The sequence below is a fragment of the Hibiscus syriacus genome, unplaced genomic scaffold, assembly GCF_006381635.1.
Source record: "Hibiscus syriacus cultivar Baekdansim isolate YM2019G1 unplaced genomic scaffold, ASM638163v2 tig00111157_pilon, whole genome shotgun sequence".
Lineage (NCBI taxonomy): Eukaryota > Viridiplantae > Streptophyta > Magnoliopsida > Malvales > Malvaceae > Hibiscus > Hibiscus syriacus.
In genome coordinates this window covers 1-55,250 of record NW_024063004.1, presented here as the reverse complement: position 1 = coordinate 55,250, position 55,250 = coordinate 1, and the positions used below count along the sequence as shown (strand labels likewise).

The 55,250-nt window shown below is 36.0% G+C and overlaps 2 protein-coding genes across 2 annotated transcripts; one reads left to right on the top strand and one right to left on the bottom strand.

The window, feature by feature from the left end:
• Positions 1-11,946: 11,946 nt before the first annotated feature.
• LOC120155010 (vesicle-associated protein 2-2-like) lies at positions 11,947-16,032 on the top strand. The gene is made up of 9 exons (XM_039166603.1): positions 11,947-12,164; positions 12,833-12,898; positions 13,373-13,443; positions 13,520-13,601; positions 14,119-14,234; positions 14,318-14,467; positions 14,641-15,183; positions 15,285-15,362; positions 15,705-16,032. The coding sequence occupies exons 2-9, from the start codon at positions 12,850-12,852 to the stop codon at positions 15,816-15,818; spliced, it is 1,203 nt and encodes a 400-aa protein (XP_039022534.1). The 5' UTR covers positions 11,947-12,164; positions 12,833-12,849; the 3' UTR covers positions 15,819-16,032.
• A 1,704-nt stretch (positions 16,033-17,736) lies between these two features.
• LOC120155012 (sodium/hydrogen exchanger 2-like) lies at positions 17,737-22,689 on the bottom strand. The gene is made up of 15 exons (XM_039166604.1): positions 22,319-22,689; positions 21,425-21,761; positions 21,180-21,298; positions 20,768-20,865; positions 20,517-20,576; positions 20,387-20,433; positions 20,096-20,291; positions 19,961-20,006; positions 19,635-19,701; positions 19,442-19,542; positions 19,211-19,312; positions 18,871-19,009; positions 18,719-18,781; positions 18,496-18,579; positions 17,737-18,073 (listed from the first exon to the last, which is right to left on the bottom strand). Exons 2-15 carry the CDS (start codon positions 21,599-21,601, stop codon positions 17,741-17,743), a joined length of 1,632 nt encoding a protein of 543 aa, XP_039022535.1. The 5' UTR covers positions 21,602-21,761; positions 22,319-22,689; the 3' UTR covers positions 17,737-17,740.
• Between the last annotated feature and the right edge of the window lie 32,561 nt (positions 22,690-55,250).

The following is a 55,250-nucleotide window of genomic DNA, read 5'->3' as shown; positions in this document are numbered from 1 at the left end:
GTTAATTATGAATACTCTGATCAAACTTGTATTTTGTGGTCTCTCTGATGTAAATTAAAGTATTTTGTTTTAAACAAAGTTTTAAATTACTCGGGGTATTTTCTTTAAGTGTCCAGATTTGAAAAGTCAATGTGACACCTCGGACTCGTATTCGGGTCGGGTACGGGTTGGGGTGTTACAGTTAATGGCATCAGAGCTAAGGTTTAGTCGATTCTCGGCATAAACCGGAGTCTTGAGTGTTTTATAAAGTATACATGCCAACAATATAGTGAAAACTTCTGATCTGATGGAATAGTAAGTATGCTGTTGTGCTAATAGAACTATATGATTGTATTTTTATAGATGTCCGGACAAGGTAGTTCTAGAAATGAAGTGGGAGATGATATACTCGCTGAAAGCAGTAATTCACCTGCCCTGGCCAGGCAGAGTGAAGAACAGACACCCTCTGGAGTGCCTGTGAATGATCAAGATGTATTCTTTAGAACTTTAGACGCATTATTGACGCGTTTTCAACCTCCTGTTACTTCAACTCCAAAAATGAATGTTGCGAAAGAGTTAAAGGGATTAGGAGCTCCAGAGTTTAGAGGGGAAGCCGATGAAGGTCCTGTTACTGCGGATCTTTGGCTTAATGACGTGAAGGTCATGCTTACGGGACTTCATTGTTCCGATGCTGAGAAGTTAGATGGGGTAATTTCCTTATTGAAAGGACAAGCAAGGATTTGGTGGACCAATGTTACATTAAGGATGACTAACGCCCAAGTAACTTGGTCATTATTTTTAGAAGAATTCAAACATAAGTACATCGGAGATCAGTTTGTTCGCCAAATGAAGCAAGAGTTCATGAATCTGAAGCAATGGAATCACACCGTATATGAGTACGAGTGTGAATTCAATAAGTTGAGTCGCTTTGCTGCTGAGCTTGTTCCTACTGAGAAGGATGCTTGTGAGTGGTTCGTAGAGGGGTTATGTCCTCGGTTGAAGGAAATGTTGATTGTATTGAATTTATCCTCGTTTCAAGAGATAGTCAATCGTGCCAAAGCTTTGGAAAGAGCTCAGAATGAGAGATTTGAAAATTCAAGGACTCAAACAGTCAAGAGAACGGGTGCTTCTTCGAGTTCCGCACCGTCAAAAAGAGGCAGAGATGCTGGTTCTCGACCTCAAGCTAGATCAGAGTCAGTAGTATCCTCAGCTAGAGGATCAAATCCGATGAGAGGCAGGCAAACTCAATCAGTGGGATCTGGAGCTAGGAGATTTAACCAGAGTCAAGATAGACAATGCCAACATTGTGGAAAGAATCATCCTGGAATATGTAGAAGGATTTCTGGAGCTTGCTTTAGATGTGGGGAGACCGGACATTTTGTTCGGGATTGTCCTAGAGTAGTCGATGAATCTGCGCAGCCAGAAAGGTCTATTTCTACAGGCCAAAGGGGAAGAGGTAGAGGCAGAGGAAGAAATCAGTCGGAGTCCTCTGCTCAACAAGAGATACGTTCCACTGCTCGAGTGTATAATCTCAGGACCAATGAGGATCGGGATGAACCGGAGATTTTAACAGGTACTTTTCTGTTGTTTGATAAACGGGTTATGGTATTGATTGATACGGGTTCTACATATTCATACATTACTAGTAAGTTAGTAAGAGAATTGAACATTCAATTAGAAGCTACTAACAATGAGGTGATAGTGACGAATCCGTTAGGACACAGTGCTCGGGTAAATATGGTGAGTCGAGGGTGTCCCATACGAATTCAGGGAATTGAATTCCCTGCTAATTTGATGGAATTACCATTTGAAGAATTTGAAGTGATACTGGGAATGGATTGGTTATATCGTTATTATGCTAATGTCGATTGTAGACTGAAAAGAGTAACGTTGAGAAGTCCAGAAGAGGTAGAAATTGTGGTGTTTAGTGAAGGGTGGAATCCATTGGCAAATGTGATCTCAGTGATGACGGCAAAGAAGTTACTGCTACAGGGATGTCAAGGTTTTATTGCTAATGTACTTGATGTTAGAACTAAGGAAAAAGGGATTGAAGAAATTCCTATCGTTAGAGAGTTTTCTAATATATTTCCTGCAGAATTGCCAGGTTACCTCCGGACAGAGAGGTAGAATTCATATTGAGATAATGCCGGGAACAGCGCCCATTGCCATGTCACCATATAGGATGGCTCCAAAAGAGTTGCAAGAATTAAAGATTCAATTACAAGAATTACTGGACAAAGGTTTTATTAGACCAAGTGTATCACCTTGGGGAGCTCCAGTTCTATTGTTAAGAAAAAGATGGATCAATGCGTCTTTGTATCGATTACAGACAACTCAATAAAGTAACCATCAAGAACAAGTATCCACTTCCCCGAATCGACGATTTATTTGATCAATTAAAGGAAGCTTCAGTGTTCTCAAAAATCGATTTGCGTTCGGGTTATCATCAATTAAAGATTCAAGAGAAAGATGTTCCAAAGACGGCGTTTAGAACAAGATATGGTCACTATGAGTTTATAGTGATGCCGTTTGGAGTTACGAATGCACCAGCTGCTTTCATGGATTTAATGAACAGAATTTTTCAACCCTATTTGGATCAGTTCGTGGTGGTTTTAATTGATGATATTTTAATATATTCAAAGTCAGAGGAAGAGCATAGTTCTCATTTGAGGATTGTCTTGCAAAATTTACGAGACAAGAAGCTTTATGCTAAATTCTCTAAATGTGAATTCTGGTTGAATGAAGTGACATTCCTTGGACATGTAATTTCTGCAGAAGGAGTTCGAGTGGATCCTCAAAAGATTAAAGCTATTCTGGAGTGGGAAGTTCCAAAGAATATATCAGAAGTTCGAAGTTTTCTGGGGTTAGCTGGTTATTATCGAATGTTCGTTAAAAACTTTTCGATTATAGCTTTACCTCTAACTAAGCTGTTGAAAAAGGAAATAAAATTTGTTTGGACTCAAGAATGTCAAGAGAGTTTTGAAAAGTTAAAGAAGATTTTGACAGAAGCTCCAGTGTTAGTCCAACCTGAGTCTAGCAAGGACTTTGTAGTGTATAGTGATGCGTCTCATAATGGCTTGGGATGCGTGTTAATGCAAGAAGGCAAGGTGGTGGCCTACGCTTCGAGGCAATTAAAACCTCATGAGAAGAATTATCCGACACACGATTTGGAGATGGCTGCAGTAGTGTTCGCTCTAAAGATCTGGCGTCACTACTTGTATGGTGAAAAATGCTACATGTATACGGATCACAAAAGTTTAAAGTACTTGATGACTCAGAAAGAGTTGAATTTAAGACAGAGAAGATGGGTGGAATTTCTCAAAGATTATGATGTTGTGATTGATTTCCATCCTGGAAAGGCAAATGTGGTAGCGGATGCCTTAAGCCGAAAAACGTTTGCAGCTTTACGAGCTATGGATGCTAAATTATCATTAAGCGGAGATGGTGCAATTTGTGCAGAATTGACTATCAAACCATCATGGTTAGATCGAATTAAAGGATTGCAGGAAAAAGATGAAAAATGTTCAAAGAAGTTGCAGCAAATAAATAATGGAGAGAGTACAGATTATGAAATCAAGTCTGATGAGAACTTGTATTATCGAGAGAGATTGATAATTCCGGATGATGATGAATTAAAGAATGATTTGTTAACGGAAGCTCATTGTAGTCCATTGACAATGCATCCGAGAGGGAACAAAATGTATATGGATCTCAAGAGTCGATATTGGTGGCCGGGAATGAAGAAAGACATTACAGAATTCGTATCTAAATGTTTGATTTGTCAGCAAGTTAAGGCTGAGCATCAGGTTCCGTCGGGACTGTTACAATCAATTTCAATTCCTCAATGGAAATGGGAGAATGTAACGATGAATTTTGTCACGGGGTTGCCTTTAACTACGAACAAAAGAGATTCAATATGGGTGATTGTAGACAGGTTAACTAAGTCAGCCCATTTTATTCCGGTACGAACTGATTTTTCTATGGATAAATATGCTGAGTTGTATATTAGAGAGATTATACGGTTACATGGTGTACCTGTTTCCATAATTTCTGATCGGGATCCTAGATTCACGTCACGATTTTGGAAGTCTTTACATGGATCATTGGGCACACGACTGAATTTTAGCACAGCATTTCATCCTCAGACAGATGGTCAGTCTGAACGAACTATCCAAATTCTGGAGGATACGCTAAGAGCTTGTGTAATTGAATTCAAAGGATCATGGGAAAGGTATTTGCCACTTGCTGAATTTGCGTATAACAATAGTTATCAGTCAAGCATCAAAATGGCTCCATATGAAGCTTTATATGGAAGAAGATGTCGTACACCCTTGAACTGGTATGAACTTAAGGATCGAGAGGTTATTGGCCCTGAGTTGATTCAGGATACGGAAGAGAAAGTTCAAGTCATTCAGAATAATCTGAAAGCTGCAGCTGATAGACAGAAATCATATGCCGATTTAAAAAGGAAAGAAATTGAGTTTCAAATCGGAGATAAAGTGTTCTTGAAAGTGTCTCCGTGGAAGAAAGTATTGAGATTTGGACGTAAAGGAAAATTGAGTCCTCGGTTCATTGGACCATATGAAATCGTTAAGAGAGTAGGATCAGTGTCATATCAATTGGCTTTGCCACCTGAAATGGAGAAAATCCATAACGTCTTTCATGTCTCCATGCTGAGGAAATATCGATACGATCCATCTCATATTGTGACTACTGAAGAGATCGAAGTTCAATCAGATTTGACTTATGAGGAAGAACCTGTTCAAATATTGGCTCATGAAGTCAAGCAATTAAGGAACAAGACTATTCCATTAGTCAAAGTGTTATGGAGAAATCACAAGGTGGAAGAAGCTACGTGGGAACGCGAAAAGGACATGAAGATTCAATATCCCCATCTCTTTGAACAATGAAAATTCGAGGACGAATTTTCTTAAGGGGGAGAGATTTGTAACATCCCAAAATACGGGTTAGTGACTAAATTGTAAAATTTCAGAGTTTGGTGATTTAAGTAGGATATTTGTACAGTCCAATGATTTGTTCGGAAATATTTCATGAAAGTTATTAGTAATTATCAAAGGAATTAAAGGGCAAAATGGTCATTTAGCATTAAAGATATTTTTTATCTCTTTATTAAGAGATAAACGTGAGTTGAGGAAAGAGTTTCTGAAAACTCTTTCTTCTTCTTTTCTTCTTCTCCAACGTGCAGGGCAAAGGTAAGGTTTTCTAAATTGTTGGTTATTTGCTAAATTAAAGATTAGGTTTTGATCATTAGATGATAACTAAGCTTAAGGAAAGCTTAAGTTGTCTTATAATCAAAAGATGAAGAAGTTATAAGAGATTAAAGAAAATGAGTTTTTATATGAAATTATGGAAAAGAGTTGATAAGTAGAATTTAAAGTTAAATTTGACTTGTCATCATCCTAATTAAGGAATATGAAGTGTTAGAATTGTATTTAGAACATATTGAAATTTGAGTATGATTCTTGAATTTCATCTGAAGGATAGGATTTTGAAGTTATAGATGATTTTCATGGATATAAGTTGATTTAAGTGATGATAGTTGAATTTAATGACATGATAGGGGTTTAAAATAGAAAAATTAAGTGAAGAATTGATGATTTTCGGGGTTAAAATACCAATTCTGATTATAGGGAACCGATACCCTATGAAGGGAATCGATTCCCCCCTAAAGGAAAAATGAAATTAGGTTCAATAATCTGGCTTAAGTTGTTAACATCAAGTTTAAGGTTTAGGCTTCTGATAGTTGTTTTGAAATGTTATATTTATGTAGATATTGAGCCTAAACAAGTTCTGGAATAATCAAAGGATTAGAATCGATTCAAATCAAACAAGGCTAAGGTGAGTGCAATTTTTATTGTACTTATATTATTGAACGAACATTGGCTTGCGATGAGCCAGTGATGGAGTTACTACGGTAAGAAGTGACTCCTAAATTGTTATTTGATTTCATGATTTTTATAAATGTTACATGATATACATGCATACATGATTATGTTATGAGACATGACCATGTGAAATGAGAAAAGTTATGAGAATATATGAAATGACGTATGAATATGCAATATGTGATACATGTGATATGATATGAAATACATGGTTACACATTCATGTGGTATGTGACAGAAGAGAAAGAACAAGTGATGAGAAATGTATTCATCATAAATGCCCATAGTATATGATACGAGAGCTATAGGTATAGTTGGCATGCCAAGAGTCGAGGGTTCTGTAGTCCTTCGGGACGTAGTCCTTCGGGACGTAATGGTCCTACGGGACATATATAGCAGTCCTTCGGGACGAATACTGAACAAATGTTCGGTGCCCCATGAGGGAATTTATACGAGCTGTGGTGACAGCATTAGTGCACAACCTCAATGTACTCACATACCTCTATTCTCAATAATATACATGGGCAGTACAATTGAAAGATAAATTAAAGTGAAAGTGGCACAAGAAGGTAAGTGTTACATGTGCATGACATGCTTATATATGTTATCATGTAATAGATACATGCATGTTGAAATGTCGTGATCAAATGATATGAATGCACATTCATGAATTTATTGTTAAATGTTTATTTATTGCCTCACTAAGTCTATGACTTAGCGTGTAAGTGATTTACACGTAGGTACCAAGAAACGTGAAGAGCAAGAATAGAAGTAGCAAGGACAATATTATTACTTGAAGATCAGATCAGAAGTAATCAACAAGTATGTATTTTGGCGTGTATAGAGTGTTGGCATGTAATAAGTCGTTAATTATGAATACTCTGATCAAACTTGTATTTTGTGGTCTCTCTGATGTAAATTAAAGTATTTTGTTTTAAACAAAGTTTTAAATTACCCGGGGTATTTTCTTTAAGTGTCCAGATTTGAAAAGTCAATGTGACACCTCGGATTCGTATTCGGGTCGGGTACGGGTTGGGGTGTTACACCCAACATGTCTCAATGTTCAGGCTTCCTGCGAGATGCCCCAAGTTGTGTCTTAGAAGAATGCTCATGTTCAAATGAACAACTCAATGCCTTGGGTTTTAATGGTATAAAAATGTCAATTTTGAGTCTAAAAAGACAATGGTGTGATTTTATTGACTCAAAGAAAGGTATGGGTGTATCAAAAAGATAAATGCATTGTTAAAAAATTTCAAAGGGAGGTAATGTTAAAATTTGGTCTTTTTGGTAATGACCATGAGTTATTTTGGGTAAAGAATCAAGGTATTTTATTTTAGGGTTTGAGACAGGATAAGAAAGGTCTAATCTTGCCATATGTCAAAAATCTATAATTCTTGAAGAATTAAAAGAATCCTTAATTCATTTAATATTCGAAGAACTAAAGATTAAAATTTGTTCAATTGCTCCACCTTAGAAAGTAGCATGAATGCAATCATTTAAAAGATTAAGCAAACATGAAAGATCAAAGATGTGTTCAAACAAAACAATGCTCTAAGTGCAAATGGTATATGCAATGTCCCATTCTTCGGCTGTCAATGCCCCTGAATCCATTAGGTTTTGGATCTTGCGCTTCGGTTCCTTATAGTTCTTTGAGGAGTATCTGAAGCTTCCTATGTGGTAACTGCACACAACTTCAACATCGTAGCCCTTAGGATATGGGGATTCTGTTCTCAAATCATCATGGCAGGCTTTGTCCTACAATCAGCTGATCAGGCTCCCACTGTATTGATTTCAGTTTTTTTAATTGTTATAATCTCGCTTCTATGTGGTGTCACGTGATTAGGATCACTTCATCGAATCCTCCATGAAGAAATTTCATGTTTATGAAAATGTTTAAAACTGAAATGTAGATGCAAAAATGCATGAAATGCTCGAGGCATTGATCCGAAAACATGTATGTTATTATAAATAATCCTTATTGAGGACAAAATTGTTTTATCTTTTAAGAGACAAAAATATCCTGACAGCTTCTTACATGTTGACTAGTCTTCTGCCTTCGTCTGTCGCTGGTTGAATAACATGTCGAATCGCTCCGGCTTCTCTGGATGAACCGTGCAAATGTTGAGTTGCTTTTTGTACTAGTCTAAGAAGTCTTAAATGACTGCATCTATGGAATTTATCTTCTGTTGAACATGTTCTCAACGAATACGTCATTGGAGCCCTCAATTGATAAGAACTATATGAAATTCATTTGTATGTTTCTTGAATTCGTCAGCAATGGTCTCCAATTTCAGCTATCGTTTTGCCATTGTTGTATTTGAAGGGACCCCCAAGATCAGTAACCTTCATCTTGCCCCTGCAACCTCTGCCAATCAGTTCTTCCAAGTTAGACTTTCATTGTGCTTGATGTTGACCCGGTTCATTCTGAGTCCTTTATAATGCAGCAGAGTAATATACTCTTTAATTGGGGGCACCACGTCTTCTGGATTGAATGTGACACATAATCATCTTGTAGACTGTCCTCTGCATTTTCATCTCTTGTATTACAACCCCTTTGTCCATTAATGCAAATTATTTATGTCTAACAAACATGTTTTGGTGGATCAACACCTCTTTTGAATGATGCAAATGATGAAAATAAAATAAAAAAGAACAAAAATGAAAAGAGTTAGTGAGACAAAAATAATTAAATCAATCATGAGAATAAAAGTCCTACCCCGCATGATATATACCCCACATGCTCATGATTCCTACCCGGACATGATCTTTATCCCGCAAGTTGATTTTGAACAAGTCATAACCGCATAAATTTCTAGTTCACATGCTTTGAATATGAAATAAAGCATGAAATAATATCAAAGCAGCCTAGGGTTTGAAAATGAGGTTTTAGGGTGGGCTCTAATTCTTTGTATTCTCTCGGTTTAGGTTTTAATAAAAAGGTACCCGAGTTATCCTTGTTGGTTCCCTCTTGGGCTTGCCGGACCCTTAGTCCTAAGCCTATTACAAGCTTATGTGGACTAAGTTAAACTCGAGAGGACACATTCCCTTATGTCTGTGCGGTGAATAAATTCACACGAAGATATAAGGTATATGAATCCCGAAGGCTACTTGCTAGGCCTGTGCGGTGAATAAATTCACACGAATGCATCGCTTTCACCCCCACTTAAATAGGGTTCAGAGCTCAGGTTTAGAGCCTTAAGTGAAAAACAAGTTTGGGAGGCTGAAATCATTAGAAAATGGTTAGTACAACTATTTACTCGAAAATATAATCAAAAGTAAGCAATAAGGATCGAAATGTTACCTTAAAATTTAAACTTACCCTTTTCGTTAAAAAGACAACTGGAAACTACCTTAGCCTGACTCACTTACCTGTCCCCATCGGAGTCGCCAACCTGTCGTAACCGTCTTTCGGGTGCGCCCGGAATTGGGTTAAATGATTAGGAGCCGCCATCGATCATTTATTTTAAACAAAATGGGCTGACCGGATACCTTATTTCTTACATGATCTGTATCTTACCAGTGATGTGTCAGATTCAGAAGTCGGTTACAGTCAAGGAAGGGTTAGCACCCTTAAACTACCCTTTCGGTACTGTGTAATTTCTAGTCGTCTTAAATTAAGAAAATTATAAGTCTAATTTAAAAGGTAAAATAACGATCCAAATTACTTACCGCTGACAGTTTTAAAAGTGTACCCTTACAAAAGTCAAGAAATATGTTAGAGAGAAAAAAATAAAAACAAATACAATTGAGAGAGAAAAAAGTAAATAGGGATTCAACATGAAGATAAAAAAATGAAGAAAATAATAAATAAAAAAATAGATATAATAGTAAAAATCTATATACAATTAACAAATAAGAATAAGAAAGAAAGTAATAAAATGAATATTAAGAAAATATAAAATAAATAAAAATGGAAATAAAGTAGAAAAAAATACATATATGCAATATAATCAAATAACAAATAACCAAAATATATAGTAATAAAAATATCAAAAGTATATATACATAGTGATAAAATATAGTAATATATAAAATATATAATAGTGATGATATATATATATATAGAGAGAGAGATTAAAATGCCGAAAGAATAAATAATAATAATAAAAAGTAAAACAATAATAATAAAAATAATAGATAATAAAAATATATAATTAAATATATATAATAATAAATATACTGTTGGAATTAAAAAATAAGAAATAAAAAACATTAATAATAAAATGAAGGGACTGAATTAAATGAAAAAAAGGTTAGGGGTTCAAATTAAAAGGAAAAATAAAAAATTATAGGCCGAATTAAAATGGATTTAGGGGTAGAATTGAATATTTAAAAATAGGAACACGCCTCGAGGGTAGATCTAGGTTCAAAACTTCGAAATCCCACCCCTTTTTGGTCATCGGCGCAACCCACGTTTTGGGTTATTCGAACCAAATCTCAAGAAAATAACATGCACATGCGAGAAATGAACGAATCAAAGTACAAAAGATGATAACTTTTATTTTATTTTCGAATCGCTTATAATAGCTTTGCATTTGTATTTTTTCGTGCTTTCCTCTGTATTTTGTATGTAAATCGTGTGTTACAATAGTGAGTTACAATGGCTATTTATAATGATTCTGGATCATATTTTTAGGAGTTTGAATCATAGTAGAACTCTATCCTATTTTTAGGAGTTTGAATCTTAGTAAAACTCTAACGCTATGTTTGTTTTCTGAATCTCACTAAATCAGAGTTGTTGAGAGTGTTGTACCCGGACGAAAAGGTGTGTTGACAATTATTATACTTGGAATTTTAAATTAGAAGATATAAAAATTTATTATTAAACATTTGAGAATCTTTGAACATATATTATTTTATATTTACCGTATATCTATTAAAAAAATTCTCTGTATATGGCAACCTTCTAATTTTAAATCTAAATTTTGAATTGTGAAAAGTTTAAAATTAAAAAATTTAATGGTTTATACTCAAATTTTGTAATTATATACCTTAATAATAACACGTTTTATGATATATAATTATATTTCACTGAAATCTCAATAGGCTTATTAATTAAAAGAATTTTTTTTTTAAATTACCAATTGTCAGGTAGGGCTTAAATTGAGACGAAACATATCGCGAGCTACTTGAAATCGATTCGGTCAAGACTCGATAAATACTCGGATCGAATGGACTCGACTCGAGTTTGTCTATAATTCTTAATAAGCCGAAACGAACTACTTTATACTCGACTCGAAAAGCTCGTGTGCAGCTCGAAAATATAATATATTAATATTTTATTTTTAAAAAATAAATTATTAATAATATTAACATTTATGTGTTGATTTTTTTTAAAAAAAATACAGTAAGACTTTCATGTATTTAAGATTCAAGTTTGAGTTTGAGACTTCAATCTAGTTAAGTTTAAGATTTTTTTTCATTTCGAGTCTTTTCAAGTTGGTCACGAGGTTCAATTTAGGATTTCGAGTTCGAGTCGAACTTAAAAATTTTAAGCTCACGAGTTTTCGAATAAAGTCGATTTTCATTTCAGAGTTTTCGAGTCGAGTTGAACTCAACGATACTTGAGCTTGACTCGACGGGTTTACACAAGTGACAGAGAAGCATATATTTGTTGATTAAAAATGTGATTAATAATAAATAAATCACGAAATTTAAGAATTTCGGAAATTTCATCCTATAAAAAATTATACTCATTCTGTCTCATGAAATGGGTATATTATTGACTTTTTTGTCAATTTTTTAAAAAGTTTGACTAATTATTATTTAAAATTTATTATTGATAAAAGTATATAAAGATATTTTTTTTAAAAAAATATTAAATTAAATAGTTTTAAAATATATATTTCATAAAATTTAATTGTTTAAAAATTTAAAATAATCATTATCAAAATTTAAAATTTTAAAAATCCAATAAAAGATTTTTTTGTGGGAATAAACTTTCGAATAATTGAATCAAAACGGAGTGGGTTAGAGAGGGAAACGGCGGGTACACCTAACGCTCTCCGCTCCAGTCACTTTAAAAGCTTGGCTGTCTTTTAATGCTCGTCTTTCACCTCCGTTGTTCACAGCTTTTCTTTTCTTTTCTCTCACATTTCACCTCTGCCACTACCAAACCCCAAACAACTCTCTCTCAAAAGGAATTTCTGGGACTCTTCGCTTTGTTTTTCTATTATTTTCTTTACAATTTTATAGTCCGTTGAATCCTTCACCATACTCTCTTCCTTTCCCTTCTCTGTTTCTCTAATCTCTCTGCCAGAGATTCTTTTGCTGTTACATGTAAGCTTTCGCTCTTCTCATTTCGAAAAACGTTGTCGTTTTCTTCTCTGCTCGTTTTATTCTTTTTTTTTTCAGTTTTCGCGCTGAATTTCATGCACCGTCCAGGTGCCGTTTGACTTGTTTTTCTGTCGAGTTTTAATGATCGAATTTAAAAGAAGACGAAACGATGTCAGTGCCATGACAATATTGTTTGTTGTTTCTCTTTGATTTGAAGCTCGAGTCAATACATTGTTCTTTTCTGAGCTCAATTTTTTGCACAGCTTGATTCTCAGGTCAGTATGGTTGATCTAGTTGTTTTGAATCAAAAGGAAAATGATCCGATTGGAAGCCGAGTCATTATTGAGATTTTGCTTTCAAATTTTTAAAATCTCTTTTGCTTTTTCTACTTTGATTTCAAATTTTCATCGCCTCCGTTTCCGGGAATTCGAATCATCTCATATTTAGTTGGGATCCAAACAGAGTTGCTTCGAGTCTGATCCGAGTCAAAGAGCGTCAGAACTAGATCTATTTTCGACTTAGCCTTTTTTAAAGAATATATATATACATCTTTCTTCCAATTCGAATATTTTGCAAAATTCTGATAAAGAAGAGAAATATTTTGGAAAATGTAAAAGGAAACTAATTATTCGGATTATTCTGCTGATTATTTTGATAATTACTAAGCGCAGATTAAGATTTGGTGACAATGAACACGCAACTTTTGGAGATTGAGCCGAAGGAACTTAAATTCGTATGTGAGTACATAATTTCTTGATTGCTCCTTTACTTTTACCGCATAAAGTATTTTTATAATAATTAGATTAGATAAAGCAACTTTTAATTCCTTATTTTTATTCTATTGTATGAAAAGATACCAGCTGTTATTTAGAATTATTATTTTAGTTTGGTGACTAAATACGCGGATGAAACAAGGAGTTGCTTAAACCTGTTTATTTTTCTACAAAATAAAATATAGCAGTAAAAGCAATTCGTGCTGAATTAGTTCATTGAATTTAGCGGTTTCACATATCAATATTTATAATATTTTTCTATCCTAATTCTGCAAAAAGATGGAATAATAAAAAATAATTAAGGCTTTTTTTAAAAAAAAATTGTGGCATTTATTTTTTTGGGTTTGTTGTGGAAAAAAAAGCTAAAAGGTTAATATATTCAGAAACTTTAGCTTTGATATTTTTTTGTCTAATTTAAATTTATTTTTCGATTGGTAGTTATATTGAAGAAGCAATGCGCCTGCTCGGCAACGCTCACAAATAACACTAACCAATATGTTGCTTTCAAGGTCCGAACCTTAACTTTCTGGGTTTTTTTTTCATTTTCTAATTTATGTAGTGATTGGAGCAATGATATTTTTGCAGGTTAAAACTACATCTCCTAAGAAATACTGCGTGCGGCCTAATGTTGGCATTGTTATGCCAAAATCAACCTGTGATTTTTCAGGTATGGATTTTTTTGTGCTTAAAATGTTTTATGATTTTATGTTTGTGCATGTAACAAATGAATTTGAAGGCTTAAGTGGCTTTTGATCTTATAATAGCTCACGAGTAATGATGTAAGTATATAAAAATCATGTTATCGTTAGGAGTTTATATAAGGTCAATTGGCTGAGGGACGTGAAAGAATTGAGATCCGGTAAGGGTAAATTTTCAGCCTTTAAAGTGCTTTAAATACAGGGCATTTCCTCTGTATCGGCTGGTTTCTTTTTCATTTGATAATCATGAATAATTTTCTGAGACTGCAAATCTAGTGAGGCAACAAAAATTACATGCTTTTGACAAACATAATCCAATAATCTTGACCTTTAGAACAATCTGCCATTGTGATGTCCCAGTAGTTGAACAAGTGAATCGAATATAGTGATGCAACTTATAAATAAAATGTAGTTCTGAATTTCTCATATGATTTCTTCTCCTCTGAGCTATTCTGTATATTCTCACCTTTGTCCTTTTCCATTTAGTTATCATGCAAGCTCAGCGTGAAGCCCCTCCTGATATGATATGCAGAGATAAGTTCTTGATTCAAAGTACAATTGTCCCTGCAGGAACAACTGATGAAAACATTACATCTGCCACAGTAAGTGATTTTCTGCCCTGCTTGTGCTTTATTTGATAATAGTAATTAGCATGTGACTTACACTCTTTGTGTTTGCTTGACAGTTTGTGAAGGACAATGGAAGGTATATAGAAGAGAACAAGCTTAAGGTTGCTCTTGTCAGTCCTCATTCGCCAGTGTTATCGCCAATTAATGGGAGAATGAATCAAGGAATGGATTATGATAGAGTTGGGATTCCTGCATCACTTCCGACGGTAGATAAACTTTTTTGCATTATTATATATGCACATGCACTTCTATGTAAGATTGCATTATCTTTATATCTGAAAGGATTTTTTCTTTTGAATATGAGATTTAAAAGCGAACTTAATATACATTGATGTAGCTTATGCTGTTTAGAAAATTACCATGTTCTCGTCTGTGTCAGGTTGCGAAGGTTGAGGAGTCAAAGACGATAAATATCGAGGATTTAAAGTCGGCTAAGGATTTAGAGTGGAAGCCAAGGAATGATATGTACTATGAGGAGGAATTAAAGCCAAAGAAGGATGTAGAGTGGAAGCCAAGGGAGGATATGAACTATGAAGAGAAATTAAAGCCAAAGAAGGATGCAGAGCTGAAGCTAAGTAAGGATATGTTCTATGAGGAGGAATTAAAGCCAAAGAAGGATTTAGAACCGAAGCCGATGAATGATGTTATCGGCGAGGGCTTAAATTTAATAAAAGACACTAATCTGAAGCCAAAGAATGATTCTTTCAATAGCAAGGAGTTAAAGCCAGTGGAAGATGAAGAATCCAAGCCGGTGGAGGATATTCTCGATGCCAAGGAACTGAAGACAGTGAGGGAAAAGGAGTTCAATGCGTTGAAGGGTGACGAGGTGAAAAAATTCAAGACTTTGGAGGATATAAAGTTTGCCAAAGATGTGCAGGAAATGAAATCAAAATTAAGTGACCTTGAATCTAAGCTAGGCAAGGTATGTTTGTTTATACGGAAAAGGAACATTGCTTGATCGCGACAGTTAAAAAGAAGTTTGCATTATATTTTGCCATCATTTATTTTGAATCTGTTATTCAGGCTGAAGCAACCATTTCAAAACTGACAGAGGAGAGGAGCCTAAGCACTCAGGCAAGGAAGACCTTACAAGAAGAACTCGTAAGTAGTTTTCTCGTGCATTCTTCTTTTGGTAGATTCATGTTACATTTTTCATATATAACGTTCAATCGTGTACAGTCGATTCTCCTAGTGACCCTTCTAGTGAGAAGCGTTGCCGCTATCACGGGGTGATATTCTAGGCTTTCTTTCTTAGCTTTTGAACCAATAATGATGAATGGTCATCATGTGTAATTCCTCAAACGTCGTCTCTTTCTCACATTCTTGGAGGAGGCCTTTTCAGTAGGAGATGCTCAAAATCCACTTAGCACTTACTCTCCATTCTCAATCGTTTACGGATGCGTGTTTTCTTTACATTAACGGTAAAACCGTATATTTACGCAGGCGCTGTTGAGGAAAAGGAGTGATGTGAGACGAGTTCAAGTGGGATTCCCTTTCCTATTTGTGTGTATGGTAGCAATGGTAAGTGTGTTTCTGGGATATCAATTGCACCATTAACAAACAATACTTCGTTTCTCCATGTGATGCTCATAGAGGGGGTTTTGTGAATAGTTAGTGGAAAGACGGAGTTTGAAATATTTTGCTGATCATAGCAGGTGTGCACAGTGTATAGGGATGGCAATATAAAGCAAGAATTTGCGTTGTGAATGTTTGTATTAGCTGTTTTTGCCAGAAAGGAAAAGAACATATGAGATCACCCATAGATTAGAATTATTAAAGTTTTTTTAAATATTTATTAAAACTATTTTTAATTTAAAATAATTTTCATATTTTATTATTTCTTATATTTTTTTACTTTTTTTAAAAAAAAAGAATTGTTTTTAAGGAAAAATTTAGTTTAGACAATTAGAGATATTTAATTAAGGGTAAAGTATACAAATGGTCCCTCAACTATAAGATATTGTTTTCTAAGTCCTTTGACTATTAAAAGTTATAAAATGGTCGTCTGACTATAGAATGTTATTTTGTTAAGTCCTTCAACTATTAAAAGTTACAAAATGATCATTCGACTATTTATTATGTACCAAACTAATCTTTTTTTGTTAAAAAGTTGGTGGTAGTCCAAGTTGGACGTAAACACGATGACTGAGATATGATAGTTATTTGAGATTCTGAAATAAAATTTTATCATATCATGGTCAGTAGATTAACTTTCATATTAGAAGACCATTAATTTTTAATGAAAAATGGCAGGTTTGGATCATGATGAATAGTTGAGTGATCAATTTATAACTTTTAATAGTCGAGGAACTCGTCGAAGCAATACTCTATCATCAAAGGATTATTTTGTAACTTTTAATAGTCAAAGGACTTAATAAAGCATTATGTTATAGTCGGGGACCATTTGTATACTTTACCCTTTAATTAATTATAATTTCTTTTAAATACCGTTTTTATTGATTTATAATTAAAACTAAAATTTACTTCAAAATTTTTTATTATTAAAATAATCAAATGTATATTTAAGTCTTCTGAAAAAAAACTAGATTCAACATATTCTATTCTCATAACCAAACTGGTTTCAACTAAGGATGGGCATGAGACTCGAACCCGGCGGGACTCGACCCGATCGGGTCAGATTTTTTTTTAAAAAATTCTGGTCCTAGTCGGGTTTTTTTAATGTGATGTTTGGGTCGGGTCGGGTTCGGTTTAGGGTGAAAAATACTTGACCCGAAAAAAATAAATAATTTTACCTTATATATTTAGGAATAATTACAATAATATCCCTCAATATTTTTTTTCAATTAATACATTGTTTTTATTGAATAAATTTTTTATTATTATTTCGGATCGGGTTTTTAAGTTATATATCTGTCGGGTTCGAGTCGGGTGAAAACTTGTTTTGGTCGGGCCGGGTCTCGGGTGGACTTCTTGTTCTCCGGTCGGGTCGGATCAGGTGGACCAAAAACCCGACCCATACCCATCCCTAATTTCAACCACGATCCAAACTGAATTTCACCCATTCAAATCATTAATTTTGTTAAAAATAAAACAAAGTTATGATTCGATTAGGAATAATGATGATTTTTTTTAAATATGAATAAACAAGGTAGCCATAATGAATGGTCAGCCGATATTTACAAGCAAAAAAATTGGTAGCGTTTTGGTGTGTTCTTCCATTAACCGTTTTCTCAGTTCATAATCAGTTTATTCAACAAGTAACAAATCGAAGCAAACACAATGAAATCAATTCAACACTTGTATATATACAAAATAAGCACTAAACGTACACAATAGATTCGCAAGCCTACCCAAATCATACATACGTTTTAAACTCTCAAGTCTAGACATGAACCTCTTAAAGGTTAACAAAATATAATAGCATAGTTCATGCACGAAACATAGATTCCGGAGGCAACTACATACTGCACCGGCTTCTAGCCGGAAGCGTGTAGTTTTTTGCACCTCGTTCGGCCGCCTCACGGCCATTGAGGCACATTATGTTCACTCCTTTCCGTTGGGGAGCCGGGAACAAAGGGCACAAAACCCCGGCCACCGAACATGGGTCGCATGAATGCATTATCGAACTTACGCCAATAGTAATGAACGGTGTGCGCCGGAGTTGTGAGAAGCGCACGAAGGCTGTCCGGTCGATGAACTCCAACAAAACTATCATCGAAGGAGTCCTGACCATTTCCGAGAAACGGTGCCTCCAACGATTTTGGAGTTGATTGGTCTGAGAGCATGCTGGTTGTTGCTTTGGGATGAGGCAGCACGAACCTTATCAGAGGCTTAGTCAATAAACCAAAAACCTGTGCAGAACAAACAGATGATTTAATAACATTTTCGAGATGTCATGATTAAGACGTATATCTGGCGGATTTGGACTCGACGATCGACATGGAAAATATCTAAAATGCAGCACAAACACATAAATATGTCGAAGCGTATGTTACACGAAACGATTAAAACATATTTAACCTAATATACATAACACAATCACATTACAAAAACGCATTTGAGCAAGGTTACAACGTACTATACAAAAACTAGGCTCTATATCCTAACAACAATTCCATGTTTCCTCATTCGAAGACAGCGAAACCGTTCTTATGCAATCCGTATTACTAGAAGCAATAATGCAGAAGCGAAGCATTCAACATCGTAAAAGGTAAATAAAGGGGGGGAAAGTAGGATATATTGCATATAAAAATTAAAGTAGGAGATATCTTACCATAGTGCTGAATAGAACAACAGATATGGTGCTCGTAATCATAATTGCATTCGCTCGCAATTGTGTATGACCTGCCCTTGTAAACTGCATTTTAAGTAAAAGTCTATCAGACGATGTCGATTAGATTTCCCAATTTAACACATCGAAGCTCCAAATCAATGACTTGCATAAAAAAGCTTCCTTTTTCAAATGAAGTAAGATTAGTAAGTCTTTAGTTCTTTACCTGATTATATGCGAGTGCCATAGATACAGCACCTCTCATGAGACCAGCCCACCATATTATAAACTAGACAAAGAAATACAGAAAAATAGTAATGCCAAATTAATATCATTAATTTATTTGGAAGCAAAATGTTATACGTCATGAACACCTACTTGTTCCCTGAAGCTGATTTTTTCACTAGCTGATTTCTTTGCCAAGTTGGATAAAAATGAGAGGGGAAACACGAAAGCTGCTCTTCCAGCCATAACAAGACCTAGCAGCACACCACTAACAGCAACCGACGTTCCAGGGCTACAAAAAAACAGAGATCAAACACAACGAAAAAGACAAGCTCGCCCATAAATGGAAGTTAATTTTGTACAAGTTGCGTGGGAGAAAAAAGAAACGGAAAAGAAAATCTGAAGCAGGGAGTCAAGACAAAAAGACGCATTAATTTACAATTTACCAAAATCTTGTTAGAGTTCCTAACAGGTGCAATTTCATAAAAAATACCTATCGTTTACAAATCTCCACTTCTCGATGTCCAAGGCATCCATGCCGACATAAAGAAAGATAAAAGTCTCGGCAACAAATGACAAGGTTGCAAAAGCATGCCTGAGTTTAAACAAAAAAAACTGAATCAGTTGAGGCTATGAAAAGTTAAAATTGGGATTTTTGTTTTCTCTTAATATCAACGGAAAGTGATCTTTATTGCCCTAAATCATCACTGTGAAGGAGACATACTTTGTAGTTACTCTTGAACTCTCTGTCACATTGTGCCAGGTATAATGTGACATCACAATCCCACAAAAGAATACTGTGAGAATGGCACTCAAATAGAACAGCTGCAGGGGATGCAACATTATAAGCATATTAATAATGAAAAGAAGTTCGTATATAAAAAAAAGGAAGAGTTTCAAGAAACTGCCAGTCTTACTTCAGCCATGAGATAGGAAAGGTAAGCCATAAGCATCATAAGAGCAAATTCACGATCTGTTGAGTGCCTGAATCACGTTAAAATAAGCACATTAAATAAGAAGCTCTCGACTTCAAAAAATATTTAATTGTGTTCAGTCGGATTCCTCTGTTAAGTAAATGTTTCAAAGTGGCAAATGACTGAAACAAACTACTACTGTGTAAACACCTTCATTCCCTGAAGCAGGAGAATATTCTTATATAAGTATTTTCAAGGTTGTTTGTTGTGCAGATGACAATTAGAGAAAAGTGGGTTGATATGAAAATCCAGATTGTATTGAAACATACCTGCCAAAGTACAACGTTTTGATGATGTAAGCACTAAACAAGCCCAGCCTGCAAGGAAAAGAAAAACATTACATCACACGTTGGTGTTAACACAGTGTTCACAGAATGAATCAGATGTGCATGAAAAGATACTTACAACCACCCCCAGTACAGTGCTGGCTAAAAATAAATACAAAAATTTGCCAAAAAACTCTAGAGCAATTTTAGGATTGGCATTTGTGAGGTCAAAACTCTGGATTGCATTGAAAAGCACCACAGATGTTGCATCATTTACAACACTCTCTCCGAAAACCAGACTGTAGAGTAACGGAGTCTCATCCTGACTAAGCACCTGCACCATCAGACAGAAACAGCTCGATTTTAGCAAGTTTGGTATACTAGTTTCAATTTAGAAAAAAAGCTAGCACAATTTTAATCTATGAATACCTGCAGTGTGCAAACAGAATCTGTTGCAGCAAATATTGCACCAATTGCTGAAAGTAATAGGGAACAATAGTGAGGACACTGAAATAAGAACAGACATTTTGGAAAATAAGGGAGCAATAAGAGATATTACCTAGAAAATCCCCAATATCCAAGGAGCCAATGTCCATTTCCTTGAAGGCGTTAATAGCACCTGTTTGAAGCATCAGAGTTGCAATCATAAAGAGAAAAATATTCTTGGCAACACTAGGACATACATCAACAAATTAAGCTAAACCCTAAAACTGCTAACCGGTTCCCAACCCCACCCACAAAAATAGAAGAGAATAAAATGAAATGCATCTGCACTACAGTAAATTGTATCCATAAAGTCATCGGAAATACCTAAAGATATAACCGTGCAGGATATTAGTGTACCGACAGCCCCAAATAGCATGATGGTTATGAAGTTACGGAAAAATTGCTTCTTTTTCACCTGAAACCTGGCAGACAAAGCATATATCAGAAGGGCTTTCAAAATGCAAACACTTAACTAAATGCAGTCAACCTTAATATCATAAAAACGACATCAATGTTCCTCTCATTTACAATATTGAAACATAGGGGAATCCTCAATGTACTCAAGTTCAATCCAGAATGGAGAATCAGGGAAGAACTAAGAAATTTTTAAACAAAATGAAGTTGTACATTGGACAAGTATTGCATATCCATCTATTTTACCTTTTATCAGCTATAATAAACCATCTCAATGTTTTCCATTCACAAGATAAATGAAAATCAAGGAAAACAAACTCACCCAGCATTGAATATAATTGGGGGCAGAAGATAAATAAAGAACAGATCTTCGCTGAACACCAAAAGATGTGAGCTTTTACCACCACTTACCAACAAAATAATGACCCCAGTTAAAAGACCCTGCAATAAAATCAATTAAATCAAATATATCAGACAACCGAAACATTAAACCAAGGAATCAAAACTCAGCTGAAATGTCCATGAATGACTAAATCCAAACCAATAGATATCAAGAGAGAAACTCACAATGATAAGGGCGGTAATTGACTCGTTCATCCATCTATTCTCCTCCAAAAGATGGCCAATCACAATGCAAGCGCAAAGAAGTGCAACGAATATGTTCATAGAGACCACAGACGCATGGTCTGAAGTAGATAGTGTCTGCAACTTAGTAAAGATAGCAGCTAACTGCGGTGCCACCATGTTGAACTCTTTATTTTATCAAAATTTATTAAACCAATAGCTTCTAACTGAAAGAGTGCTTCAGATTTAAGTTCTCCTTCAACAATTTAAATCTTCCAAAATTTCTATATCTCCGAACTGTCCATTTCAAGAACTTTCGAATCTTCAATCCTTAAGCACTCTGCATTACAGTCGGAAAGAGTTAGAACTAGCATATTATTATTATTATTATTATTATTATTATTATATATATAGTCAGTTTGCGTTATTTATTTTCTGCTCTTGTGGTTAATCATTGTATTCAACTGTTTAGAAAGCGAGAAAAAAAAAAGTATTAATTTTAAACATATAAAGATAATTAAAAGAAGTAGGAAGTAAGTAGAAAGATGGAGAATTCAGAAGTCTCTACGGAGCTCAGTTATTTATAAACAATTTTCTAACTGAAAAAGCAAAAAAGGAAAAAAAAAAGTAAATTTCTGTCCTTTCCCCTTTTTTCTTTCTTTTTTTCCACTCCACCACTTTCTCATCAATCAAACATTTAACATGCATAAAGAATCCAGAATCCAGATATAATTATAATTCATCCTTTTTAAGCTCTTTTTTTTTGTAACTATTTCGCGATTTCACTTGATCAAATAGTAACACACTACTAAAATATTCAAAATTATTCTCTTCTTTCACTTCCTTTTCCTCGCATAACCTCAGCAACAAAAAAATACACACAAAAATTCAACTTACAGAACCGTTTTGGAGAATGAACACCATGCAGTAACAAAACATTCTTTTTCAGCTCCTTTCAATTTTAGCAACTAATTTGTGATTTTATTTAATAAAATCAACAAACAGTTTCAAGAGGCGAGCAAATCCGAAGATTAATCTGTTTAAAACAAAAAAAAATGCAAAAAGAGAATCCAAAGCTCCACTGTTTCGAACTTCTCCCACGTGAATCTTCAACTCTCCCGTCAATCTCGCAAGAAATTGCCGCAATTTTCGATTTTCTGGCTTCAAATCTTCGTTCTACGATGGTAGGGAAACGATCAAACTCGACAGTGTTTGAAAGAAATCCGAGTTCCTCTGAAGTTTGTGTTTTTGAAGACAGGAGCTTTTTAAAATTTACAGGAAATTCTGGAAATTTAATGTCTGTAAATATATCTGCTATGATATATAGAGAGAGAGAGAGAGAATACAAATAGACACGTGTTTGGAGTGTGATTGGTCGACACAAATAAAAAAATAATTAAATAATATTAAATTGAAATTTTTAAAAGAGGAAATCGAATTTGAACTGTTGATCTATTGAATGAGTAGTTCAGAGTGAGCCACGTGGCTTTGACAATCGTTTCACATGAAACCGGACGTATAGGATAATAAAGACATAACACGTAGGTACTGGTAACAACCGTACGTCTCCCTCCTTTAGAAATAGTTTAAATCTTAGTAGTTATTTAATCAAATATAAAGTATAAATAATAATTTCATCTTCACCTGTCAGAAAATGATAAATAAATTATTAGGGCCTTTTAATTCCCAAAATATAATTTTATCTTCAAATGTCATCCTTGTTATTACATCAATAAAACCAATTGAATAACAACAATAATGTGATCTAGTGGTATGAGGCACTAGGTTTTTTAAGTAATATCAGGAGTTTGAATTCTGACGTTTGTGAATGGAGCAAGCTAGGTTGGGAGGGTCGCCTTCTCCTCTGTAATATCCGATCTGAATTAATGGGTCAATAGATCAGATCCAAATGATTGATTCAAAAAAATAAAGCCATACAAATACATCTCTATTTCTTTTTTACCCTCCCTTGCTTGGTTAAATTTTTAAAGTAAAATTAGTTGTTGGAAATGCATAAACTTTGTCCGTATTTATTACAATATTTTGATTGGATATTATTTTAACCATCAATTAAAAATCTATCATTTAATTGTGGCATCGCACCTAATTATATATAACTTTAAAATTGTAATTTTAAGGGTAAATTACACCATTTCTCACTAAATTTTATTCTATCTCCTATTTTACTCATTTTACTCTCAGTTTTTTTAATTTATTTATGGAACTTTCGAATTATTCCTATTCTGTTCACTTTAAACTATTTTATTATTTTTTTTATGATTGCCATTTTTCGTTATTATTCAATATAAAAATAATTTTAAAATAAATAATAAAATCATATTATATTATTGTTAAATTTAAAAAGACTTAAAATAATCATCATTCACCGTCGACCACCACTAACATTCAAAATAATAATAAAACTATTTTTATATTAATAAAAAATTACACATCATACGAAAGTAATAATAAAAATTTTAAAACGACCAAAATGGGAGTAATTCGAAAGTTCAACGAGTAAATTGAAAAAATTAAAATATAGTGAATAAAATAGGGTAGCTGAATATAAGAAATACAATATAATTATTGAATTAGATAGCAAATAAAGATTGCATTTGATTTGGCTTTTGCACGTGATCTGTGATCCCATCCGCTGCCAATGTCACGTGCAATCTCTCTCTTTACCTTTTGTTGCTCCTTCACGAACATTAATCTTCTTCTTTCTGTGTTTTTACCCTTTTTGTATATTTTTTATTCATTATTATTAACAATATTACAACCACCACTAAATTATTTGTGTGATAATTAAAAGCTTTATTTAAACAATTTTTGTTTAAAAAATCTTAAAATTGATTAGATATGTCGTTTGTCGACACACGCATCATTGACCCCTAAATTCTGTTTTGGGTAAATTATCCTTTTGGTCTTCCACCTGTTACTTAGTTTATATTTCGGTCACGGATTTATTATTTTTTTCAAAATCACATTTAAAGTTATGTTTTAGTTCTGTTCTCGTCACTGGTAGTTAGAAATTTAAATATGTTATTGACGTAACATTATCTTATGAAGACATGTCGAAATCAGGAAGGTGACTAGAACATAACCAAAACGTAAGTATGATTTACAAAATAGTTGAGTGAGTAAAACAAAAACTAAGTAGTAGGTGGGTAATCAAATATATAGTTTACCCTTTTGGTTTTTGTACTTTGTTTGTTTAATGCAACTCCAATCCTTGTTTCACTGTAGGAGCAAAAGTGTTTTTTTAAAAGAAAAATAAATTACAATAGAATTATTGAAATTAAAATTAGATCATAAATAAGTTTACATTTTGTTTAAAATTGATATTTAATATAATTAGATTATTTGATGAATAGAAAAATAAATTACAATAGAATTCTTAAAACTAATATTTTGTATAAAATTAATATAATTAGATTTTATATAATTTAATTTAATTTAAATTTATACAATTTTTAGAATAATTTCAAGAGCTACACTAATTCAACCAAAATTACTCTTAAAATAATAATTGCACGGCGTAATAAAATTTACTAACATTATATAATATCAATAAATATAAATGTGGACTGATTTATAAAATTTACTTATATCTTCAATTTTTAAGACTTAAATGATATTTTTTTATATAATACAGTTGACATTTAGTCATAGACGTAATTTGAAGAAGAGGAAAAAAACTTTTACGAAAGGGAGGCAATAATTGATTTGTCGTCGTACACTGAATCCAATCATGGATTGAAGGTGTTAATTGCGTAAACATGGCTCAAATTCTAGCCACGTCCCTGGCTTATATAACATGGGTAAAGTACAGTACACATCACCCAATTGTAGGTAATATCATTTTTAGTCATTCAATTCTGAAAATTCCTTTTTTGGTCATTGATTTTTTATCGCATCAGACGAACAGATACGTATCGATTTATAAAATGGTATAACAACATATTATAATTCTTGATCTTTACACATCAATTTGATCTCAATTCTAAAGAATTTAACTTCGACCTTTACACAATATAACGATTTAATCCAAAATTCAAAAAAAACTTTGATTTTCTTGTTTTACATATCTTTTTTTTTCTATATGCACAGGTTCTTTGATCTATTAGTTTTGCACATTTTATTTGGCTATTGATACCAATTATTATTAGAGTAATCAAAAGCTGAAATTGCCTAGATTTGATCTTGTTGGAAAAAGGGTGAATTACTTTGATGGACTTAATATTTGTATTAAATTTAGAGTACTTTTAAATATTACAAATTAAAAGATATTATTTAACTTGAATATTAGTAGAACAATTACTCTTTGATTATATCAATTTAAAAATGTATTAATTATCTTTTTAACTTTGAATATTAAAGATAATTATATACTTTTGAATATTTTAAATTAAAATAATATTTGTTATCAAAACATCAAACCAAAATTTGGTATTGATACCCCATTTAGTATCGATACCCTAGCTTAGAAGTATCGATACTAGACTGTGAGTATCGATTCTATTTTCTTTTAAAGCGTGTGAAATTAGAGTAAAATATCGATACCTAACGCAAAGTATCGATACTAAAGGGTCGGTATTGATATTGAAGGGCTAGTATCGGTACCAGGGCACATTTTAAGTTAATGATTTTTAGGGGTTTGCAATAGGAAAATGAGGTTCCCAAGAACTCTATAATTTCTCTCAAATAAGACTACAAGTGGGAACAATAATAACGCTTAACCAAACGTAGAAATAAGATAAAGTAGGGATAAATAAGACTAGCCCTGTTTGATGCTCAGAAAATGATTCGGACACCCAAGTTCCTTTAGTTAAGGATGTCGAAGTATAGAATCAGTCCGGATATCCTTAGGAAGTGAGCAAGGCACTTTAAACTAACTAGCTATGGCGCAAGGTCCGACACTCGCAAGGGGTGGACTAGTCGGGGGTGTGGTCTCCGATGCAGAAATTTCGAGGGCCACATCCTCGATAGACTAGAAGAGTGTGCGAGCTTCGGGATGCAGAGATCCCTCAGTCGCACTATAACTTCTACCTTAGAGTAGAGAGTGAGTATCACAAATATACTCAGTAATGATTGAGATTTGATAGATTTACTATATTTATATTCAATTGTTTGAGCATGTTGATGAATTCATGTTAGTATGAATTAGTGGTTAGTGTGACACTAGGCTAGTTATGGTCAACGTTTGGATTTTTTTTCCTTACACAGATTCATAGGTGAAGCAGTTGAAGAATTTTTGTGCATAGTAGATACAGACCCAATATTTTAGAGCATAGTACATCTCGAATTCTCAGAGGGTATGTATATTTGTTACCCTTATTTTGTATGTTGAGTCGTAACTTATTTTAAATTATGGTCTATGCATTTGAATTGTATTTTGGGAGCTCCCGATTGTAAAATGTTTAGTATGAAAGTTATTGTCTATTTTATCACAAGTAATTATTAATGAATGTTTTCCTTTGAGTTTGAAAAAGAAAGATTTTGGTTAGCCACTCCAGTGATTCCATGTGACGCTCTCGTCGGTCGACTGTGTGTTGTACTAGTGTAGGGTGTTATAAAAATCCTCTACAAATAGTGAGCAAACTTGTTAGGTTTTTCACAACTCAGATTTCAAGAACTTTTCTTCTCTTGAAAAAAAATATTTTCTCTACTTAGAAAATATTCTTTTTCCTCCTTAATTTTTTCTGTGATAGTCGAAGATAAGGATAGTTCGTGATCTCTACTATTCGTGCTACTGTAGTTGATCATTTAGTTGATGTATCCTGGAAGACAGACGACCGAAAGATCTCGAGCACAAAGGAGTGACCGAAAATCTGTCTTAAGGAAATTGTGTAGCGACAGGCCTCAACTGATTCCGATCACAAGATCAAAAAAATAAAAAAAAAATAAAAAGAGTATTTTATCTTACTTTTTATTTTTCTTATTTTTAAAGAATTTAATTTCTTTTTTTAAGTTTTGAATTTCGTCTCGAATTGTTACTCCGATTAACAGATCTGAACCGATCAAATATCAACCCTCATAATACGGAAAGTTGAGAATACAAAACACAGTAGAGCCATAGAGAATAATTATTTAAGATAAAATTAAACGATCTAAAAGAATACTTTTCAACATCTCATTATGTTATAAAAGAGAATAATGAAGAAGTGAAAATACAAATAAAACTAATACGTGTTCTTAAAAAAATCATATTTTAATGGACACTGTTTTGAAGTTGTCATAGATCATGTACCTCTTATCATCATAAAAAAAAAAGTATTGAGCATTGTGGAACTTTTGAGTCCATTTGAGATCATTAAAAACCCATTGACACAATGTGTAAAGTAACAACTATAGCAATGGATATATGGTAATGAAAAGTAACACAAGAAAATAAGTTTTATCATTTTCATCCAACAAAGGCTTAACAAGCTTTTCCCCATTTTCATCCACATATCCCCAAAGGCTCAGTAAGCAGTTTGATATCACTTAAGCATGTCTCGAGTTCGAGCCTTGTGTATGCAGAAAATTCCCGTTATGAGACTCACCCACCAAAACCAATTGTGCAACCAAGGTCGGTCTAGATTAGTCAATGCGATCCTTGAGAGCTAGAAGGACAACACCCCCCCCCCCAAAAAAAAGAGATTGTAGCTTTTGGGAAGGAAGAAGATCATATTTGTTTAGATTTAGGATCAAATTGGTACATTATATAAAAACATTACAATCTGATTTACTTCAAGAGATATGTTGATCCTCCAAGTGCTCGAACCAAGGTATCTACCCAACAGTATCTGAAAGGGGAAAACATTTTCAAAAGGTGAGCTAGGCTCAGTGTGTCCCAACATTTCCATAAAATCACAATAGGTACAAATCATAGTCCAGTAATCTCACAAATTCGTAAAAGAGTTTAACTTTTTGAAAATCATAGTTTAAACCCTTTTCTGGTACACCATCAGTAGTTCCCAAAATTATTTTCCATATAGCTTACTTTATGCACATAGCAAAAAGAAAGCCGACTTAAGGATAGGCTCTGAAGCTTGTATCCTTAAGCCCAAGTCAATAAGTCCATATAGCTTACCCTAAGCACACAGCAAAGGAAAGCCGACCTAATGAAACATCTTGGGGCCCTCAAGAGTCACATTAGGCCCAGTTAGCTGATCAGAGCTATTCCATCGTATTTAAATTCCAAATTCAATTGCACCGTGACATAAACTCCATAAATCCAAAAACATAGTAATCATATACCATTTCAAAACAAAAATTAGATAGCAGCCATATTCCATAAATTGTCACATTAAATTGGTGCATCCATAAAACAATAGCCAATGAATTCGGTGTACCACGTATTAAAACCAATAAAACAGTTCAATAACAAGTAGGGAACACACCTCGACAATAGATTCAAATAACAAATCTACTGATTGCTGGTTTCACCACGCTCTGCTACAATTTTCGAACGGGTGAATACTGGCACACGTGGTTTAACTGATCTAGAAGAGCTGGGTCGAGCTGTCGAACGATCCGGAGAGTCTCTTGTACCTTCAACAATAATATTTATCAGTCTCAAATCCTATTCAATTGTTCAAAGCTAAACTTCTTAAGTATATACGCATTTTTCGGGTTTGACTATCAATTTGAGGTATTTTGAGTCTGAATTTGGCCAAACGGATTACGGAATCGGAATCAGGGCGTCGAAAAACATAAAGTATGACTTTTCGAAAATTCAAATTCTTGGTCAAAGTCAAAGTCAACCACTTTGACCGTATATTTGGAGACCTTCGGATTCGAATTTGACAAAACGGACCACGGAAACGGATTCGGCACGTCGAAAACTATCAGGATAGGTATACTCGGAAAATATTAACGGTCGTTTAATGCTCGGTCAAAGCCATTTTAAGTTTTGGTCAAAGAAAGTCAACGGTCAACGGTCAACGGTCAACGGTCGGGTCGGGTCAACGGTCGGGTCGGGTCAGACCGGTCAAACCGGTTCAGACCGGTCAAACCGGTTCGAACCGGTTGAAACCGGTCAAACCGGTCAGAACCGGTTGAAAACCGGTTAAACCGGTTTCCAGCAGCCACTCGCCCTGCGGCGGGCGCGTGTGGCGCGTGAGGCGTCCTCCGGGGCCCTAAAAATCCCGGAAAATTTTCTAAAAATTATTTTGAGCGATTTCAAGATACTTACAACGATCGGTTCAAATTTTTGAACGGCGGAGAGCTCGATTTCAAATCGGCCGAATCTTTGACTGCACCACCTCCCCACGCGCCGCCGTCTACGGCGGACAAGGTTGACACCGGTGAACTCGGAACGGCACAAGGAACACGATGGTGCGGGAGGTGTCGTAAACAGAGCAACGATCAGCGGTGAATTTAAGATTTTCTCGGCGATAGAGCTAACAAAACCGTCGCTACTTTTGACTGGAAATTCCCGACGTTTGGCCGCGTTTCGCTTCAATTAATTTGAAGGTTTTGCTCCTCGCTCGATGATGAACACAACGGTGGTTTCAAAACAACGATCGGAATTCGGACAGCGTCGGAATCGAGTTTGGAAGTTGTGTGCGTGAGTAAGAATTTCACAATTGTTTTCTGTTTTGAAAACAGAAAACCATTCATATGTTTATATGAAATTTTCTGCCGACACTAAAAGGAGTAATGCAAGGCTTGGTCCCTGAATTTCCTTTAACTTCTAAAATGGCCTACAATTTTGAAAACTTTCGATTTAATCCTCAAATTTTTGCCAAATTACTTAATTAAATTTTTTTTTCTCTAAATTTTATTCCGGGTTGTTACAATTCTCCCCCTCTACAAGAAATTTCGTCCTCGAAATTTACCTTATGAGAATAGTTGAGGAAACTGAGCCTCCATTGACTCCAATGTCTCCCAAGTAGCTTCTGAGGGGCCTCGATTACTCCATTGAACTTTGACCATTGGAATTCGCCTATTCCGAAGAACTCGTTCATCTCTCTCCAAGATCTGAATGGGCTCCTCTTCATATGACAAATCAGGTCTCAGCTCTACTTCTTCAACCTGAATAATGTGACCTGGATCTGGACGGTATCTCCTCAACATTGATACATGAAAGACATCATGAATACGACTTAGCTCAGAAGGCAACTCAAGCTGATATGCAACAGGTCCTACCCTCTTCAAGATACGAAATGGTCCAATAAATCTTGGACTCAATTTACCCTTACGCCCGAATCTTAATACTTTCTTCCAGGGTGAAACTTTCAAAAAGACCCGATCTCCCACTTCAAACTGTATATCCTTCCTTCTTTGATATGCATAAGATTTCTGCCTATCAAATGCCTCTTTCAGACGGTCACGGATTAATCTGACTGTGTCCTCCGTCTCTCGCACTAACTCAGGTCCCAACGTTTTCCTATCACGCAACTCAGTCCAACAGATCGGAGTGCGACATTTACGCCCATATAGTGCTTCATAGGGTGCCATACGAATACTGGTCTGATAACTGTTATTGTAAGCAAATTCAGCCAACGGCAAAAAGTTCTCCCAACTACCATGAAAATCGATTACGCAACCCCGCAACATATCCTCCAAAATCTGAATTACTCTCTCAGATTGACCATCAGTTTGTGGATGAAAGGATGTACTATAATCCAATCTTGTTCCCAAAGCCGTATGTAACGCCTTCCAAAATCTCGAAGTAAATCTCGGATCTCGATCAGAAATAATAGACAATGGAACACCATGCAATCTGACAATCTCTGAAATATACAATCTTGCCAGCTTATCCAAAGTATATTTACTCGCACATGAATGAAGTGAGCTGACTTTGTAAGTCTGTCAACAATCACCCAAACAGAATCTTTTTTCAAAGGAGTCATAGGCAAGCCAGTAACAAAATCCATAGTAATACGCTCCCACTTCCATTCAGGAATCTTGATAGGCTGTAACAAACCTGATGGATGTTGATGTTCTGCCTTAACTTGCTGACAAGTCAAACACCTAGCCACAAAGTCAGATATGTCTTTCTTCATACCAATCCAATAATACCTCTCTCTCAAATTCCGGTACATCTTATCTCCTCCGGGGTGCATAGCATATGGACTACTATGAGCCTCGGTAAGGATAGTCTGCCTCAACTCAGCATCATCAGGCACACAATATCTACCTTTAAAGCATAAAACTTCATCCTGATCAATTGCGTAATCTGTGTTTGTCCCCTGCTCTACTTGCTCAAAGATGGAAAACAAGGAGCTATCAAGGGGCTGTTTAGCCTTGATCTCATCAACCAAGGTCGGCTTAACTTGCAATTCTGCTAACAAAGTGCCATCGTCATATAAATTCATCTTGGCCATTAAAGACCTCAACTCCGATACCGTCTTTCGACTCAAAGCATCTGCTACAATGTTAGCTTTACCAGGGTGGTAATCAATCACGCAATCATAATCCTTTAGAAGCTCTAACCAGCGACGCTGTCTCAAATTAAGTTCCTTCTGGGTCAGAAGATACTTTAAGCTCTTATGATCTGTGAAAATGTAACACTTCTCTCCATAAAGATAGTGTCTCCAAATCTTCAAGGCAAAAATTACTGCTGCCAACTCTAAATCATGAGTAGGATAGTTACTCTCATGCGGCCGCAGCTGACGGGATGCATAAGCCACCACCTTACTTTCCTGCATTAAAACACAACCAAGTCCTGAATGTGAAGCATCACTATACACTGTAAAATCCTTTTCGGACTCCGGTTGAATCAACACAGGTGCTTGAGTCAAAACCGCCTTTAATTTCTCAAAGCTCTCCTGTTGTGCCTCACCCCAGTCAAACAGCACATTCTTCCTTAACAACTTTGTCAAAGGAGAAGCAATGATCGAGAAGCCCTCAACAAAACGTCGATAATAACCAGCCAAGCCCAAGAAACTGTGGATTTCAGATACGTTCTTAGGTCGTTTCCAATTCATAATGGCCTCTATCTTGCTGGGATCAACCTGAACACCTCGCGCAGAAATAATATGCCCCAGAAATGACACTTCTTGAAGCCAAAACTCACACTTGCTTAGTTTTGCATATAGACGATGCTCTCTCAAAGTCCGCAGAACGATCTTCAAATGCTCGTCATGCTCTGCCTCAGTACGAGAGTATATCAGAATATCGTCAATGAAGACCACCACAAATTGATCCAAATATGGTCGAACACCCGATTCATCAAATCCATAAAAGCTGCAGGAGCGTTCGTCAAACCAAAAGGCATCACTAAAAATTCATAATGACCATATCTAGTGCGAATGGCCGTTTTTGCAACATCAGATCCTTTAACTTTCAATTGATAATACCCCGAACGAAGATCAATCTTAGAGAATACAGTAGCTCCTCGCAATTGATCAAATAAGTCATCAATCCTGGGTAATGGGTATTTATTCTTGACCGTCATCTTGTTCAATTTCCGATAGTCAATACATAATCTTAGCGACCCATCCTTCTTTTTCACGAATAGAATTGGAGCTCCCCATGGTGAAGTACTATGTCGGATAAATCCTCGATCGAATAATTCTTGCAATTGGACTTTCAACTCCTTAAGTTCCTTTGGAGCCATACGATAAGGTGCCATAGAAATAGGTGAAGATCCTGGATAAGTCTCAATCTCGAACTCTACCTCTCTATCAGGAGGTAACCCAGGCAACTCCTCCGGAAAAACATCAGGAAACTCGCTAACTGTACGAATCTTCTCGATCGTGGATAATGCACCTTTGGTGTTCAAAATACAAGCAATGAAGGTCTCATATCCCTTCCGGATCATACGATCAATTTCCATCACTGAAACTATGTTGGAGAGATAACCACGCCGTTCACCAATTAACACAATAGTCCGACCATCTGAAGTCTTCAGAGTAGCCCGCTTGTATTCGCAATCCAGCTTTACCTTGTGTTTATTCAACCAATCTATTCCAAGAATTAGATCGAACTCCTCTAAAGGAAGCTCCATAAGATCAGCGAGAAAAATTTCTCCCTGAACCTCGAGAGGACAACGTCGGAATACTTTATTCACTAATACCGCTTGTCCTACTGGACTTGTAACTGTAACAGTATTTTCAGTGTTCTCGATCGGAATCTGAAGGTTTCGAGATACTGAGCTCGATACATAGGAGTGAGTGGAACCATTGTCCAATAATGCAAAGTATGGGGTAGAATAAATAGTAAATGTACATGCAATAACCTCAGGCTTATCTCTGTCATCACGACGTCTAGTTGCATAAACCAAAGCTGGTTGTCTAGCCTCAGAAGCTGTTGGCCCTCTATTTTGCTGAGGTCGGGCTCTACTGTCTGTCCTGGACGCTGATCCTCGAGTCTTTCCTTGACTACGATCTCTAATTGGGGTCTGTACTGTAGTCTGCGAACGCACAGGAGTTTGGGTAGTGGTCTGCTCAAACGAAACTAACTGAGGACAATTCCTCCGATAATGACCACTAGATCCACACTGATAGCAAAGACCCATCTTCTTACGACACTCTCCTGAGTGTTGTTTACCACAATACTCACAAAGGGGCCCATTATAATACGACGAGGAACCGCCTCGACTGACAGCTAAAGGTGAGGATGCTGCAGGCCTGAAACGTGTATTGCTTCTATGAGGGGCTGAAGTACGAGTCCTCTTTCCGGACTGTGCTGATGACTCCATCGGGACTGAAAATTTCTTAGATCGATCTTGATCAACACGCTCTCTACCAGAAGCTAAAAACTCCACCTCTTCCGCATCTTTGGCTCTGCCCACCAGCACATCAAATATCTCATCCTGATGGGTTACAACTTGCCTACGCAGCTCGTATCTGAGTCCAAGGGCAAATTTACGACATCGATCTCTCTCCGTAGGTACCATACTGAATCCATACTTCAGCAATTTCAGGAACTCGATCTCATATTCAGAAACAGTCATGTCTCCCTAAACCAGGTCTTGAAACTGTTGTCGTCTCTGAGCTAAGTAGCGCTCTCCCAGAAAACGGCTCCGAAAGCGATCCTTAAAGAAATTCCAGGTCAAACGATCGGTAGGAACACTACTGGTCACTGACTCCCACCAAGTGTAGGCATTGCCATCTAACATCGCCACAGCACCCTGATATCTCTTAATTGAGTCCAAACCCAACTGATCCATGCGTCTCTCTGTATCCTGGAGCCAATCCTCAGCTTCAGTAGGAGCTCCACCTATCTGTCCCCCAAAAGTTCTAACTCCATTGGCAATCAAAGTCTGCGAAATAGGAACCTCAGATACAACACCAGTAGCTCTGACTGCTCCCTGTATTAACTGCAGAAATTGTCTACCAAAATTCTCATCCAAAGCAACTCCGTTAGACTCTAACTCAATATCGGTCGCTCCTATTATCGGTGTAGTCATGCCAATACCAGCGGCAGGAGGCAGATCCGTTGGGGTCGTAGGAGCATGATCACCTATCGGAGGTGGGGGATCTACCCGTATCTCATCGATCGGATCTGCGAATCTAGCCACTCGACCTCGTCCACGGCTAGTTCGACGACTACGTCTAGCACTCATTTTGATGGATCTCAAGTTTACTACAGAAGATAAAACTTAGGGTTAGATAAGCACTTGGAGTCTCAAACATAGTTAAAATCTTAATAACTTTGTGACATGGCCTTAGTAACTCGTTTTGTAAAATATTTCAAAACCGTATTTTCAATGTGGACTCATACACAGTCCGAGGGTTAAAAACCAAAAGCTCTGATTGCGGTCAAAATTTGGAATTTTCGGTCAAAATCAAAGTCAACGGGTTTGACCGGCAATATCGAGGCCTTCGGGTCCGAATTTCGGAAAATGGATTGCGGAATCGGATTTGGAACGTCGAAAACTATCAAGATAGGTATACTCGGTCGAAGTCAAAGGTCGTTTAATGCCCGGTCAAAGCTAGTCAAAGTTTTGGTTAACTATAGTCAACGTCAGTCAACGGTGGTCAACAGTAAACGGCTCGGTCTAGGCGGCTCGGCTCGGCTCAGCTCAAACGGCTTGGCTCAGCTCAAACGGCTCGGCTCAGCTCAAACGGCTCGGTTCAAACGGCTCGGCTCAAACGGCTCCTCATGCTTCCAGACGAAGCCCATTCTCAGGTGGTGGCGCGTGCGGCGCGTGAACAGTAACCCAATGTCGGAAAATTCTCGGAAAAATTCCTAAAAATTATTTTGAGCGATATCGAGATACTTACAAAGCTCGGTTCACAATTTTGAACGGCGGAGAGCTCGATTTCAACAAATCGGGAAGTTTGACCGATTCACCTCCCAACGCGCCGCCGCCGCCGGAGAAAAAGGAGAACACCGGTGGACTCGGAACGACACAAGGAACACGATGGTGCGGGAGGTGTCGTAAACGGATGACCCGATCGTCGTGAATCGATGAAAAACCAACTAAAACCGAGTTATTACCGACGATACTTTCGACTGAAATTCACGACGAACGGCAATGATTCACGACGAAAGGTTTGAGGGGTTTTGTTCCTCGGTTGACAACGAACACGATGGTTGTTTCGGCTCGTCGTTTGGAGGTCGGACGGCGAGTAGATCGGAGTTGGAAGTTGGGTTGATGGAGAAGGGAAATCTGGAAAATTTCTGCTGCCTGCGCACGAGAATCAGATTTATAATTCAACATATTAAAAAAATGGTTAAATCATGGGTTTAGCCACTGAACTTTCTGCACTTCTGAAAACGGTTTACCAACTTTAGAACTTTACAATTTAATCCCCTGTTTCTTTCAAAATACCAAATTAAATCCACCAATTTATATTTTCTTAAATTTAGCCCCTAAATTGGGGTGTTACAATTCTCCCCTCCTTAAAAAAAAATTTCGTCCTCGAAATTCCTTCATTTCACATAATTGCATAAATGAAACTTCCATCAGTTCTTTCAAATCTATCAATAGCTTTTATAAAAGTACGATTCCTCCACTTATCCTTAACCAGCTGAGCATACATTCTTATCATAAATTTTTCCTTATTCAATAAAAGAATTTAAAATTTTCTCGAGTAATCAATCTCTTCAGAATTCTCCCTCAGTCCAAGTAAATAATCAGAACAACTTTATTCTTGTGAAATCAATTCAGCATTGGATACGTGAATAGGCTCGTAGAGCAGCAACATATCTCAATTTCATTTCCGGAGTCGAGTCAGAAATTCTCAGATGAATAACTCTCACATGGCTCATGAGATACTTTACAGCGTTTAGACATATGTTACTGGTATTCCTTTTTGTACAAGTATAGCCTTAGCAGATAGAAACTTTGGTTACTCAATACAGATAGGGACTCAGCCCTGGAGTTCCGGCTCAGAGAGGTACGATTGCAGTCTAGGGGCATGTACTGATCAGACATATTTTGACATTTGACCGGCCGGTCTATCTTGAAAAATTTTGACTCAAACCATAGCTCTGATACCACTAAATGTAACCCCCCAGACCGATGCGGGTAGCCCGATCCGATTCGGGAAGTCACATTAGGGTCACCGGAGCGACCCACCGTAAAAATAGCGGAAATTTTAAAACTTTTTATCAGAACATGTAAACTTATAAAATCATTTATCACTATTTAAAAATAAAACAGATTTCCAAACTCGTATATAAATCAAAATACAATTACATGCCCCCTAATCACAAATACCATACTCTGCAACCACGCCGGAAGAACTCCCTTACTGAAGTCGATAGATGCACTGGTACAATTGTTTTAACCTGAAAAGGTGAGTAATAGAGTGAGCTTTGGAAAGCTCAGTAATACAGAACTACCAGATGATGCTACATGACATGTAGATAAATAAAAAGCCATATAATTTCCTTATTGAATCATATGTATACCAGCTTGTAGAATAATTTGGGGTTCCCTTAGAAGTTCATCGAGTAGAAGCCATGAATCTCAGTTCATAAGAAACCTTTCATACAATCACGTTTCATGAGGTCAAATAGGATGTCTAGTGTGTTTCATCAATACGATAAAATCATAATAGGTACACTAATCAAATGATAGTTCAGTAAAATCCCATAAACCATATTGTAGTGGAGCTTTTTAAACTCGTATTTTAAAACCATCTTACAAAGAATTAACCTAAGGGAACATCTTAGGGCCTGAGAGCCTACCCAAGATAGATTTCGGGGCCGTGGGGCCTACCTAAGAACACATCTTAGGGCCGCAGGGCCTACCCGAGAATGATCTCAGGGCCGCAGAGCCTACCTAAGTGTCACATTAGGTCCATAAAATTTTCCAGCTTGATCAGAGCTGTACTTTACAAATCTGTATCTCCAAGATACAGTTTATACAATGATACAAATCCATAAGCCATCACCGTTAAGTCGGTGCATCCATAAAATAGAAACCATAGATTTCAGTGTACCACGTGTTAAAACAATAAAACAATTTTTTTCAAAATATAAGGAACACACTAGAGAATCCATATATTTTTCAAACGCATTTTGTAGTTATCAATATAGATAACACGAACTTGTGCAATTTGATCAGATTCCAGGAATAAGATCTCATTGAAGAGAATCGATTTCTAACCAATATAATCAGACATTTCTGATTGATACTTTAGAATTCCACTAAGTTTCCATGTGCATCAGGAAAACGTTCAGGAACCTTTTTACATAATAATTCTAAATTCAGATTTACTGCGAGTGATTCCATTACCCAAACAATCAGGGGTATTCCAGAATATACTTTGAATTCATAGGATTTCAGCCCAATTGTACCAAATGAGGTATTCAGAATCTTTTCCTTCTGCGTTACTTGCGTTTTCAAACATGACCGAATTGATTTTAGATCAAAATATGTAATCGAAGATTCAAGTCATTTACGATCTATGACTATCGATAGTATTATTAAACAACTCAAGTTACACAACTCACAGACTGATGCATGTCAACAAATCAATTCATTATCCTTCCAATGCATTCACTCTTTAATACCATAGTGCAGATCCATAGATCATCCCCATAATCATCACTGAATAAATCTTCCAACGGTCTTTATTTCATTTCCACGTTTCAACAATATCAGGAAATACTGACGTACTGGATCCATGGCTCATAACCCATAATGACAATTCATCATGTAAGTTCAACAGTGTTTCCAAACTCATCAAATCACCTATTTAATCCATACTCATTGATGTTACTTAGTTCATTTGTTAAGCAAGTCTACCTCGATTACTTTAAAGTTTTCCAGAATAATTAAGACGTTTCTGAATTTTCAAATACACGTTGTACTACATTTCATTTCAATTTATTCATATAATAAAGTTATTATGGTATTCGTGGTTGATTTGACTAACGACTACCCACTTATTAGTACTGTATGCGCTCTAAAGTTGAGTTGCGCCAAGTACTTCCAGAATTATCATCGATCCAAATTTGAGCAGATGAACAAACATTCAAGTGATACTTATATCATTCAGGTAATGATATAGTACTAACGTTGGTTAATCACTTAAGTTGCGTTTCACAACTTTTACTGGTAGTACAACATCCATGTTTATTTGGATTTCTTAATTAATCCAAGACATTTACTTATTCTAGGTCATAAGGGCATTTTGGTCATTTTGGTGCTTAACATTTTTTCTATTCATTTCAAAGCTTGAGTATATCCATTCATTCCTGAGCTTGGTGACATTCTTGAGTTATTTCCATTCTAGGGGTAATTTGGTCATTTTATAATTCTAGAATATTTCAATCATTTCCTTCCATCCGGTCTTATTATTTAATTCAATCTTATCATTTACTTCAGTCCTTTCGAACAATTCTATCAGCAGAATACCTCCAATAATTACTCTTCAAGTATTTACTCCTTATTCGAATATTTTCGGGTCAAGTGTCTTCTCAGATTTTACAAACGAAATTTTATAAATTTTTCTGTACAAAGACAGGATCTTAACAATTAAATTCGTACTTAATCGAGTTAAGTACAAATCCTCAAAGTACTCTCTCATTCAGGGTCAATTCAGACTATTTTATCTCTCAAGGGCATTTTCGTAATTTCTTAACCAAATAATTTCAATATTAGCACTTAACGAAAATAATTATAATTTAGAGATCCTATGATCAATTGCTTTCCCGAACATTCTTTGATTTTGAAATGATTCCTTCACAAACTCTCATAGGATTAAAACCGATTATCCAAAATTTCCAAATAAAACTAACATTTCTTATGCACATCAGTAGTTATATCGGATCAATATGTATTTTCAGAGTTATTAACCAACTTCCAGGGGCAATTCTTGTCATTTTCCAACATAAGGGTAATTTCGTAATTTTACCATATCGGAGTATTCTCATAATTTTTCATCCAAGTATCTTTAACATTTAACCCTTGATGATATAAAATATAAGTTACAAATCCAGAGATGATTTCTTTATCACCAATCACAAACTTGTAATTTAATTCTAACAATTATCAATCTCTTATCTTAGTCATTCGATCCGTATTCAGTTACAGAATTTCTACCACATTCATATCGAGTGAATAAATTATTCAACTCTACAAAAGTGACCAACATTATCTTATTCATGCATTTACCAATATCAACATGCTCCATAAAGCATAAAGAGGTAGTAAAGTATTACCTCGATTTCTGTGCAATACTGATCGACCATAAAAAATTCCATTCGAACGCCTTTGATCTTCAATTCAACTTCTAATAATTCCTCAGATACATATCAACATAAATTATATCAGAAACGGAGCTTAATTGCGATAAACGGATCGAATCGGGTGATAAATCAGTCAAAAACAGCTTACCGGGTTTGAATTTGGTGAAACCGACTTCGGATTCGGATTCAGGACGTCGAAAGCATAAGGTATGACTTTTCGAAAATTTGGAATTTTCGGTCAAAATCAAAGTCAACGGGTTTGACCTGCATTACTCCTTTTAGTGTCGGCAGAAAATTTCATATAAACATATGAATGGTTTTCTGTTTTCAAAACAGAAAACAATTGTGAAATTCTTCCTCACGCACACAACTTCCAAACTCGATTCCGACGCCGTCCGAATTCCGATCGTTTGTTTTGAAACCACCGTTGTGTTCATCATCGAGCGAGGAGCAAAACCTTCAAATTAATTGAAGCGAAACGCGGCCAAACGTCGGGAATTTCCAGTCAAAGTAGCGACGGTTTTGTTAGCTCTATCGCCGAGAAAATCTTAAATTCACCGCTGATCGTTGCTCTGTTTACGACACCTCCCGCACCATCGTGTTCCTTGTGCCGTTTCGAGTTCACCGGTGTCAACCTTGTCCGCCGTAGACGGCGGCGCGTGGGGAGGTGGTGCAGTCAAAGATTCGGCCGATTTGAAATCGAGCTCTCCGCCGTTCAAAAATTTGAACCGATCGTTGTAAGTATCTTGAAATCGCTCAAAATAATTTTTAGAAATTTTTCCGGGATTTTTAGGGCCCCGGAGGACGCCTCACGCGCCACACGCGCCGCCGCAAGGCGAGTGGCTGCTGGAAACCGGTTTAACCGGTTTTCAACCGGTTCTGACCGGTTTGACCGGTTTCAACCGGTTCGAACCAGTTTGACCGGTCTGAACCGGTTTGACCGTTGACCCGACCCGACCGTTGACCCGACCCGACCGTTGACCCGACCCGACCCGACCGTTGACCGTTGACCGTTGACCGTTGACTTTCTTTGACCAAAACTTAAAATGGCTTTGACCGAGCATTAAACGACCGTTAATCTTTTCCGAGTATACCTATCCTGATAGTTTTCGACGTGCCGAATCCGTTTCCGTGGTCTGTTTTGTCAAATTCGAATCCGAAGGTCTCCAAATCTACGGTCAAAGTGGTTGACTTTGACTTTGACCAAGAATTTGAATTTTCGAAAAGTCATACTTTATGTTTTTCGACGCCCTGATTCCGATTCCGTAATCCGTTTGGCCAAATTCAGACTCGAAATACCTCAAATTGATAGTCAAACCCGAAAAATGCGTATATACTTAAGAAGTTTAGCTTTGAACAATTGAATAGGATTTGAGACTGATAAATATTATTGTTTGAAGGTACAAGAGACTCTCCGGATCGTTCGACAGCTCGACCCAGCTCTTCTAGATCAGTTAAACCACGTGTGCCAGTATTCACCCGTTCGAAAATTGTAGCAGAGCGTGGTGAAACCAGCAATCAGTAGATTTGTTATTTGAATCTATTGTCGAGGTGTGTTCCCTACTTGTTATTGAACTATTTTATTGGTTTTAATACGTGGTACACCGAATTCATTGGCTATTGTTTTATGGATGCACCAATTTAATGTGACAATTTATGGAATATGGCTGCTATCTAATTTTTGTTTTGAAATGGTATATGATTACTATGTTTTTGGATTTATGGAGTTTATGTCACGGTGCAATTGAATTTTGGAATTGAAATACGATGGAATAGCTCTGATCAAGCTAACTGGGCCTAATGTGACTCTTGAGGGCCCCAAGATGTTTCATTAGGTCGGCTTTCCTTTGCTGTGTGCTTAGGGTAAGCTATATGGACTTATTGACTTGGGCTTAAGGATACAAGCTTCAGAGCCTATTCTTAAGTCGGCTTTCTTTTTGCTATGTGCATAAAGTAAGCTATATGGAAAATAATTTTGGGAACTACTGATGGTGTACCAGAAAAGGGTTTAAACTATGATTTTCAAAAAGTTAAACTCTTTTACGAATTTGTGAGATTACTGGACTATGATTTGTACCTATTGTGATTTTATGGAAATGTTGGGACACACTGAGCCTAGCTCACCTTTTGAAAATGTTTTCCCCTTTCAGATACTGTTGGGTAGATACCTTGGTTCGAGCACTTGGAGGATCAACATATCTCTTGAAGTAAATCAGATTGTAATGTTTTTATCTGGCAAGTTTACTTTATTTTGGTGACATGGACCTTATTTTAAAATATCGGATTTTATAATGATAACACTTTTGCTACTACTGCTCGGTTTATTGTGATTTTGAATTTGAAGACATGTTTTAAATTATATTATTATTTATTTGTACTATATTTACGAGTTGGTTTTTGATAGTATAAATTGTTTATAATTTCATGTTTTTATAATGTGATTTTATATTGATGGAATAACGGTTGCGAAAAATGTCTTTAATAATTATAATGTGATCCACTAGACTTAGTCGAAACGCATAGGCCGGGTCTAGGGGGTTACATTTATTGGTATCAGAGCTTTTGGTTTTTAACCCTCGGACTGTGTATGAGTCCACATTGAAAATACGGTTTTGAAATATTTTACAAACGAGTTACTAAGGCCATGTCACAAAGTTATTAAGATTTTAACTATGTTTGAGACTCCAAGTGCTTATCTAACCCTAAGTTTTATCTTCTGTAGTAAACTTGAGATCCATCAAAATGAGTGCTAGACGTAGTCGTCGAACTAGCCGTGGACGAGGTCGAGTGGCTAGATTCGCAGATCCGATCGATGAGATACGGGTAGATCCCCCACCTCCGATAGGTGATCATGCTCCTACGACCCCAACGGATCTGCCTCCTGCCGCTGGTATTGGCATGACTACACCGATAATAGGAGCGACCGATATTGAGTTAGAGTCTAACGGAGTTGCTTTGGATGAGAATTTGGTAGACAATTTCTGCAGTTAATACAGGGAGCAGTCAGAGCTACTGGTGTTGTATCTGAGGTTCCTATTTCGCAGACTTTGATTGCCAATGGAGTTAGAACTTTTGGGGGACAGATAGGTGGAGCTCCTACTGAAGCTGAGGATTGGCTCCAGGATACAGAGAGACGCATGGATCAGTTGGTTTGGACTCAATTAAGAGATATCAGGGTGCTGTGGCGATGTTAGATGGCAATGCCTACACTTGGTAGGAGTCAGTGACCAGTAGTGTTCCTACCGATCGTTTGACCTGGAATTTCTTTAAGGATCGCTTTCGGAGCCGTTTTCTGGGAGAGTGCTACTTAGCTCAGAGACGACAACAGTTTCAAGACCTGGTTCAGGGAGACATGACTGTTTCTGAATATGAGATCGAGTTCCTGAAATTGCTGAAGTATGGATTCAGTATGGTACCTACGGAGAGAGATCGATGTCGTAAATTTGCCCTTGGACTCAGATACGAGCTGCGTAGGCAAGTTGTAACCCATCAGGATGAGATATTTGATGTGCTGGTGGGCAGAGCCAAAGATGCGGAAGAGGTGGAGTTTTTAGCTTCTGGTAGAGAGCGTGTTGATCAAGATCGATCTAAGAAATTTTCAGTCCCGATGGAGTCATCAGCACAGTCCGGAAAGAGGACTCGTACTTCAGCCCCTCATAGAAGCAATACACGTTTCAGGCCTGCAGCATCCTCACCTTTAGCTGTCAGTCGAGGCGGTTCCTCGTCGTATTATAATGGGCCCCTTTGTGAGTATTGTGGTAAACAACACTCAGGAGAGTGTCGTAAGAAGATGGGTCTTTGCTATCAGTGTGGATCTAGTGGTCATTATCGGAGGGATTGTCCTCAGTTAGTTTCGTTTGAGCAGACCACTACCCAAACTCCTGTGCGTTCGCAGACTACAGTACAGACCCCAATTAGAGATCGTAGTCAAGGAAAGACTCGAGGATCAGCGTCCAGGACAGACAGTAGAGCCCGACCTCAGCAAATAGAGGGCCAACAGCTTCTGAGGCTAGACAACCAGCTTTGGTTTATGCAACTAGACGTCGTGATGACAGAGATGAGCCTGAGGTTATTGCAGGTACATTTACTATTTATTCTACCCCATACTTTGCATTATTGGACAATGGTTCCACTCACTCCTATGTATCGAGCTCAGTATCTCGAAACCTTCAGATTCTGATCGAGAACACTGAAAATACTGTTACAGTTACAAGTCCAGTAGGACAAGCGGTATTAGTGAATAAAGTATTCCGACGTTGTCCTCTCGAGGTTCAGGGAGAAATTTTTCTCGCTGATCTTATGGAGCTTCCTTTAGAGGAGTTCGATCTAATTCTTGGAATAGATTGGTTGAATAAACACAAGGTAAAGCTGGATTGCGAATACAAGCGGGCTACTCTGAAGACTTCAGATGGTCGGACTGTTGTGTTAATTGGTGAACGGCGTGGTTATCTCTCCAACATAGTTTCAGTTATGGAAATTGATCGTATGATCCATAAGGGATATGAGACCTTCATTGCTTGTATTTTGAACACCAAAGGTGCATTGTCCACGATCGAGAAGATTCGTACGGTTAGCGAGTTTCCTGATGTTTTTCCGGAGGAGTTGCCTGGGTTACCTCCTGATAGAGAGGTAGAGTTCGAGATTGAGACTTATCCAGGATCTTCACCTATTTCTATGGCACCTTATCGTATGGCTCCAAAGGAACTTAAGGAGTTGAAAGTCCAATTGCAAGAATTATTCGATCGAGGATTTATCCGACATAGTACTTCACCATGGGGAGCTCCAGTTCTATTCGTGAAAAAGAAGGATGGGTCGCTAAGATTATGTATTGACTATCGGAAATTGAACAAGATGACGGTCAAGAATAAATACCCATTACCCAGGATTGATGACTTATTTGATCAATTGCGAGGAGCTACTGTATTCTCTAAGATTGATCTTCGTTCGGGGTATTATCAATTGAAAGTTAAAGGATCTGATGTTGCAAAAACGGCCATTCGCACTAGATATGGTCATTATGAATTTTTAGTGATGCCTTTTGGTTTGACGAACGCTCCTGCAGCTTTTATGGATTTGATGAATCGGGTGTTCCGACCATATTTGGATCAATTTGTGGTGGTCTTCATTGACGATATTCTGATATACTCTCGTACTGAGGCAGAGCATGATGAGCATTTGAAGATCGTTCTGCGGACTTTGAGAGAGCATCGTCTATATGCCAAACTAAGCAAGTGTGAGTTTTGGCTTCAAGAAGTGTCATTTCTGGGGCATATTATTTCTGCGCGAGGTGTTCAGGTTGATCCCAGCAAGATAGAGGCCATTATGAATTGGAAACGACCTAAGAACGTATCTGAAATCCGCAGTTTCTTGGGCTTGGCTGGTTATTATCGACGTTTTGTTGAGGGCTTCTCGATCATTGCTTCTCCTTTGACAAAGTTGTTAAGGAAGAATGTGCTGTTTGACTGGGGTGAGGCACAACAGGAGAGCTTTGAGAAATTAAAGGCGGTTTTGACTCAAGCACCTGTGTTGATTCAACCGGAGTCCGGAAAGGATTTTACAGTGTATAGTGATGCTTCACATTCAGGACTTGGTTGTGTTTTAATGCAGGAAAGTAAGGTGGTGGCTTATGCATCCCGTCAGCTGCGGCCGCATGAGAGTAACTATCCTACTCATGATTTAGAGTTGGCAGCAGTAATTTTTGCCTTGAAGATTTGGAGACACTATCTTTATGGAGAGAAGTGTTACATTTTCACAGATCATAAGAGCTTAAAGTATCTTCTGACCCAGAAGGAACTTAATTTGAGACAGCGTCGCTGGTTAGAGCTTCTAAAGGATTATGATTGCGTGATTGATTACCACCCTGGTAAAGCTAACATTGTAGCAGATGCTTTGAGTCGAAAGACGGTATCGGAGTTGAGGTCTTTAATGGCCAAGATGAATTTATATGACGATGGCACTTTGTTAGCAGAATTGCAAGTTAAGCCGACCTTGGTTGATGAGATCAAGGCTAAACAGCCCCTTGATAGCTCCTTGTTTTCCATCTTTGAGCAAGTAGAGCAGGGACAAACACAGATTACGCAATTGATCAGGATGAAGTTTTATGCTTTAAAGGTAGATATTGTGTGCCTGATGATGCTGAGTTGAGGCAGACTATCCTTACCGAGGCTCATAGTAGTCCATATGCTATGCACCCCGGAGGAGATAAGATGTACCGGAATTTGAGAGAGAGGTATTATTGGATTGGTATGAAGAAGACATATCTGACTTTGTGGCTAGGTGTTTGACTTGTCAGCAAGTTAAGGCAGAACATCAACATCCATCAGGTTTGTTACAGCCTATCAGATTCCTGAATGGAAGTGGGAGCGTATTACTATGGATTTTGTTACTGGCTTGCCTATGACTCCTTTGAAAAAAGATTCTGTTTGGGTGATTGTTGACAGACTTACAAAGTCAGCTCACTTCATTCCTGTGCGAGTAAATTATACTTTGGATAAGCTGGCAAGATTGTATATTTCAGAGATTGTCAGATTGCATGGTGTTCCATTGTCTATTATTTCTGATCGAGATCCGAGATTTACTTCGACATTTTGGAAGGCGTTACATACGGCTTTGGGAACAAGATTGGATTATAGTACATCCTTTCATCCACAAACTGATGGTCAATCTGAGAGAGTAATTCAGATTTTGGAGGATATGTTGCGGGGTTGCGTAATCGATTTTCATGGTAGTTGGGAGAACTTTTTGCCGTTGGCTGAATTTGCTTACAATAACAGTTATCAGACCAGTATTCGTATGGCACCCTATGAAGCACTATATGGGCGTAAATGTCGCACTCCGATCTGTTGGACTGAGTTGCGTGATAGGAAAACGTTGGGACCTGAGTTAGTGCGAGAGACGGAGGACACAGTCAGATTAATCCGTGACCGTCTGAAAGAGGCATTTGATAGGCAGAAATCTTATGCAGATCAAAGAAGGAATGATATACAGTTTGAAGTGGGAGATCGGGTCTTTTTGAAAGTTTCACCCTGGAAGAAAGTATTAAGATTCGGGCGTAAGGGTAAATTGAGTCCAAGATTTATTGGACCATTTCGTATCTTGAAGAGGGTAGGACCTGTTGCATATCAGCTTGAGTTGCCTTCTGAGCTAAGTCGTATTCATGATGTCTTTCATGTATCAATGTTGAGGAGATACCGTCCAGATCCAGGTCACATTATTCAGGTTGAAGAAGTAGAGCTGAGACCTGATTTGTCATATGAAGAGGAGCCCATTCAGATCTTGGAGAGAGATGAACGAGTTCTTCGGAATAGGCGAATTCCAATGGTCAAAGTTCAATGGAGTAATCGAGGCCCCTCAGAAGCTACTTGGGAGACATTGGAGTCAATGGAGGCTCAGTTTCCTCAACTATTCTCATAAGGTAAATTTCGAGGACGAAATTTCTTGTAGAGGGGGAGAATTGTAACAACCCGGAATAAAATTTAGAGAAAAAAAAAATTTAATTAAGTAATTTGGCAAAATTTGAGGATTAAATCGAAAGTTTTCAAAATTATAGGCCATTTTAGAAGTTAAAGGAAATTCAGGACCAAGCCCTGCATTACTCCTTTTAGTGTCGGCAGAAAATTTCATATAAACATATGAATGGTTTTCTGTTTTCAAAACAGAAAACAATTGTGAAATTCTTCCTCACGCACACAACTTCCAAACTCGATTCCGACGCCGTCCGAATTCCGATCGTTGTTTTGAAACCACCGTTGTGTTCATCATCGAGCGAGGAGCAAAACCTTCAAATTAATTGAAGCGAAACGCGGCCAAACGTCGGGAATTTCCAGTCAAAGTAGCGACGGTTTTGTTAGCTCTATCGCCGAGAAAATCTTAAATTCACCGCTGATCGTTGCTCTGTTTACGACACCTCCCGCACCATCGTGTTCCTTGTGCCGTTCCGAGTTCACCGGTGTCAACCTTGTCCGCCGTAGACGGCGGCGCGTGGGGAGGTGGTGCAGTCAAAGATTCGGCCGATTTGAAATCGAGCTCTCCGCCGTTCAAAAATTTGAACCGATCGTTGTAAGTATCTTGAAATCGCTCAAAATAATTTTTAGAAATTTTTCCGGGATTTTTAGGGCCCGGAGGACGCCTCACGCGCCACACGCGCCGCCGCAGGGCGAGTGGCTGCTGGAAACCGGTTTAACCGGTTTTCAACCGGTTCTGACCGGTTTGACCGGTTTCAACCGGTTCGAACCGGTTTGACCGGTCTGACCCGACCCGACCGTTGACCCGACCCGACCGTTGACCGTTGACCGTTGACTTTCTTTGACCAAAACTTAAAATGGCTTTGACCGAGCATTAAACGACCGTTAATCTTTTCCGAGTATACCTATCCTGATAGTTTTCGACGTGCCGAATCCGTTTCCGTGGTCCGTTTTGTCAAATTCGAATCCGAAGGTCTCCAAATCTACGGTCAAAGTGGTTGACTTTGACTTTGACCAAGAATTTGAATTTTCGAAAAGTCATACTTTATGTTTTTCGACGCCCTGATTCCGATTCCGTAATCCGTTTGGCCAAATTCAGACTCGAAATACCTCAAATTGATAGTCAAACCCGAAAAATGCGTATATACTTAAGAAGTTTAGCTTTGAACAATTGAATAGGATTTGAGACTGATAAATATTATTGTTTGAAGGTACAAGAGACTCTCCGGATCGTTCGACAGCTCGAACCAGCTCTTCTAGATCAGTTAAACCACGTGTGCCAGTATTCACCCGTTCAAAAATTGTAGCAGAGCGTGGTGAAACCAGCAATCAGTAGATTTGTTATTTGAATCTATTGTCGAGGTGTGTTCCCTACTTGTTATTGAACTGTTTTTATTGGTTTTAATACGTGGTACACCGAATTCATTGGCTATTGTTTTATGGATGCACCAATTAATGTGACAATTTATGGAATATGGCTGCTATCTAATTTTTGTTTTGAAATGGTATATGATTACTATGTTTTTGGATTTATGGAGTTTATGTCACGGTGCAATTGAATTTTGGAATTGAAATACGATGGAATAGCTCTGATCAAGCTAACTGGGCCTAATGTGACTCTTGAGGGCCCCAAGATGTTTCATTAGGTCGGCTTTCCTTTGCTGTGTGCTTAGGGTAAGCTATATGGACTTATTGACTTGGGCTTAAGGATACAAGCTTCAGAGCCTATTCTTAAGTCGGCTTTCTTTTTGCTATGTGCATAAAGTAAGCTATATGGAAAATAATTTTGGGAACTACTGATGGTGTACCAGAAAAGGGTTTAAACTATGATTTTCAAAAAGTTAAACTCTTTTACGAATTTGTGAGATTACTGGACTATGATTTGTACATATTGTGATTTTATGGAAATGTTGGGACACACTGAGCCTAGCTCACCTTTTGAAAATGTTTTCCCCTTTCAGATACTGTTGGGTAGATACCTTGGTTCGAGCACTTGGAGGATCAACATATCTCTTGAAGTAAATCAGATTGTAATGTTTTTATCTGGCAAGTTTACTTTATTTTGGTGACATGGACCTTATTTTAAAATATCGGATTTTATAATGATAATACTTTTGCTACTACTGCTCGGTTTATTGTGATTTTGAATTTGAAGACATGTTTTAAATTATATTATTATTATTGTACTATATTTACGAGTTGGTTTTTGATAGTATAAATTGTTTATAATTCATGTTTTTATAATGTGATTTTATATTGATGGAATAACGGTTGCGAAAAATGTCTTTAATAATTATAATGTGATCCACTAGACTTAGTCGAAACGCATAGGCCGGGTCTAGGGGGTTACAGGTTGAGATCAATTTTTTAGAATTAGGATCAAATCGATATAATGTGTAAACTTTAAGGGTTATATTTGCTATTATACCAATTTAATAAAATCCCCATCATTTTCTCTTTTTAAAATTTAACAAAAAAAAATGGTGTTAATAGTTGGGTGAAAAAAATTGAAATTTACCTACAGTTGGGTGACTTCTAGTGTACTTTACCCAGTTATCTTTTTATGTATTATTAACCATGCAATTTTTAAAATAAAAATTTAGGAGTTTTGTTAAATATATATTTTAAAATTTTGTATATACACACTTTAATTTTGTGAAGTTTTAAAATTTTATTAGTAGTAAACCCTATCCGCTCACCCAGAGCCGCTCTCTCCTTTGTTTTCCTTTTTTTTCCCCTTTTAGTTTGTATTTTTGTTCATAAATTATATCAACTTTTTTTTCTTCGATTTTCTTTAGTCTGCAACGGCACCAATTTTAATACTAGTTATCGATCGTCGGTTCTCTTTTCTCTTAATTTTTTCTTTTGTTTTTTAATAAGGATAATGTTGTATGTGTTGCACGTTTATCTCTGTCTTTGTGACATATTTATCTCTGTTTTTTTGCACATTTTTTTATTTTTTTTCTCGGTCATTTTTTCATTCTTTTATTTATGTTATCTCAGGGTTGGATTTGACGACGCCACGACTGATCAAGATGACGCTTATTTGAAATCTTATTGATCTTCCCTGCTATGGACCTTTGGATTGAATTTAGATGCATGATTTTGCATTTGTGGATAGTTTCTCATGACACTCAACTCTGATTTGTTGTTCTATGTGGTATTTCAATAGCTTAGTTTCCTTTTGTGGTTCTTTTGTCGATGCAATCAGATTTGTTCGTATCTATTTTTGTTCAAGTCTTTTGGTTGAGTTTTTAACATTTTCCATGTATGGTCATTATATGATCTAAAGTTGCTAGTTTTAATGTTATAAGAAAAGTCCAAATTATGAATTTAATTTACGATGATAGTTGTAAACTCTTATTGTAATTTCAGATATTTTCACTTTATGTTTTTATTGATATTTTATCATTACTTTATTATATAAATTTTATAATTTAAAAAGAATAAATCAAAATTTTATTAGTTAAGAGTAAAAAGAAATTATTATTATTTAAATTTTAAATAAAGAATTTATGATTGAAAAAGACCATGTTAGCAACCCCGAACCCTACCTATAAAAATTTATATTTATGAAACAAACGAATTTATTATATGATAAAGTTATAAGTATATATCATCTTATCATATAAAATGCTTTTATCACCATACATATGTAACCCTAAACATTTGACCTGACTTATGATGAGGACGTTGTCCTTATCAACTAATAATATTCGTACATGTTACTCATACGTATGCTGTCTGCCATATGATAATGGTTGTTTATTCCTTTCTATTATTGTACTCTTATCTCTTCTTATTGTTTATCACATGGCAAGTAATTTTTTTTTCCAAAAAGTTTACAAATATTATAAAGTAATATTTGTTTAAATCCTTTCATCTATTGATTGTTTGTACAATTTTGTAGAAATATTTATTCAAATTTTCTTTTAAAAAGTAATAATTTTATATTATTTAATCATCGATAAATTTTTAATTTTTAATAACAAAACAATTTTTATTTTACAAATGATGATTCCTATATTATGATTTGGAATATAATTAGAAAAGACTGTCACAACCATGATATTAGAGCTAGATTCAGTCAGCATTTTATTTTTATAAAAAAGTAGAATGATCATAGCTTTTTATTTTATTATTATTATAACTAAAGTTGAAAAAAATCCAAAAACTAGTTTTAAAAGTTTATCATAATCATTTTACAACAAATTAATAAAATTAATAATAGTTGTTGACTTGTATTTCAATCACTAATTTTTAAGATATTTATATTTTGGTCGTTAAAATAAAAAAAAATAGAATCATTGTAACTAAAGTTTTTTATTTTTGTTTAGTAAATCGTTAAATAATTAACGATAATTGGCGTGATAGGTTCACATATAAACAATAATCGATTGATTTAGTGGAATTTAAAATTAGAAAAACCATAAATTGAACACTGACTTTTAGGGTTTCTGGGAGTGGCATTGAACTTTCATATTTTTCACTTTTGATCTCAAATTATCGAAACTTTGCAATTCAGTCCAATTTTGCTTAAGCTTCCATGGTTACTTGCAAATGCTTAAGGCTAAGCACTGTACCATGGGCACTGCGATGCAGTCCTAGACTGGTATTGCTCCTTTCACAAGTGGTCGAAGAGGGCTGATTTTGACAAACGCAACAAGAACCGATTTAAAAAGCACGAGTGGAGCAAATATGGAAAGTGGGAGTTGATTATTGCGACGACATCGGTTGTAGGGGTGGCAACGGGGAGGGGCGGGAATGGTTTTGCATTACCCAATTCGTTTCTAATACTTGTGGGTACGATTTTAGGGAATCTCCATTGTATGTTTTGGGGATTTTTTTGTCTCCATACCCATCCCTTACGGATCCCTACGGGTTTCGATTAATACCCATCCAAAAAATAAACAAACATTTTTTAAATCAATGCAACACCTAAAACTTGTAAAATATATCATATTGTCTCAAACTGGTCTCTATCTATAATATAAAAGTTTCAAACGTCAACATTCATCTAACACCCAATGTATATGTAGAATCTTAACCATTTTCATCTCAACAAATCAATATATTAAATGAGAAATATATAAACTTCAATTTTAGTTCATTTGATATGTATATTATTTTTTTATATTAAATGAGAAAATATATAAACTTCAGTTTTAGTGACAACACATAATATCACAATCTTATCATATATAATTTTTTTATTAAAATATATATTAAGAGTATATAGGTAAATGATTATAAATATATTTTTAAAATTTTGTAAAATATTAGGGATTCTTACGAATATTTTTCGGGGATCCTCACGGTTATTCACATGGGTACGGTTCGATTATCCCCACGATTCGGATATAACAATCTCCATCCTCATTCCCATTTGAGCTTCGGGGATAAAACTTCCCCATCTTCGTAGGTAAAGATTTCAGTTATTCTTCATCTCCATCAGTTTAGATCCCTACGATTTTTCGGTTTTTCCCCCACCCGATTGTCACCCCTAATTGGTTGCTTGCTTCGTGGTAGGTGTTACTATACATGGGTGGTGAATGATCTGAAAGCTAAGACCCTAAAAGCTACTGTGAACAAGAGAAATATGAGGCTTGCCTTAGGATCATAAATGGGACAAAACATATCATGTGTTATTGGAAATGGACTCGGTTAATGTTCGGTTAATACTCAAATCAAATAAACTCGATTCAAGTTCGAATTCGATTCAAATTCTCAAAGAGTCGAAACGAGTTATTTGATACTCGACTCAAAAAGCTTGCGAGTTACTCAAAAAATATAATATATTAAAATTTTATGTTTTTTACATTAAATTATTAGAAATATTAACATTATTTTATTTTCAAAAATATAATATAAGACTTTCATGTAGTCAAGGTTGGGTTTGAGTTCGAGTCGAGCTTCAATTTTGATTTTGAGTGGAGCTTGAAAATTTTAAGCCCGTGAACTTTCGAGTCGAGCTTCAATTTATATTTCAATTCGAGTTGAGCTTGAGTTTGCGAGTTTTTCGTGTTTAGTTTTAAAGTTTTTAAATTGAGTCGAGCTTAACAATACTCAAGTTTCATCTTGTTTACAATCCTAACTTGCATATTACTTGGTCTTTGTACTCCTTATTATCAAGGGAGAGCTAGGAATTTGTTATAGCAGGTCAAATATTTTTATTTTCCATAAATACAATTTTAGTTGAGGGGGCATGGTAATTTTTTTTTTTTTAAATATATTTTTAATATATTAATACTTAAAATAATGAGAGGGGCAAGGGGAGATGTTTCGCCCCTGCTATTATTAGCTTTAAAAATGAGTAAACTACATAATGGTCATTGAAGTATGAGTAAATTTATGGGAAAAATAATTCACAATCAAACTAAATATTTAGTGGAAGAGGAGAGATGGGATGAAGTAGAGAAAATATGTTATTAACAATTAAGTGATTTTTACGAAACAATAATGTTAGTGATTTTTATTTCAAAATTATATATTAAAAAAAACTTATTTATTATCCCTTAAATTCTTTTAAGAGGGAGTTAAAGTGGTTGTCAAAAGTTGTGAACGTAACCAAACAATACCAATTCAGCCGCCTAAGCAAGTCACATTAGACTTTCGTAATTACAGTAATAATTATTTGTGATGAATGGTTATTTTTATTAAAAAAGATAAATGTTAGTGATCATTTTCATTAATTTTTAAACTTTAATGCTGAAAAAAATAAGTTTCATACTTTTGAAACAAATTTAAATAAGGGTAAATTACAAATTTGGTAACTGAACTTTACTCTCTTTATTTTACTCACTGTAAACTGAACTTATTCTCTTTTATTTTACTCATTGTACTTTAAATTTTTTCAGTTTTCTCACTGACTTAATAAATTGAGTTTTTTTATCACTCGACTGTAAATAGTTAACGGTTATTCAAATGAGTTGTTATATAGATGCAAAACGACGTCATTTCGGTGAAAATTTGTTTTTTTCTAAAACGACATCATTTTAATGCCGTTAATGTTTAAGGGCAGAGTGATAAAAAGAGGAGAGAGTAAAGTTCAGTGACAAAAAAACCCAATATATTAAGTTGTGAGAAAATTGAAAAGTTTTAAAGTTATTAAAAAATAGGAGAGAGAGTAAAGTTCAGTGATGAAATTTAATTTAGCCTCTAAATAAATAGAATTAACAGTCCAAATATTCTCCAAAATCCAAAAGTTAAAAGCCCAAATATAACCAGAAGAAAATGAAGTCGGAGCACTGAACAGATTTCATAGCCCAAACAAAACAACCAAGAATATGTTGAAACTCTTTCCCTAAAACCCATCTCCGTTTTCATGGGATCATACAGACATACACGGGGGTTTGGATTTTTGGTCCGGAAAACACTAAAAAAAAGTTCTATTTTTGAAGAACAAAAACAATGGAAAATCAAACCGTCGAAGCAATTTGCGTTGCCCTCACTGCTCTGGCCCTCTTCCAAAGAGATGGTAATAATATCTTACATGCATCTTTGTATTTGTTTTTGTTTTGTTTTCTTTTTCAAATTTTAATTTTCTTGTTCAATGGTGCAGGAAACAAGTGAATGGACTGTTTTCCTCTTGTGGGATAGTTTTCCATGGTAAAAAATACTCTCTTTTTTCTTCAATGTGGGGATGTAAGCTTGCTTTTTTTTTAGCCTTTTTGACCTTCTATTTGATTGGTTTTTGGAAATTTGAATACCTTCCCCCAGTTTAATGGGACAGATTTCCAGTATTACAATGTTCTTGCAGTTTTTGCTACACCTTTTATTTG

Coding starts and splice junctions, on each gene's coding strand:
- LOC120155010 (XM_039166603.1), top strand. CDS start 12,850: ATGAACACGCAACTTTTGGAGATTGAGCCGAAGGAACTTAAATTCGTA. Junction 13,602..14,118: donor ATCAACCTGTGATTTTTCAG/GTATGGATTTTT, acceptor TTTTCCATTTAG/TTATCATGCAAGCTCAGCGT. Junction 15,363..15,704: donor AGACCTTACAAGAAGAACTC/GTAAGTAGTTTT, acceptor ATATTTACGCAG/GCGCTGTTGAGGAAAAGGAG.
- LOC120155012 (XM_039166604.1), bottom strand. CDS start 21,601: ATGGTGGCACCGCAGTTAGCTGCTATCTTTACTAAGTTGCAGACACTA. Junction 19,702..19,960: donor AAAACGTTGTACTTTGGCAG/GTATGTTTCAAT, acceptor AACGTGATTCAG/GCACTCAACAGATCGTGAAT. Junction 18,074..18,495: donor TTGTTCTATTCAGCACTATG/GTAAGATATCTC, acceptor TGTTCTGCACAG/GTTTTTGGTTTATTGACTAA.